Source organism: Delphinapterus leucas, chromosome 14 (genome assembly GCF_059928025.1).
Source record: "Delphinapterus leucas isolate spDelLeu-1000000601 "Yukka" chromosome 14, BTC_Dleu_Yukka2, whole genome shotgun sequence".
NCBI lineage: Eukaryota > Metazoa > Chordata > Mammalia > Artiodactyla > Monodontidae > Delphinapterus > Delphinapterus leucas.
This window is the reverse complement of record NC_143142.1, coordinates 33,116,281-33,188,369: the sequence shown is the minus strand read 5'-3', so window position 1 is coordinate 33,188,369 and position 72,089 is coordinate 33,116,281. Positions and strand designations below refer to the sequence as shown.

Sequence of the window (72,089 nt, the reverse complement as noted above, 5' to 3'; positions counted from 1 at the left end):
TCCTTAATGCTTTGCTTCCCACACAGAAAGCTCTGGAAATTCAATAAAACCGTCCCTCCCACCAAAAATGCCAAAGTTCATTTAAATATTGTATAAAGCTTTGAAACCAACAAATGGTCTCTGATAAATACTCTGACATTTATAATCGCTTTGGTAAAGACATTGTCTTACTTGTATCATCAACTTTCTAATTTTTGATCACTTCCAAAATGCTTTCACATGCATTACTCAATTGATTCCCCTAACAAATCTATAAAGGTTGGTGAATATAGCTGGGGTTCCAGACACGCTGACAAATGACCAAAAGAGACTGTTACCTTAGTACGGGGCCCACGTCAAAACAAAGCCCATTCATCCCAGGAGGCAGCAGGACTATCTCCTAAGGATATCTGCAAGAAAATTATACGCATTTAAAATGCTATTTCAATTCCACAGGTTATCCATTCATCAAGCCCCTGTAGTATGCGTCTCACAAGTCTTTTTAGTGTGACATCAGGGGACATCTCACTTCCTGACTCACAGTTTGAGTCACTGTAAATGATTCCCCCAAAGAGAGCAAACAAGTGATAAAGATACATGCTGGACAACAAAAACAACCATTTATTAGACAGTCACACTGCCCTTTGTCATAATTGCTTTCAGCAGTTTGAAATATATTCTGATTAACCCCACACAGATAGGGACATGGTTCTGCATTTACTTGCCTAAAGGAAGTAACTATTTTGAAATATTCCTGATTTAACTTCTTTTTTACAAGAATTGTGAGTCAAATAAAAAACAATGTTCAGATGAGTTCTCTCACAAACACTCACTTTTGTTTAGGCCATTTCTTCAAATGTCTTCAAGTTTTATTCTAAAATGATCAAATTTCTACATAGCTGATTTTATGTGTCAACCTGGCAAGATTATGGTGACTGTTTGGTCAAACATCTGTTTTTCAAGTTGCTGTGAAGGTATTTTTTGGATGTGATTGACATTTAGAATCATTGACTTTACAGTGAGCAGAGGGCTTCCCTGGTGGCACACTGGTGGTGCCTGCCAGTGCAGGGGACACGGGCTCGAGCCCTGGTCCGGGAAGATCCCACATGCCACGGAGCAACTAAGCCCGTGCACCACAACTACTGAGCCTGTGCTCTAGAGCCCGCGAGCCACAACTACTGAGCCCGTGTGCCACAGCTACTGAAACCTGCATGCCTAGAGCCCGTGCTCTGCAACAAGAGAAGCCACCACAATGAGAAAAACACACACCAAAACAAAGAGTAGCCCCTGCTCGCCACAACTAGAGAAAGCCCGCACACAGCAACGAAGACCCAACACGGCCAAAAATAAATAAATAAAATAATTTTAAAAAAATACTCTTAAAAAAAAGTAAAATAAAGTGAGATTACCCTCCATGACACAGGTGGGCCTCATTCAATCAGTTGACGGCCTTATGAGCAAATGCTGAAGTTTCCCAAAGAAAGAGTTCTGTCTCCAGACAACACAGAAATTCTGCCTGCACTTTTATCTCAGACTCAGAACTGCAACATCAACTCTTCCCTGAATCTCCAGCCTGCCAGGTTGCCCTACAGGTTTTGGATTTGCAAGTCCCACAGTGGCAAAAGTCACCCCTCACCCCAAATTTAATAAATTTAATAAATTTAACATCCTCCACTACAACTCTGTCCAAAGCAGGTGTGTACCATCATTCAATGTATTTTCTCTTAAGCCTTTTAAAACATCTTGAGAATGCACAGAACCACACACATACAAAAAATTCATGGTCCTGGTTCTTATTTGTCATAGGATTTTTTTTTTGGTAGTATACACTTGAAAGATAGTTTTCTATAGAATATATCCATGAATATACCCTTGATTAAAGAAGAATTAGAAATGACTAAAAGAAGAATGTATTAGTCAGGGTTCTTCAGAGAAACAGAACCACCCTTATGACCTCATTTAACCTTAATTGCCTCCCTGAAATGCCTTATTTTCAAATACAGTCACATTGAAGATCAGGGCTTCAAAATATGAATTTTGAGGGGACACAGTTTGGTCCATACACACTTTAGGGAACTAGAAAAAGAAGAGCAAATTAAACCCAAAGCTAGCAGAAGGAAGGAAATAATAAGGATTAGAACAGAGATAAGTGAAATAGAGAATCAATGAAACCAAATGTCTGTTCTTAGGAAAAAATCAACAAAATTGACAAACTTTAACTAGACTGAGAAAGAAAAAAGAAGATGCAAGTAACTAAAATCAGAAATGAAAATGGGGACATTACAACCAACTTTACACAAATAAAAATAAAAGAATGCTATGAATAATTGTTCACCAATAAATTAAATGAAATTGAAAAATGTCCTAGAAACACACAAATTACCGAAACTGACTCAAGAAGGAATAGAAAAACTGCACAGACCTATAACAAGAGATTAAATCAGTGATTAAAAAACAACAACAAAAAACTAGAACTCCCAGCACAGAAAAGCTCTGGACCAGATGACCTATCATATATCTGGCAACATGTTTTTTTTAAAAAATGTATACTGTAACATATGATATGTGCATAAGAATGTATGCGGTATTACTAGTTAGTGGAAAGCACATCCTCAGTGTTTTGAGCTGACTGCCCAGTCTTGTATTTGGGTTCATAAATTTTGTATTTCTTATACTGAGGACAAACTAAGAGTTCATTTTGGCTCTGAAACTTTAAATGACATTTTGATACTCTCTGTAGCTCCAGAGATATTCCATAAGTTATACCGACTCAGTAAATGGCTTTCTTTTTTTAGATGAACTGAATATGATGACATGTTATCTTTTTCCTTGGCAAAATAAAAATAATTTCTAGCTAAAAAGGAACAGAAGAATACTACATGTTTTCAGATTAAGCCTGAGATCTAAAATGCAGTCTCAGTTAAGCTAGGCATTCATCCTCTGTGCTTTCCAAAATTCCCTTTAGATAACTAATGTGTTAAAAATAGAAAGCATTTCTTTTCTATTTCCTGTTCTCTTTCATTTTTAATAAATTTTATTGTTTTTATTGTAAAATCAATAGTCACTTCAAAAATGCAGACATATAAAATAAAAATTTTACCACCCAAAGATAACCACTTTTTTGTTATTTGACTTTCTTCTTTCTTGAGGTACATATATTTTAATTAACTGATCTCAAGTACTTTTGTACTTTGTTTTTGAAAGTGTTTTAGCACAATTTATGACCTGCATCTTTATTAGGAAACATTATTTTATTAATACAAACTAGTCTCCAACAGTAAAATACCAAATAAAAGTACATCGATCAAAAGCCAGAATCAGGGCTTCCCTGGTGGCGCAGTGGTTGAGAGTCCGCCTGCCGATGCAGGGGACACGGGTTCGTGCCACGGTTCGGGAACATCCCACATGCCGCGGAGCGGTTAGGCCCGTGAGCCATGGCCGCTGAGCCTGCGCGTCTGGAGCCTGTGCTCCGCAACGGGAGAGGCCACAACAGTGAGAGGCCCGCGTACCGCAAAAAAAACAAACAAACAAAAAAAAAAACAAAAAGCCAGAATCAAAACCTACCATCTCCATGTAAATGACAAACGGAGGATTCTGGCAAAAAGTATCACTTCTCATTTCTAAAAAGTCAAAAATTATATTCTTAAACGTAAATGTAACTACTCATCAAGATATGTTATTTGGGTTTCTTAGTCACTGAACCACACAGCAGTACCTCCTCCTGAAATTTCCTCCCCACAGTTTCACCTCGGGTGGTTCTGGCATGGGAGGATCCTCGGGGTCAATCTTTGAGCGCCTCAAATATGGAAACAGTGGGACATAGCTGAAGTCCCAGAGCCTGAGAGTGGTTCTTGGTAGACAACGTGCTTAACGACTCGCTGGTTGCAGACACACACACACAGACACACACACACACAAAGGTTGAAGTTTTCTTTACCTAGCACGTCACACTGATGGAAAAAATAGGAGACTGGTTAGATAGGAAGGAGGTCAGAGCAGAGCCTAATTACAGTAGAGAAGCAGAGCTCACAGCCAGCGCCAGTAAACGGTGGCTGAATTGGACCAGATGGAATCTGTTCCTCTCGTTCATATAAATACAGATGACGTTCATCCCAACAGGGCCCCTTCCAATCTACAGACCCTGCCGCCACCTTAAGTTTAAGTTCATCCTCAATCACCTGGCACTCAGGAAGCCTTCACCTACGTACCACCGACTTTGTAGCCAGAATAAATTTGTATACTCTCTGAGCTGCTTGTGTCCTCAGGAAAACAAAAACAAACAAACCAGAAACCCAGCATGGGCTTCACAGAGTCGGGAAGCTTAAATGAGATAGGATAAGGCGTCAGGCACCTGGGAGGCACTCCGGAAAGGAGAGATGCTCCTTGTTCCGTCAAGTTGGAAGCCCCAAGGGATGGTCTACTCTGCAGGCACAGAGGGCTTCATTAGAACTGCCTCCTCGTGGCTGTGAAGACTTGAGCGTAACATGCGAACAGCCAGGAATATGGAACTTCAAAAAACTCTACGACTGCTTCGCAGCTCGGGAGGAGCGGGCGAAGTCGCAGCTGCCCAGTGACGCGCAATCCCCGAGCAGACAGCTTCCGCTTTAAGCACCTGCTCGCCGGCCTCGAACAGAGCCTACCGGAAGTCGCGGACGGAGCCCACCGGAAGTTGCGGACGGCGCCCCCCGGAAGTTGCTGAGCGCAGCCACGGCGTCAGGTTCCTCCGCCGAGCGCGGACCAGTGTCCCTCGGCTCGGCCTCCAGTCTACTCCAAATTTCCTCTCTGGCCGCCGCCCGTCTGTTTCAGGCCTCCCGGATGCTGGTTTTCCGGCCAGTAGTCCCGGCGACGCTGCCTGCCGGCGCTCGGGCATAAGCCTGGCCTGGACTGCGGAGGCCAGACGCGCCGCCGCCGGGACCCCCGGGACCCGCCCCCGAGCGACACGCACTTCCGGCGGCGCGGCGGCGGGGACGGAACCCGGCGGGCGGTGATGGACGCGCTGGCGGTCATGATGCAGGATCTCCTGACCCAGAACCGTGCGCTGCGCAGGGAGAACAAAGAGCTCATGGACCAGGTGCGGCGGCTCCTGTGCGAGAAAGCCAACCTGCTGGCCCAGGTGCGCCCGCCCGCCTGCCCAATGGCTTTTCCCGAGACGTTCAAAGGCGACTCCGCCCGGCTTCCCGAGTTTTTGATCCAAGCGGCCTCTTACATGAGGTTCTTTGAGGCCAGGTTCTCGAAAGACACCCTCAAGGTGGCGTTTTTAATCAGCCGCCTCAGTGGGCCGGCCGAGGAGTGGGTTGTTCCCTACATCGAGAGGGAGAGCCCCATCCTGTCGCATTACGAGGGCTTCGTGGACGCGCTGAAGCGGGCCTTTGGCAGGAACGGGTAGGAAACGGCAGTGCTGCGAGCCCCACGGACCGGGTCGTGCTTGGCCGTGACTCACAAAGAGTTCTCCAGTACCCACCTGCTGGGCCCGACCCTTGCGAGGAAGCCCCGCTGCCTTTGCACTCGGCCCAGCAACGCGGCCACTGGCGGGGGGCCTGTTAGCAATTGAACGGACCGCCCCGAATCGCGCTCCTGCCGTCTCTGAAAACTGCTGCTGCCCGCCTTGGACGATCTGTGCCAGCTTGGGAAGTGCTTGAGCTTGTCACATGCCCGGGGACACCGATTTGGAGACCTCAGGTCCGGAGACAGCTGCCAGGGTTCGCGTGGCTGGCAGACAAATATTGACACTCCTGCCCCAGGAACCTGTTTTTCACATACTTCCTTTCTGTTCTGAAACCACAACAGGCTCAGAGACTGTGCCTTTTATCAGAAAAGTCTAGGCGCTGAACAGTATATGAAAAACGCATTTACTTTTAAAATGTAAATATATATCTTACAGCACCATATGTTGGGGACTGTACTTGGGGTTACAGGAGAAACAGATGAATAAGACCAAATGTATATCTCCACAGGAACATAACTGTGAGAAAAAATTCTAAGTGCATATTCTGATGTCTGGTAAAATAATGCTTTCATGTGCAGAGAATGGCATATTTGCTTCTTGTTTTATGGCCTTTTCACATCACAGTTTTAAAATACATGTTAAAAACATGTGCAGCTTACAAAGGAGGCAGAAAACCCAACTTGAGCAATTTCTTTGCTCCTGAATCTGGCAAAGACGGTGTTTTTAAGGATGGGTGCAACTTGTAGCAAAAAGAAGGGGTAGCAGGGAATGGTGCATTCTTTGAGCTGTATCCACTCACCTTTATTCCCCTGTATTAAATGACTTGGCTGCTTCCTTTTTTGTAAATTACAGTTTTGGCCTCAGTTTTTCTTTTGTAATTAAAGGCATTACTTGATCATTAAAATCTGGTTCAGAATTCTGTGATTCTCTTAGGGCCAAAAAAGGGGAAGCCAAAGGAAGGTCTGAGCCTTCATGTCAAACAAAGTAGTTCTTAAAATCCTCTCAGGACCAAAATCTATAGCTGCCTTTCCTTACATGTCCATAGGTTTTGTCATTCTGGTGGTCAATATAGCCTCACTGAAATAGCTTGAATTCTAGTCACATCTTCATACTAAGAAAAACTCATCACTGCCCCCTTGATGGACAGTTCACATACCTAAGGACTGAACTGAAAACCTCTAATTATATTTTTGCACGATTTGATTAAAAGGTTATAGCAATCTAAAATATTACGCAAATGAACATATCTATGAAGCAGACTCAGACATAAAGAACAGACTTGTGGTTGCAAAGGGGGAGGGGGGTCGGGGAGGAAAGGATTGGGAGTTTGGGATTAGATGCAAACTAGTATATATAGAATGGATAAACAACGAGGTCTTACTGTATAGCACAAGGAACTAAATATCCTGTGATACACCATAATGGAAAATAGTATGAAACAGTATATCTGAGTCACTTTGCTGTACAGCAGAAATTGACAACATTGTAAATCAACTATACTTCAATAAAATGAATTTTAAAAAAATTATTTTCTTGCCATAAAAACTCAGACACAAAGGTCCTTCATATACTTATTTCGCCATGTGGGGATAAGCCAAAATACTACTTGACCACTAAACAACACCCCACAACCTTCTGCTCTTCACCCAATTAATGCTCATTTTGTGCACATGTCAGTACACTGTTTAATTCTGCAACTATAAATAACTAAATGAACTACAATAAAGTTTTTTTTAAAGGTTATAGCAATTATTTTATCATTGCCAGTTAGCACTGTAAGAGTTTATGAGACTGGGGCCCCCAACACGACTTCTTATAAACCATACTTTTGTGGTACATGTGTACTAACAAAATTAATTGATTCTTGGTCCTATTGGCTGTCAATTTCAGAGCAGTGTTTTTCCCACAGTAAAAAAATACCTGCAGGGTATAGCACCGCCCAAAATTTCAGTAAACCTCACAAGAGCACATATTTGATAGGGTACAAAAACTTGCTAATGAAAGATCAGCATCAACATTGAAGAAGTCAAATAGAGCATAACTCAGAAGTCAAGATAGCTCATACTTAATTTTCTATAACTTTTTTTTTTTTTTTTGCGGATCTTCCTGCACCGGGGCACGAACCCGTGTCCCCTGCATCGGCAGGTGGACTCTCAACCACTGTACCACCAGGGAAGCCCTAACTTTTTTTTTTTTTAAGGGTATCTTAGATCTCCACCAAAAGGAAAAAACGAGAAAAGAAAGTATACAAGTCTCGCTTACAGTTACACAGAGAGACGGGAGGAGGGAGAGAAGGTCACTTACTGGTCAGTGACCTCCATCCACATCATTCCAGCTCTGAAATAAGGTCATAACATGATGAGTCGTTCATTGTTTTCTTTAGTCTTCTGCTGAATGGTCTCTGGGGGATGTTCCTCATCTGGCCCTTTATCAGGCTTACCTAGAAGGCCAACAGCCCGCTGGGGCCTTTCCTCTGGACCCGAGCGATTTCCTTCTCTGCCAGATTGAGAACCTCTTCTGTGTGGGCCTTTAATGTTTGGTATCTTTGGCCTTCCATTTCACTTCTTAATTTGTAATCCTCAGCACACTTCTTCAGCCATTCTTCCTTCATGAGATAGCCTTCAGTCGCCTCCTGCTTCTCAAATTCCTTAAAAGTTCAGAGAAATATGCTTCATGGAATTTGTCTGTAGTAAGTTGACCTTTTTCTTTCTGACTTTCTAGATTTCAGCTTTGGCAAGCTGCTTCTGTTTCTGTACCTTCTCCATCACCTGGGTACACCCCTAAAAATCCGATCGTAATTTTCCCCATCTCCGAGCATTTTGCATGGAGCTCCTCATACTTGCTTTTCAGTTTCAGGTTCTCCATCTGCATGGCTTTAACTGCAACCTCCAGGTCCTTCTGAGTAAACTGCAGTACATCCATGAATGGGACCAGTGGGCAGGAAAAGGTCCGTAGCCTGAGGACACAAGGGGGAGAGTCCATCACAGGGATACCTGGAGCTCCTAAGACAGCAAATGCCACCAGCCTCACTTTAGGTGGTCTTCCTCAGGAAGGCTTGGCATCATGAATGTTGTCTATTTCAGTGGCCACAGAAACCAGTTTATTAAGGCTGTCTTTCAGAAGTGGGTCAAAGGAGGTATAAAGGACTTTTCTCAAAGCAAACTCTTTAGATGAGGACGTTCCAAACTACTCCAAATTCTCCACATCAGCCCCCATGCCTAGAACTATAGCTGGGGCTCTGGAGTGCTCTTCTTGGAGGTCCATGGCAGGCTCTGGCCCGTGCTGAGAAAGGAGAGCAGGGCCCACTGTCCAGACTGCTTATGTGAACCCATGCCCCCAAAGAATCCACTACCTGCTGCTCTGAATCTCCTCTGAGTGTGTGTTTCTTATCCTCAAGTGATTCCAATTTGCATCCCAAATTGAGAAGCACTGAGAAAGGACAGATTTTGTCCCCCAGCAGAAAGCCAGGTGAACTTAAGAAGGTGTTCATGCAAAAAAAATTGCACAATTGTCTAGTTTCTCTTGAGTTTGGCTTGTATGGCTTTACCTGATTTGGGCATTTTGTGATTTTCCAGAAAATCAGGCAACTCTCACATATTCAATTAAGGAATGCACTTGAGAGCCAGATGAGCATAATTTTTCGTAATGCTTTTGCTTTTATGTCTGTTATGCAAGTTGTTACGATTTGACTGTCTACCCTAAACCAAGGTTCATCTAATAACTTTATTTCAGACATCTTAATTTCTTGCTAACTAATTGAAGGTAATGTATTAGCAGAGCAGTGACTACCTCTGTAATTCAAACTGCAGATAACTATTAATTCAAGTTCAATGAAATCCTTCATCTTCCCTAAATCTTTTTCAAGTGGCCTGCTGTCAACAGTTCTCTGCAGTGATTCTCAAGCTTTAGGGAGCATAAGCGTTGCCTGAGAGATTTGTTAAAAAACACATTGCCCGGCCCTAACTCTAGAGTTTCAGATTGAGTGGGTCTGGGTTGGGACCCGAGAATTTGCATTTCTAACTAAAGTTCCTAGGTGATCCTGATGCTGTTGGTGTAAGGGTAAAATAAATTAGAAATGAGAAAAATATTTCTTTCTCCCTGGTGCAAAGAAAAAGAGAGCATTTACTTTAGAAAACTTGCCCTTGTGGACTCTTTCTCTGCCTTTTGAAATGTATGGAGATCTTTTTAAGGGCTAAATAAGCCTCTTTCCCATTTTACAATCCAGGAATTTCTCTTTGAAAGGGGACCCGGAGCCATCGTACAGAACTGGAACCGTCAAGAAGATAGCACCCCTTCCTCCCAGTTTCCTGGGAATATAGGAGCCTAACTTCAGCAGGTACCTGTCTCCAAAAACAAACCTACCTTCTGTCATAAAGATATGAGAAATTTATTTTTCCCTTATTTGAAGGCAGTTAATCCTCTTATTTGAGAATCAGTTACCCTTTATCTTGAAAACGTAGAGGTAATTGGTTTCATCTGCCTGGTTATGTAAATCGGTACCATTTCCTTTTGTTTTTGCTATCTATCCCCTTAGTGGCTTTTCTGTGGTTCACATTACGTTCTGGTTTAATGCTTATTCAAAATAAAACCCTTTTATTTCTCTTCTATCTTTGTGAAGAGGTTTTCTAGGTTGACCAGACATTTTGTTTTTAATTATATTTTCCCGACACTGGTCAGGGCTACACTTTGAGAACCACTGCACAGCATGAACCTACCTGTAGAATTTTACATTTCTCTCTAGAACTTTACCTTATTGGTTTCAGCCTGTGGTATTTTAGATCTTTGACTTTTTCAGTTTTGATTCTGTCATCCTCCTTACTTGATATCATCTACAAAATTGAGAAATTTATGTTTTCCATTAATCAGTTCAGAAAAGAGGCAGCAAGGGTCCCTGTAACATTCAGTGCTTACATTATTAATCACCAGACAACTCTCTATCATGTTATGTGCTGGTACTGCGGACACAGCTATGAGCAAGACAGTCCTGATTCTCCAGGAGCTTACAACTGGGAAGATAAAGAAACAGGCCATTCTAATGCAGGACTGCAGCAAGGAGGGGACAAGAAGAGCGCGCCTGTGGTAGCACGAAGTGGCACCCCTAAGCCAGCCTTGGGGGGTGTTAAGGACTGAATGTTTGTGTTCCTCCAAAATGCATATGTTAAATCCTAACCCCCAATGTGCTGGTATTGGGAGCTGGAGCTTGCCGGGAGGTAAGGAGATCCTGAGGGTGGGGCCTGCGTAACCGGCATTAGAGCCCTAACAAGAAAAGGCGGGAGAGCTTCCTTCCTCTCTCTGCTCTCTGCCATGTGAAGATACAGGAAGATGGCCATCTGTAAACCAGCATGCAGGCCCTCACCGGGCCCGGGACCTGCCAGCACCTTGATCTTGAACTTCTAATAGACTTGGAGACCACGTCGGCCTGCGTACATCTCCTCTGGATTTTAGGCAGCTGGGGCCTGAATTGCATTAATCTAATGAGAAAGGAAAGGGTTTTGGTTTAAGGTGGAGGCAACGGAAGTGGAGAGAGGAGGACAGATTTGAGGTATGTTTTGGAGACAGAAAAGGCAGGCCCTACAGATAAATGGATGTGGGAAGTGTTTCTTCCTCTCTCCCCAGTCAGGAATATTGCAGATTCCATTTCCATTTTTCTACATCCCCTGTTTTGTTCCTCTCCAAGAGAGAAGGAGGGAATAAAGTGATTGGTCAGAGCTCCCTAGTCTTTGGACATCCTTTTCCTTGTGGATGGATCTGGAGACACACCCGCTGTGCGCAGGCAGAGCTGGTCCTCTCATTCCTATTGTCGCTCTGCAGTTTGGCACTATGACAACAGACTCCTGACTACATCCCTTCTTACTCCCTTCCAACCCATTGTCCACACGGGTCATGGTTACTTTTTTTAATTTCCCCAAGTAGTTCATCTGATTTACCTGAAGAGACTTGGAAGTCTCTTTTCAGCCTGCAACAACATGGATGTTAGTAAGAAGCATTTCCAGTCAACTTTCTTCTTCACCTTGATGCAGAAATGTTGCCATTTTTATGACATAATATTATCCACACTTCACGTTTTCCTCTGGTTTTTTTTTTGTTTGTTTTTTTGTTTGTTTGCTTTTTGCGGTACGCGGGCCTCTCACTGTTGTGGCCTCTCCCGTTGCGGAGCACAGGCTCCGGACGCGCAGGCTCAGCGGCCATGGCTCACGGGCCCAGCCGCTCCGCGGCATGTGGGATCTTCCCGGACCGGGGCACGAACCCGTGTCCCCTGCACCGGCAGGCGGACTCTCAACCACTGCGCCACCAGGGAAGCCCTGGCCTCTGTTTTTGACATTACCCCTTTGTCAGGTGACTGTAAATATCCACATCAAAAAATAAAGCCACACAGAATCTCTCACTGAAAAATGAGAAAATAGGTTGACAGAGATGTTTTCCATTTCTGAAAGGCTTATTAAAAATAAACCCCCCCCAAATCCATTACAAGTTATGAAAAATGCATTGACTGACCTTTGAAGTTCAAGCCAGCTCTAAAAGAGCAGGATAATTAAAGAAGACAAGCAAAATGTCCAAGAAAATATATGAAGCTTGAATAATCAGCATGTTTAAAATAAATAATTTATCTTTATGAGTTATCGATGATCTTACAATTCATGAATGCTAAGAAAACCATAACAAGGAGTGATTTGTAAAAGGTCATCAAAACCAAGTAAGAACACAACCAGCTCATTGCTTATCTTGCAACTGATTAAAGTTCTAAAAGGGAAGGAAAAAAAGCAAAACAGGGGGGTGGGATGGGTAACAGAAAGGGGTCTGTACTCGGTTGCATAATGTCTCCCCCAAATTTTTGTCCGCCCAAGAAATCAGGATGTGACCTTACACCGAAATAGGATCTTTGCAGATTTAATTAGTTAAGTTAAATTGAGGTCATGTTGGATTAGGATAGGTCCTAAATACAGTAAGACTGGTGTCCTTATAAGGGGAGAGGATGCAGAGAGAGCCATAGACACACGCAGGGAAGAAAGGCATGTGGCAACAGAGGCAGAGATTGAGCAATGCAGGGGCAGGTCAAGGATGCCAAGGATTGCTGGCCACCACCAGAAGCTGGGAGAGACACATGGGAACCTCAGAGGGAGCATGGCCCTACTGAAACCTTGACTGAGGCCCCCAGAACTTCAGGAGAGTAGATTTCTGTTCTTTTAAGCCACCCAGTTTGTGGTATTTTGTTATGGCAGCCCTAGTACACTAATACAGAAAAAAAGAAAGAAAGGAAGGGAGGGAGGGAGAGAGAAAGAGACAAGAAGGAGGGGGGGGAGCGAGGAGTGGAGGGAAAAGGGGAGGGGAGGGGGGAAGGAATGAAGGAAGGAAGGAGGGAAAAAATTAGTACGGATTTCAGAAAGTAAATAATGCCTTAAAGAAAAGAACATGGAGGGACTTCCCTGGTGGTCCAGTGCTTAGGACTCCGTGTTTCCCTGGTCGGGGAACTAAGATCCCACAAGCCACGTGGTGCAGCCAAAAAAACACAAAACAAACAAACAAAAAACATGGAAAGATCATAATTTGTGGGTCTCTCCCCTCCCCTTGCAAAGTCATTAAACTAATCTGACCATCGTGAAGGACTAATGGTCAGATTCTGATGTATTTTCTACTTCTACGGAGGCCTCAACAGACAGAACTCGGTCTTAGCTTCTATCTCCCCAAACTCCCCAAGTCCCCTGCAGGGCTCCTCCTAGAATCTGGTCGGCCTGGCCCTGACCCACTCAAGACTGAAGAAGATCTTACATCAAGAGCCCCCGAACAGCCCGGGCACCAGGCCTCTGACTGCCCATCTCTGTGAGTTGGTCCTCAAGACCAGACCCTATTGTTCAGTTTATCTGACTACCCAGCCCAGTTCCCAAATCTCTCTCTCAGCCTAGGTCCTGTCCTGCTGTGAAACGACCAGGTTTGGGTAGATACATGGGTACTTGACAGATTCCTCCCCGGGAGGGGTTAATACTGTAGACTTGGTCAGAACTTCATTTATATGCATAATTTCCTTGAATAGAACAAATATATGGTAGCGTAGAAAACCTATGACATGAACGTCTGGAAATGTAAAAATCTATGAGAGCCATAATCTTCATTTTTAATAAACTACCAATGCCATTTCGAAATTGTGAATTAGCTTCAGGTTCTCAGATGTATAGCTTTCATACTTAAAGGGATTAAACACAGACACACACACACACACACACACTTCCTTTTAACAAACTTACGTGGACCTAGAAGAGAGAGTGTAATTGCAAACAATATGGTTTGTTTATGTGATAATAACAACAAATCTTAACTGAGAACTGAACAGTTGTCACCATTATAATGGCCTTAGCCCATAGAGAAGCAAGTTCAGAATGAAGTATTCTTGAAGGTACAAATCAGTTTTTAATGCTGAAACTCACTGCGCAAAAACGAAGTGGCAGCAGCACCAGCCCAGGCTCTGGATGTCCCAAAGTCGCCACCTCTACTTTTTTTCATGGCACTTAACTTCTTGCCTTGTTAAATAGTGGCCGAATGAGTGATTGCATTACATCTCTTTCCTCCCACTCCAGGCTTACTCCTTGAGACCAGGGGACCAAGTTTTATTCAACTTTGTATCCACTTTCCCACCAATATTCAGAGATTGAACTTCCCTTGTGTGTTTAATGACTGACTGACAGTTCATTTGAGAAAGAGAGTAGGGGGGTGGAGGGTTAGAGTGGATCAGTAAATATAAGTGTGTGTGTGTATCTCTTTCTATCAGTTCTTGCTAATTCCTTCGTGGCCAATGTGGTAGTGATTCTCATATTCAAGTATTATACATGTACCTTTTTAAAATTAAAAAGAAAAAAAGATTCTCACCTATCCCTGAGGCTGGCTTCAATGATTAGAATGTCACTTTAACATATACAAATTAAACCAACTATAAATCTTTATATGAGTTAAATCTCTGTAGCTTTTACACACTATTAAAATGACAAATTAAATACAAACCAAATTTCAAAACCAATAAAATTCAAATGAATGAGTTAAAACTAAATTATGGATGTGCCTTGCTGAAAATAAATTACTCCTTCACAATCTGAATATGGTACTAATGATAATGGCACTCTATATGCCCTGTAGACTCATGGCCAGTGGGCTACTTTCTAGAACAATTACATATTTCTGCCTCTATCGGTTGAATTGTATGCCTGCTGGGAGTTGTATTCCTCTATCCCCAGACATATTTATGCCAGTTGTACTGTTTAATCTAAATATGTAATTCAGTTAAATATTTCACAAACTGATAAATCATTGTGAGAAGAGGTTTGCTTCTATAAAAAGAAATCTGTTAGATGCCTTCAAAAAATTGAATAGCTAAATTATGTTATGTATAGGTGAGACAAATATAAAATATTGGCTAAAAAAATTCCAAAAATCTAAGCAATAATCATAGTTTCAGAGTGGGTTTAAGTTCTCTCTCTATTTTAAAGAAACAGTATTACAGTTATGAATTATTTACGATATGTCAATCTAATCACTGAACCTCTTGACCCGGTATCAAATGCAGGTTAAAAAATGTACATTTAAGTGGTTTACATATAAATCTTTAAGGTACATGTTACTTTACCAATGTTTTTGATTAAGTGACCAGTCTTTTATTTGCTCAGTGCCATTTGCAAGAATGCAACTCTTACACACTAAATCTACATTCATCCTTTTCTTATTATTCCATTCATTGTAGTAGCAGAATTTTCTGGTGTCTGTGCAATCCTAAACACAAATAAAAAATGTGGAACCTGCAAGAGACTGGCCAGTTACTTCTTATTTATCAGGGCACCTCCCAAAAAATATTGGGCATTACTTTTTTATTATTATAAAAATAAAGCCAATATTTAAAATTTCTTGTAGAAAATATGCAGTAGTATTATGTACATGAATTATTATGGGTAAAATGTTAATGACATTTTTCATTCCCAAGTAAAAATATTTTTAGTAGGATCCTTCTAAACGAGAAAGTCTCTTAGAAGATAAAAGTTGTCTCCAGGAAACCACTGAAAAGTTTATCCCACCACGTTTAAGTGACTTTCACAAAATTTTAGAGTGAGTCTGATACCATACAGATAAGGCAAGCAATAGACTGAAAAGAGAAGATTTTTATCTTCAAAGAAAAGGATCAAATTCTTACTTGTTTCTTCAGTTTTATCTTGAAAAACTGAAGTTATTTCTATACCTCCTATACCTGTTAGTGTAAGTGTTAAAAGAAATTGTATGAAACTGGTAGAAGTATAAATAATATCACCCTTCCAAGATGCAACTGGTAACAAAGTTTATAATTTTCTATGTATCTTGAGCCAACAAGACTACCTCTTAAGACCCATCTGAGGGACATATCCTGTGCTCAGAGATGTGAACAAATATTTGGTCAGAATGGTGTGCTTTAGGCACACAAAAAAGTTAAACATAGTGTAAAAAAAAAAGTGTAAAAATAAAAGCTTGAATAAATAAACTATGGTAACATCCAAATACTGGAATGCTACACAAAAATAAAAATTATACTGTGCAAGAATAGTATTGTTACTGAAAAATGTTTTTATATGCTGCTTAATGAAAGAAGCATGGTTAAAAACAGGATGTATAACACGATTCTATGTTTATTTAAATATATTTATAAATATAGAAAAATGTCTGGAAGGGCATACACAAAAATGTCAAGAGAAATTTACACAGTTCTAGGATTATCTAGGGAATATACTGTAATGGACAAAACAGACCAAATTCTGATTATAATGGAGTTTGTATTCCAGTGGGGGAAAGACAGAAAATAAACAAAATAGTAAATTTACAATAGTACGATATAGCATGTCATAAGATAAGGAGTACAATGGATAGTGAATGCCTAGGTGGAGGTAGGGGGGTTGCTATCTGTATAAAGTGGTTAAGACTTCACTGATAAGGTACCATTTGAGTAGTGACCTAAAGGACCTCAGGAACGTGATGGAAGGGACATTAGAGTTTCTATTTTAAAAGATCCTTCTGGGGACTTCCCTGGTGGTGCAGTGGTTAAGATTCCGCCTGCCAGTGCAGGGGACACGGGTTCGATTCCTGGTCCGGGAAGATCCCACATGCCGCAGGGCAGCTAAGCCTGTGCGCCACAACTACTGAGTCTGCGCTCTAGACCCTGCGAGCCAAAACTACTGAGCCCACGAGCCACAACTATTGAGCCCACGTGCCACAACCACTGAAGCCCGCACGCCTAGAGCCGGTGCTCCACAACAAGAGAAGCCACCGCCCTGAGAAGCCTGCGCACTGAGGAGTAGTCCCCACTCGCCACAACTAGAGGAAGCCCCTGTGCAGCAATGAAGACCCAACAAGGTGGAAAAAAATAAATAAATAAAAAATTTAAAAAATATATAAAAGATCCTTCTGGCTGTTAAGTTTAGCCTGGACTGTAGTGGAATGGGGCAAGGGCAGAAACAGGAGGCCTGTGCAATATTTTGACAAGAGATAACGGTAGCTTAGAACTAGGGTAGTCAGATGCTGGCTCCATTTTGAAGGCTGGACCAGTAGGAGATGCTGGTGGCTAGCATGTGGAATGGCTGTGGGATGCAAAAGAAAAGGTTTTATAGCCTCGACAGCTGCGAGGATGGGGTTGCCATTTAGTGGGACAGGAAAGAACGTGTGGGGAGCAGGTCTGAGGGTCAAGTCAGGAGTCTGGTTTTGGATTTGTTATGTCAGAGATGCCTACCAGAAATCAATATGGAGACTACATATGATGAACTTAGTATGTGGAAAGGCTTCTCTCCAAGAGCCTTCCCTCACACCAAGTTTGAATTAAGTGCTCTTTCCCTGTGGGGCACCACCCGCCCCCACCCCACTCCCACACTCCCCTTGCATGAGAGAGTAATTGTTTATGGATCTTTCTCCACCCACTAGACTGTGAGGACTCTCACTGCATCCCTGGCACCTCCTACAAGACCTGGCTTGTAGTAAAGCACAATAAGTATCAAATGGGGGTTTAAAAACCCCCAGAGAGAGAACCGAAGCCTGTGAACATCATCATGTGTCAGTTTTACCAATAGGATAAATATCTTCTATATTTCATTTAGAAAGATTCTACTAAAATATTTTTACTTGGGAATGAAAAATGTCATTAACATTTTAATAGCTTATTGGAGTCTCATAGTTATGTGCTGATTTCTCCCCAAACTTCACAAACTAAAGATCTACAACCAAAGTACAAAATCTGACTGTCCTCATGCTACTCTGGTTTAAAGGAAAGACATTAGAACTTCCGATTTACTGACTGACTCCACAGGCTGCCACCGACAGACAGGCCTCGGCACATTTCTGCCAAATCCTAATTGAGATCTATTTATAACCCCCTTAAGAAGTTTCATATTAAAATAGTTATTGAGACTTCTGGCTATGCATGACAGATGAACAAATGTATTTTCTTAATTTACCATCCCAAAATGCTACTAAGTGACAATAAAGAGATTTTTTAAAAAATATGCTTCTGAGGGGGTAAAATAAGAAGCCTCTGGATTTTAGGACACCAGCTGAAGGTGGGGATTCAGGGAACAAGGAGACTAAAGGGAGTTCACACATACTGATATTCTTCAGCCTTCTACTCCTTCAGATTCCCAGAATTTCCTCCCAAACAGGAGATTTGAAAAAATTCTTTTGTCTGTCTGACCATCTCAAATGGAAGGATCTGAAGATGCTGACATCAGGTGATAATTAACAAGCGTCCCAGTCAGGTCACCACACAGTGAAGCCTCTCCCATGGGCTCAGGGATCCCCATCAGCTTTTGTAACATACTTTTAGAAATGAGATGACAAACAAGTATCACCAGTCCTCTGAGGAATGTCTCTAACATAAAGAGAGAAACCAAGGCAAGCAAACAAATAGAGAAAAGCAACCTGGAGGAAACAGATGACTGATGCAGGGAAAACATTAAAAAACAAATTACCGTTAGTATCTTCAGAAAAGTTAAGATTTTGAAAGCATAAAACAAGAGCAGAATGTTATGAAAAGAGAGCTGGTGGGAGGCAAGCAAAAAATAAAACAAAGCTTATGGAAATTAAAATTGTGGTAGACAATGGCCAAAGCTGAAACAATTGGACTAACAAAATAAGGAGAGCATTGGCTTATATCTCATAGAATAAAATAAATATTCATGAGTTGTGATAATCATTTAGCTATAGCTTTACTCAGCATGACTGTAGATAAGAATACCAGCAAATAATCATTGGAGCTTAATGAACATTTTTAAAATTAAGTACCAAGGCCTCCCCTCTACTTGTGAGTTTTGAAATTGTTTTGTTTATTTTCAGGGATACTGTTTAATTTAATTGTATGATTTGTCTGCACTCAGTTTATTTCCCCTTCTCAAATCTCAGCCTCATGTTGTTCTTTGTTACTGTCAGATCCTGGTGAGTTGTTTTGAACAGAACTGTTTTTTTTTCTTCCCTCCTGTAAGATGATGTTACTGCACAAGAGCACTGCAGTGTTTTTCACAATAAACTTGTGAACTAAGAACTGAAAAAAAAAAAAAGGGGGGGGCAAAATAGTAACTTTATAGTTGAGAAACCTCACAAAGACTAGATTACTCAAGTAAGGTAAACACCAGCAGAAATAAGACATAGCAACAACAGGAACCCCCTGATATGAGTCACAGAGAAAGACATATCACTTCTGTGGTATTTTTGCCCAAAATGCACAACCTCAATGTAATCTTAAGAAAGTATCAGACAGACTCAAACTGAGACACATTCTACAAAAATAACACAGTAGTACTATCCAAAAGTATCAAGGTCATGAAAGACAAGGAAAGAATGAGAAACCATCACAGATTGGAGAAAATTAAGGAGATATAACAAATAATTGCAATGTGATATCCTGGACTGGATCCATTAAAAGAAATAGGACATTAATTAGTGAGAAGAAAAAAACCCCAAACTGGTGAAGTCCGAACTTAAGTTTGTAATTAATAGAATTGTTCCAATGTTAATTTCTTAGTTTTGATTATTACATTATGGTCGAGTAAGATATTTACATTAGGGGAAGTGTGCTGGGGTATATGGAGACTCTCTGTACTCATTTGGCAATATTTCTGTAAATCTAAAACTATTTCAAGCAAAAAGCTTTCTTTTAAACTTAGTATAAATGTTGGAAATATAACATTAAAGAAATCTCTCAGAAATCAGATGAAGAGGACAAAGAGATGGCAAATAAGAAATAAACAAGAAATTTTGAAGACTTGTCTAGGAAAACTGGACAAAGAGAAAAAACAAAGATAAGGAATCATACATGAAATAAGAAAACTTTCCAGGCCTGAAAGACATAGTTCCCAGATTGAAAGGACCCACCAGTTTGCAGTACAGAGACCCACACCCACACATCATCCTATTTCATTCAGAACATGGGGCTGAAGAGAAGATTCTTCAAGCTTTAAAGAGAGAAAGATATATGGGCCCCACATAAAGGATCAGAAATCAGAACCGCTTTAGACTTCTCCAGATACTTCAAAATTGTAAGATAGAGTATACGTTTTTTACCATCTACTTATTCATATTTTTACCCTGAAAGCAGATGTGAGGTTTCTAGAGGAGAAATCAAAGTTGTTATTACTTAGCACCAGTTCCCTATACCTAGTACCCTACAGGTGACATGATGGGAGCCAGGTGTCACTCTGCACACAGGTCTGCCTGAAATGATGAATCTGGGAGTTTATATAGACCCCCAAACTGCCCCTTCCCTTCTGACAGAAGCAGAGAAATTTTGCTCCCTAGTTATTAACAATCTTTCGGAATGTAAATGACTGGCTCCAGGAGCTGTGGTTCAACACCTTTGAAATACAAACACATTGGGAGATAAGAATCCCAGGAGGTCTCTGGCTATTCAATTACCCTTCAGCTTCCCAGGCTAGTTTTTCAAGCCAGGTGTCATAAAAAGTTTGCTCAGAAAACTCTGTGCAAAAATATGAATTTTTCACTTCCTGGCAGATTGTTTTCCAACCTACAATTCAATCCCCAGCCCAACCATCAATACGCGTGAAGGTAAAACGGATCTCACAAAGTTCTCTCCTATTCTCTCCTCAGACTGAGCACGTGCTCCTCCACCAAAGCAAGAGAATAAATCAAAAGACAGCATGGTGGCTTCCGGGGGCTTCCCTGGTGGCGCAGTGGTTGAGAGTCCGCCTGCTGATGCAGGGGACACGGGTTCGTGCCCCGGTCCGGGAAAATCCCACGTGCCGCGGAGTGGCTAGGCCCGTGAGCCATGGCCGTTGAGCCTGCGCATCCAGAGCCTGTGCTCAGCAACGGGAGAGGCCACGACAGTGAGAGGCCCGCGTACCGCAAAAAAAAGACAGCATGGGATCCAGGAATACTTTTTAGAGTAAGATTTATGTTTCTTTTAGATTCATCTCCAAAGGCTGAGAATGTCCTTAAAATAAGAGAAGGAAAGCCCAGGTTTAGTGGCATTACATCAAGTGTGATTTGAATGATTCTACTAGGAGTTGTGACAGGGTGGCTGGAATCATCCATATCCCCTTTATTTTGAAGTGGCATAAACTTAAGTGATGTTCACCAGCTTCTGAACACCCCTCTCCTACTACTTCTCATAGGTATTGAGGAACTTGGACCTTGGGATCACCTTTGGTGCCCCTTTGGAGTTAGAAGGCAGGCAATTCAAGTAATTACCTTAAAAATGCCTAAAGGATCATCAAAAGGAATACAAACAACAAATGTTGGTGAGGATGTGGAGAAAAGGGAACCCCTGTGCACTGTTGATGGGAATGTAAATTGGTGAAGATGCTGTGGAAAACAGAGTAGGGGTCCCTCAAAAAACCGAAAATAGAACTACCATATGACCCAGCATTTCCACTCCTAGTTATATATCCAAAAAAACCCCAAAACACTAATTTGAAGAGACTCATGCATCGCAGTGCTCACAGCAGCATTACTTACAATTGGCATGATATGGAAGCAAACTGAATGTCCATCAACAGATGACTGGATAGAGAAGGTTATATGTATATATAATGGAATACTACTCAGCCACCAAAAAGGAAAGTTTGCCATTTGCAACAAACATGGATGGACTTAGAGGGTATTATGCTAGGTGAAATGTCAGACAGGGACTAACAAATACTGTATGGTATCACTTATATGTAAAATCTAAAAACTACAACAAACTAGTGAATGTAACAAAAAAGAAACAGATTCACAGATATAGAGAACAAATTAGTGGTTACCAGTGGGGAGAGGGAAAGGGGTAGGGGAAACATAGGTGCAGGGGATTAAGGTATACAAACTATTATGTATAAAATAAGCTACAGTGATATATTATACAATATAGGGAATATAGTCAATATTTTGTAATAACTATAAATGGAGCATAACCTTTAAAAACTGTGAATCACTATATTGTACACCTGTAACATATAATATTGTACATCAACTATACTTCAATAAAACACACAAAAAATGCCTAAAGGGTATTATCCCAACTAATTAAATAATTACAGAACAATAGGCTTGAAACCTGAAATAAACTTAAAGATCATCTAATGCAACCCCTCCTCTAAATCAAGGACTCAGGAGGATAAAATCAGTTACTCAAAGTTCTCATAGCAAATTTAAGGCAGAGAGGAGACTGAAAGCCAGGAGTCCCATCTTTTCATTGATAGATAGGAAAATAACAATAAAATACAGTGTTCATCATGTGTAGAAACCTTCCATAGATTATTTCACTTAATTCTCATATTATTATTGTCCCTTTTTATAGGTAAGAAAACATAAAACTAGAAAGGTTCAAGTATTTGTCCAAGGCCACTGAGTGAGTGGTGGAACCAAAATTCACACGCAGCTAGTCTAAATACAGGGCGCACACTCCAAATTACTGTACTGGATGGTGTCGCTCATAGAAATATTTTCAAAGTTTTTCAGTTGGAAAAAAAAACCCACAAAACTAATTTTAGAGATTTTACGGTCATAAGTGCAGTGCACAGCTAAAAATTCAGTTACTATAGAACCAAGAGTAGAATGGATACTGGAAGATAACTAGTAGACAGCCATACACAATAAAAACGAAAAACAACAAATTTTAGGAACTTGGGAGTCTGAAATCAAATCTTAGTCTTTTATATTAGGAAGTTTTAAGAAGAGCCAAAAGTTTTATATAAACTAAACAGACCATGTACATACTTAGTATTCTACTTCAGACTGCTTATAATTCAGATATTAATGTATCTTAACTTACCAGAATCAAAGAACCTAGGTTTGAGCCCATTTAAATAATTTTTGTCTGTAAAATGACAATAGTATCTATCTCAAAATACCGTGAACTAATTAAAAGAATGTAAACTGTAGAGCCTTCTGTAGATGTCAGATATTAATGAGCATAAGTCGAGTTCCACTCTATCTCCAAAGTTAAATTGTTTTTGGTGCATTATTAACATATCGCTTAAAAAATGAAAGCAATATAATAAGAGTTGGGAACTTTAACACCCCACTCTCAACAATGGATAGATTATACAGATAGAGAATCAATAAGGATACAATGGATTTGAACAACACTAGAGACCAAATGAACCTAACAGTCATATATAGAACATTTTAATATAAAACAACAACAGCAAAATACAGATTCTTCTCAAGTGCCCATGGAACATTTTCTAGGGTAGATCATATGTTAATCTACAAAACAAGTCTTAGAAAGTTCAAAAAGATGTAAATCATAACAAGTACCTTCTCTGACCAAAGTGGCATGAAACTAGGAATCAATAACAAGAGGAAAACTAGAAAATTCGGAAACACAATGGAACGTGAAACCAGAACTTACAGGATGCAGTAGAAACAGGTCTAAGAGGGAAGTTCATAGCAATAAACACCTACATTAAGAAGCAAGAAAGATCCCAAATAAACAACCTAACTCTACACTTTAAGGAACTACAAGAAGAACAAACTGAGCTCAAAGTTAGCCAAATGAAGGAAATAATAGAGATTAGAGCAGAAATAGAGAACAGAAAAACAATAGAAAAGATTAACCAAACTAAGAGTTGGTCCTTTGAAAAGATAAACAAAATTGACAAACACTTAGCTAGACTAACTACGGGAAAAAGAGAGAGGACTGAAATCAACAAAATTATAATTGAAAAAAAAGGTAACATTACAACTGATACCACAGAAATACAAAGGATCATAAGAAGCTACTACAAACAATTATCTGCCAACAAGCTGAACAACCCAGAAGAAATGTAAAAATGGAAACATTCTTAGAAACATATAAATTACCAAGGCTGAATCGGGAAGAAACAGAAAATCTGAATAGATCGATTACTAGTAGGGAGAAATTTAAAAATGGAAAAATCTTAGAAACAAACAAAATACCAAGGCTTAATCAGGAAGAAATAGAAAATCTGAATAAATCGATTACTAGTTGGGAGATTGAATCAGTAATCAAAAATCTCCCAATGAAGAGAAGATCCCAGGATCAGATGGTTTCACTGGTGAATTCTACCAAAATTTAGAAAGAATTAATACCACCTTTCTCAAATTCTTCCAAAAAAATCAAAGAGGATGGAATACTCCCAAACTCATTTTATGAGACCAGCATCATCCTGTTACCCAAGTCAGAGAAGGACACTACTATCCCTGACAAATATAGATGCAAAAATCCTCAACAAAATAAATAATAGCAAACTGAATTCAGCAGCACATAAAACGGTTCACCGTGATCAAGTGAGATTTATCCCTGGGATGCAAGAATGGTTCCTCATATACAAATCAATCAATGTGACACATCACATTAATAGAATGAAAGAAACGAATCAGACGATCATCTCAATAGACACAGAAAAAGCATTTGACAAAATTCAACATCTGTTCATGATAAAAACACTTAAAGGTAGGCATAGAAGGAACATATCTCAACATAATAAAGGCCATATATGACAAGCCCACAGCTAACATCATACTCAATCATTAAAATTTGAAAGCTTTTCCTCTAAGATCACGAACAAGACGAGGGTGCCCACTCTCACCACTCTTATTCAACATAGTGCTGGAAATCCTAGCTAGAGCAATTAGGCAAGAAAAAGAAATAAAAGGCATCAAAATTTGAAAGGAAGAAGTAAAACTGTCTCTATTTACAGACGACATGATCTTATGTACAGAAAACTCTAAAGATTCCACCAAAACACTGTTAGATCTAATCAATAAATTCAATAAAGTTGCAGGATACAAAATTAACATGCAAAAATAAGTAGTGTTTCTATACACTAACAATGAAGTATCTGAAATGAAAAATATTTAAAAATTGACCCCATTTACAATAGCATCAAAAACAATAAAATGCCTAGGGATAAATTTAACCAAGGAGGTGAAAGATCTCTACTCTGAAAACTATAAGACATTGATGAAAGAAATCAAAGAAGACACAAGTAAATGGAAAGCTATCCCATGTTCACGGATTGCAAGAATTAATATTGTTAAAATGTCAATACTAGCTAAAGCCATCTATAGATTCAATGCAATACCTATTAAGATTCCAACGGCAGTTTTTTTTTTTACAGAAATAGAAAAAAATACTCCTAAAATTTATATGGAACCACAAAAGACCCAAATAGCCCAAGAAATCCTGAGAAAGAACAAAGCAGGAGGCATCACACTTCCTGATTTCAAGCTATACTATACTATACTATAAATCTATAGTAATCAAAACAACATGGTATTGGCATAAAAACAAATAGACCAATGGAATAGAATCAAGAGCCCAGAAATAAACCCAAGCATGTACACTTAACTAATATTTGACAAGGAAGTCAAAAATACTCAATGGAGGAAAGACAGTGCCTTAAGTATATGGGCTAGGAAAACTGGATAGTCACATGTTAAAGAATGAAACTGGACCCTTATCTGACACCACCCACAAAAATTTACCCAAAATGGATTAAAGACTTGAATGTAAGACTTGAAACCGTGAAACTCGCAGAAGAAAACACAGGAAAAAAGCTCCTTAACATGGGTCTTGGTAATGATTTTTGGAAACCACACCTAAAGCACAAGCAACAAAATTAAAATAAACAAGTGGGACTATATCAAACTAAAAAGCTTCTGCACAGCAATAGAAACCATCAACAAAGTGAAAAAACCCTACAGAATGGGAGAAAATAGTTGCAAGCCATATATATGATAGGGGGTTAATACCCAAAACATATAAAGAATTCATACAATCAAAAAACCCCAAATAGACTTTGGGATTAGCAGATGTAAACTATTATATACAGGATGGATAAATAACAAGGCCCACTATATAGCACAGAGAACTATATTCAATATCCTGTGATAAACCATAGTGGAAAAGAATATTTTAAAAAAGAATGTCTATATGTATATAACTGAGTCACTTTGCTATACAGCAGAGATGGGCACAGCATTGTAAATCAACTATACTTCAATTAAAAAAAAATAAAATTAGAAACCTAAAGAAAAAACACCCCAAATAATCCAATTAAAAAATGGTCAAAGGACCAGAATAGGCATTCTTCCAAAGATATATAAATGGCCAACAGGCACATGAAAAGGTGCTCAATTCACTACTTATTAGGGAAATGCAAATTAAAACCAAAATGAGATATCACCTCATGCCTGTTAAAATGCCTGACTTCACTTATATGTGGAATCTAAAAGATAAGTGAACAAACACAGCAAAACAGAGATGGAGTCATAGATACAGAGAACAAACAGGTGGTTGCCAAGGGGAGGTGGGGGAAGAGAGAAATAGTTGAGGGAAATTAAGAGGTACAAACTTCAGGTTACAAAATAAATGAGTCACAGGTATGAAATGCACAGTGTGGGGAGTACTGTCGATGATTATTTAATATCTTTGTATGGTGACAGATGGTAACTAGACGTATCATGATGATCGTTTTGAAATGTATAGAAATACCACATCACTACGTTGTGCACCAGGAGCTAACACAGTGTTGTATGTCAGTTATACTTCAGAAACAAACAAACTCATAGAAAAAGAGATTAGGTTTGTGGTTATCAGAGGTACAGGGTGGGGGGAGGGGAACTGGATGAAGGTGATCGAAATGTACAAACTTCCAGTTATAAATAAGTACTAGGGATGTGATGTACAACATGACAAATATAATGAACACCACAGCATGTTATATATGAAAGTTCTTAGGAGAGTAAATCCTGAGAGTTCTCATCACAAGGAAAAAAAATTTTTTTCTCTATATCTTTAATTTCGCATCTATATGAGATGGATGTTCACTAAACTTATATGGAAAAATTTAGAAAATCCTTATGATCTCATAATTCACAGAAGTGAGTTTGGGAAAATAATGATTAATTATATAGCACCTAAATTTAATTCATTGCTACCATTTTTCAGTCCTCATTTCTCAATGTCACATTTTGTTATAGACTATTAAATATAATCTTTTTGGTTTAAATTAAGTAGGTCACCATTTTTTTTTCTTTTTTCAATATTTATTTATTTATTTAGGCTGCACCAGGTCTTAGTTGCGGCATGCATGCAGGATCTAGTTCCCTGGCCAGGGATCAAACCCGGGCCCCCTGCATTGGGAGCACGGACTCCTACCCACTGGACCACCAGGGAAGTCCCTATTAAATATAATCTTGTCTACACTTATCAGATCAACTGATCCCATAGCCTTCCAATCTGGTTAATACTTCCTGTTTCATACTGGCTGAAAGCTTGTTGGAAGATTGCAGAAGAGTAGCTAAAATATTCCAAGAATTAGAAAAACCAGTACTAATACACACACACTTCATTTAATTAAATGTAAACAGCATAAGAATGAAGTGCAATTAAGTTCCCTTTTACCCTTCTAACCTTCTCTATCGGTCATCCTGAGGTCGGTAACATTTTAAATCAATTATATCTGATCTTAAGAAAAACATTTTAAAGCTAAATTTCCTACCTGTTACTTATGCGGAACAATGAATTTATCTTTTGAAATAATAAGTAAGAGTGGGGTAAACTGGGCAGGCAATCACTGTTTGCACTTTGGCTGAAGGAATTCAAGAGATTATATAACCAGCCCAAGGTGGTGACAGCTTGAAAGCAGTAGAGGTAGAACCTGAATTCAAGTTTTCTAGCACTTTTCAGAGAGAAGGGGGTGGGTGGGAGAACTCCTGACATAGATAACCATTTTTATAAACACAATGAGTTAATTTTGGCACCAAAGTAGATGGCCTCTGGTCTGGTGGGACTTCCCTGGCTCACTGCATAACGGAACGTGTAAAGAAAGCAGACGGGTAGCTTTGTTATTTTGCAATCATCCATGGCATTCTATTTGCAGTTTTCCACATTATTTGGGGGCAGCCTCTAGACCGGAAGAGACGCAAAACAATGTTGGTTAGTAATTCGGGCCCTCGGATGGGAAATATCTTACAGAAATTAAAATATTGGGACCAATTTATTATTCAAACCCAGGGGCAGCTATTTGTGTAAATGCCCCCTCTGTCCTCCAGCTGCTCTCCCTAACAGTGGACGGAAGGTGGTAAGAACATGTGCACGGCCAGAGCTGCTCCTTTCCTGGTTTGAGGGCATATGACACGGTGACTAAGAGCACAGGCCCTGGAGGCGGGCTTGTTCTTCTGTCCTGGCTCTGATAACAACTTGATATTGGCGGCATTTTTAACTTCTCTGAATCTTGGTGTCTTCATCCCTAATAATGTGTACCCTGAGAGTTGTCACAAAGCATACAAAGAGACTGTATACATAGTGCCTGATACCTGGTAAACATTCAATATACGCTCCTTTTCATTATTAAATTCCTGACCCTCTTGACTATCCAGTGACCGAAGTTCAACCCAAGTGAAAGCAAATAAAAAGAAACAGCCATGATCTATAAGAATCACTTATAGGAATTATCTAGAAGGCTTCTGCCCTCCGATTGAAAACAAAAGATAACCACATTCCAAATAAGTTTAATAGCACAGGATGCTTTCCACAGAACTCCCTCGAAACGACAGTCCGCCTTATGGTGATCTAAAACTAAGAGACGAAATTTTTTTTCAGGTTTCCCTTAGCTTACTTGCTACCCTACCCGGATCCATGGGCTCTAAACGAGTACCTGCTGAATCTCAGTTGGATACCTTGAATTGCTCATGGAGGTCCCTCTTTCTGAGGTACTAATAGCCTTGTTCAAAGCTGCAGGAAGCCAAGGCTACCACGCTTTTACTCTTCTAATTTTCATCAGTACCCTTTCCTGATGACAGGATCCATTACTTTTTTTCAAATAAATAAATAAATAAATTTGGCTGCGTTGGGTCTTCGTTGCTGCACGCGGGCTTTCTCTAGTTGCGGTGAGCGGGGGCTACTCTTCGTTGCAGTGCACAGGCTTCTCATTGTGGTGGCTTCCCTTGTGGCAGAGCGTGGGCTCTAGGTGCGCGGGCTTCAGTAGCTGTGGCTTGCGGGCTCTCTAGAGCGCAGGCTCAGTAGTTGTTGCCCACGGGCTTAGTTGCTCTGCGGCATGTGGGATCTTCCTGGACCAGGGCTCAAACCCGTGTCTCCTGCATTGGCAGGCGGATTCTTAACCACTGCACCACTGGGGAAGTCCAGAATCCATTATTTTTAAGAAATAAACCATAGTCTCATTTTACACTCCTGTTTCCAAAGTCCAGTATCAATGAGAGAAGTTCAGAACCATTGAAAATGGTAATATTGTAATACATTTTCTCAGTACACATTCAAAAAGTCATCTGAGAATGTTTCTTTTGGTATGACTAAATTTCATGACTATGTACTAAAAATGCTTAATTACCTTCTAAAGTATATTCCATGAACTGCATTGAAATACATGTCACAGCAGAGCTTTTAAAGCATTTTTCATATTTATGATCTTTTGTTAAATCTTTGTAAAATTTTGTAAGACTTGGAAAAGTCATCGTTTAACTGCATTCTGGACCGTAAGCTCCATGAGGTTGAGAATGGTGTCAATCGCGTTCACTGTCGCATCCCCAGCCATCCAGTCCAATGCCTGGCACACACAAGACATGCAGTAAGCATTTGTTGACTGATATACTTTAATCTTATGACATAGAAAGTACTTTCACGTAAGATGGATGGAAATATCCTCCAAAAGAGAGCAAAGTGATTCAGTAAACTGGTATTCTGGAACTAAAGGAAGATCAGAATTCTTGTGCAGTAGATCCAGCCCCTTTGGGGAGAAGACAACAGATCATCTTGGAATTCATACAAACCAGAAAGGGAAAGGTCAGGTGTAGACTCAAATACACTCAATTTCTGAAAAGCAAATGTAAACATATCTCCCCAAATGCACGATTTCAGAGATGAAACTCAAAAGCCAGCTGTCAAAATTGCAATTCTGACTCTGCCATCACACATATTCCCAAAGAACAGCAGGGAGCCACCCAGAGCCCAGTGTTTACACTTGACTACACTCCCACGACCTACTTAAAGGATGGGGGATTACAGAACCAAAGACAACTCTAAGAGGAATACAGGAGTTTGTGAGGACAAAGCTGTGAACTGGTTGAAGATTACAGAAATGCTAAGATAAACACAGCTTCTGTAGATATCACAGAACGAGGTCTAGGTCTACAGCTTGGAGCCAAAGATGGACAGATGTCAACGTCAAGAGAAATTCAATCTTGCTTCTGCTTCTGTATTGAGAATGCCCTTTAAGAAGCAGGGAACATTTACAGTGCACCTCAAAAGTAGTAGGTGTGTACTGGTTACCACGCATCTTCACAGCAGGCCATGAAGTAGACATCCCCCTCACTATTTTAGAAATAATGAAATGAAGGGTCGGGGCAGCTAAGAATTTGCCTAAATTTATACGTTAATTGGAAAGCAGAACCAGGATCCAACTCAAGTTTGACTTCAAAGTTCTTTCCACTAACCCACCCTCTCTCCTTGCTATCTTGAAAAGATTTATGTGAAGAAAGGTAATTGGGAGCGTCTCTGGAAGATATCATGGAATCACACAACTGCTGAAATCTGTCGCAATCCAGAGAAATCACATCCAGGGCCCTTGAGAGACGATCAGTATGGCGACCTTTAAGGGATCAGGGGCAAACGCCACCTTCAGCCCAGGGCCTCACACGCAACGCTTGAGACATGCTGAATTAAGGACACACTGTCTTCACGTATCTGAAGCTTTGTCAAGCAGGACTAAACATATTTTGAACAGTTCCAAGGGGGAGAAAGTTCCCAGTTACAAGGGGGTAGGCAAAAAACAGAGACAGGATGCAAGGCACAAGGAGCAGTTAGACGTCTCAGGATGGCAGTGGGTGTTCATCACATAGGCAGGGAATCCCCATCCCTCATGTGCTTACAGCTTTCAGTGAAGTATTAGAAGGAAGCAGGATACATTTAGGCCCTGGTCTCTCACTGTGATGATTTTCAACGGTTACCTTGCCTCCAGCTGGACGTCTTATTAGTCTCCCATACATCTGGTAGGGGTGGCGTGCTGGGTAAAGGAGAAAGGCAGGCAGATGTTCAAGGTAAAGGGAAGACAGGAATGTGAGAGTTGTTCTCTCCCTTTCTCTTTAACTCCTAACTCAGAACTCCAGACTAGAACCCTTATCAGACTAGTTCAATTCCACTTACACAAAGGGCTTTTACATCTGCCCTGGGAACTAACCACCACTAACAGCATTACTCCGGAAAATGAATTCCAGGCTCCCAATGACTAAAGTTACAGATAACCTTACAGGACATAATCCATTAAATTGGAAACTGCATCAACTTGCCTCACTCTCTCATCACAATTTTTTCCCCCAACACAATAGGAGGAATTTGTTAGTATCAGCCTCACTTGATGGTGACCTCTGTAATGTCTAAAAATTCTGTATTTGTGATCAATTAGCAGGCAGATAACCTAAATTTTAGACTTCCTAAAATTCCCTTCCTCAATCACTGCCAATGCCGTGCAAGTTGGCATAAAAAGCTAAGTCAAGTTTGTAGACATTCTCTTTGGACAAATAGAAAAAAGGTAGGTGGTTTTTGTATAATGAAAAAGTGGTGACGCTGACATTGGAATTTCCTTCCCTCTCACAAGGCAGATTCAGTGTAAGCATGTTTCAGAATTACCTCGCTGTGATGGGAGGTACCCTTGAACTGCTGCACATGAGGGCTTCATCATCCAGGGGACACTAAAGCCAGCTGGGTGGGGAGAGACAGGCTTAATGACCAGGAGACGGGACAGCTGCCACGTCATGACTTTGCTGCTGCCCAGAACACAAGGAACACATGCACAGATGAACCCAGCACCGGTGGCAGAAATTACAACACAAATATATTTCTCATGCAAAATAGGACAAATGACACATATTTACATGATGCAAATAAAGTGCTGAATATTAAGCTTTCTTTTTGGGGTACCACCATGCTTAGGTGGTTTCAATGAGGGTTAATGCCACATGGTGAACTTGCAATTCTATAAAACCAGGACGAAGACAGTATAGAAAATGCACTTTAGTAGAAACCTGGGTATGTGACAGGTTGCTAAGAAAAAATGAAAACAGGAATGACAGAAGTATATTTTCTTTTATATACAAAAACGAAGGCCCCAGAAATGATTTGCTGAAGTAGGTATCCACAAGATGTTAAATTATTTTTCCTTTGCTTTGGTTAAAACAGTCTAGGAACAGCAATCGGTTCCCTTTCTACTAATAGTATATAAACACAGTGACAGGACCACTTTTAGGAGAAAATAATCAACTTTTAAGAAAAAAAATTAAATTAGTTTTAAACTAAATTAAACATTTACCAATAAATAAGTTTCTTAAAAAGGTAGCATCTTCATCCTACAATCTTGGGCATAACATATACACCAATTTAAAAAATAAAATTTATCTCACAATTATAATTACAGGTGTTAATGCAACAAGCTAGGAAATGAAATTACTTTAATATATCTTTAAAAAAAACCCTAGCAACCAAAAATAAATTTTAAAAATTGACATTTTTCGAAAATGGTACATTCTAAAATAATTAATACTTTATTACAGAACATAATTCAAACTACTGATGGTATTTCAATATATTCCTAAAGAATGTTTAAAAAGAAGTTTCATACACCAGAATTGGAACAGCACTTATAATTCCATTTACAGCTATGAAAAGGCAGTCAACTTCCACTTAAAAGTGTAACCAGTGATGAAATATACTTCAAAAACAAAAACATTTGGTCTGACAATCTTTAATACTGGTTAAAAACAGACAGATGTTTGTTGCTGATGGAAGTAACTTTAATCCAATGTGCAAAAAAAGTGCAGCTGTCTACTTGTACTTGAGATACATAAGACCAACGCTTCTGTACTATTTACACACTTAAAAATTTTTAAACGTATTGATTTAAGGAAGGACACTGCATCTCCTTTATGGATAAATCACGTGCTACAGAGAGCCCAAAAGCTTGATGACACTCTTTTAAGTTACACAAATGTATCCGAAGAGGCATACTGTTCTTGTCCTAATTTTGATCCTAAACAAAAATCCAATTTCAAAATCAATTAGGAATTTCTTTGATCTAGAAAATCTTGGAATTGTTGCAAATGTGCAAGCCTTGTCTCTGAGAGCCAGATTCCTATATTCCTTTTTCTAACCCTCTCATCACAGGTCCATCCCACAAACCCCGTCGGCTGCAGAGTGGCAATGCCCGAAGTAAGAGGAATGAAAAAACTCAGCCCTCAGACCACCAACATGCCTTCGGGACGTGTGATGAAACCTTTGGGGGGCAGGTATGGGCAGTCAAAAGGGATGAAGAAACACTTCAGCAAAGCAACCATTATTTGTCCACAAAAATCATGAAAAACAGTGATAGAAAATTAACAAACCAAGTACATAAATCTGAGACCATTTTGCATTCCCAGAACTTGTTTTCACATCTGCGCACGCAGGGTTCTTGGTCAACCACCCACCCGTATTTTCTGCGTCGACACAAGGTACTTTTACCAAAGTTCTTAAAAATGCTGTTGTAGCCCTAAGTCACCCAGAACGGTGATGATCAGGACATCAATTCCCTCATTTATCACTCTGTGCAGTGCACTCCCCGGTGCAGCAAGCAGAGAGAGGGACTTAAAAAAGGGACAGAAGTCTCTCACTTCTGAACTGGACACAAGAGTTCTCAAAATTAAAATCAGAAATCATAAAAAAGTGGGGCGGGGGGTGCGGGTGCTTACTGGCAACATTAATACTAGACACCAGACGGGACAGTGAAACTGTTTGGTCAGAACCAAGGAACAGTATTTCCTTGAAAAGTTTTCAAAACACCCAACCAAGCACTGCCTTAAGTCCAGCGAGTACAATGCTCCGTTAAGTTTCCACCGAAATGCAGCGGCTGGCGTTCATGGGTCAGGATGCAGGATGCTGGCGGAGCATCCCTGCCCCGAGCATCCTGGTACCCCGCCTCTAGCTGCAGGCGATGGTCTCCAGCTGCTGCTCGGCCTCCGCGGCCATGGCCGCCGCCTGCAGCTGCTCCGTCTCGCTCTGCATGGCGCTGGGGGTGACCTGCTTCCGCTCGCTGTGCATATTGTTCTCGTGCCGTTTCAGATCCGACGCCTTGGCGAAGGCCTTGGTGCAGGAGCCGCACACGAAGGGCTTCTCGCCCCGATGCCTGCGCTCGTGGTCCTTGAGGTGGGACTTGTGTTTGAAGGCCTTGTCGCACATGTGGCAGGCGAAGGGCCGCTCGTTGCTGTGGACCCGCTCGTGCTTCTTCAAGTCCGGGGCGCGGATGAACGACTTGCCGCACACCTCGCAGCTGTAGGGCTTGTAGCCCGTGTGGATCTTCAGGTGCTCCTTCAGGTGGGCCTGGGTGGTGAAGCCCTTGGTGCACATCTCGCAGACGAAGGGCCGGTCGGCCGTGTGCAGCTTCTCGTGCTTTCTCAGCCTGCCCTCGTCCGAAAACGTCTTCCCGCAGGCCTGGCAGGCGATCTGCTCCCGGTGGTGGCCGTACAGCAGGTACTCAAACTTCATGTCGCTGGCAGCTGTGGTCCAGCCTGGCGTCTGTTCGTCCTTCACTTCACTCATCCCATCGTTAAATGTTAAGGCTTGAGGGGTCTGGGATCCCAGATCCTTGGACTCGGGGGTCTCCATGGATTCGACTTCCTGGCCATAGCAATTGACTTTCCGCACCTCCTCACTCCCCAGCTCTTTCAGGATCGCTTCCTGGACCCTGAGCGTCGTCGTGGGCGACTTGCCGTCCTCCTGACTTGGGGGGGTGCCTTCTACCGTGTCATCCGAGGGACTGTCATCTTGGTCTCCGATTTCCTCCACGTCATCGTCCTGAGTGTCAGCAGCATCTCCAATGGGGCGATTGATCTTGAGGCAGTACTTGCTTTTGGATTGGCCGTTATTTTCGTCGGGACTGGACACGTCCCGCTTCTGAGAACAGAGTTTATCCAAAAATCGGATACCGAGAATCTGACCCGATGACATCATTAAGTTAACATCTTCTTTTTTCACAGAAATCTTTGCCGTGTACATGTAATTCAGGACCTCTTCAAATATATCAGAACGGAGAAAATCTATTTCTATTACTGAAGAGCTATCGACCTCAAGCTTCTTGAAAAGCTTTTTAAAGTAGGTGCTGCAGGCGGCAAGGACACACCTGTGCGCCCTGAACTTGACATCCTCCACCACAATCGCGATATCGCAAAATTCTCCTTCCAGGCGCTGCTCGTTTAGGGTTTTCAGAAACAGAGTTTTATGATCATCGTCATTGTATTTAATGGTTTCAGACATACTGATGAAAAACTCCTACAAAAAATGTTTAAAGAAATACTTTGGTAATTATGCACAATACTTTTCCATACAGAAAATACAGGGAGAGTCTCATTTTCTGATCAATTTCCGGTCCCTAACAATTTCAGAAAGTCAATGCCAGGAGTGGTTCAAGAGTATGAGGAGAAAAGACAGATCCCAACTTAGGGATTTCCATATTGTTCCTTCTACTTATCTTCACTGTACTCCACACGTGCCTACTCATAATAACAGCAACTTCTACCGAGCACCTAATACCTGCCTGGCATTGCGCTACGTGCTTTTCTTTCCACGTCTTCACAAATGCAATGATCAGATGGCCTGGAGAGATAGGTATTACTACCCCCACTTTATAGATGAATTGAGGAACCTGCCCAATATTCTAGTTATTTAGTGGAGTATCGGGGCTCAAATCCAGGCACTCTAGCCCCCAAAGCCGTGCTTCCTGACAACTACGGGTAATAATGACAAATAGCTCAGCTTCAAGGTTTAAGAAACAGGTCTCCGGCAAGCATGCACCAGTGCCATCTGCTGCGTCTACTCTAATTTCACGCAGAGGAAGATTCAGTAAAATAACTAGCAGCTCTCAGTGTTCTGCTTCCTTGACGGAAGAGGCAGGTCGCTGCTGCAGAACCAGAGAGGGATATCATTGCCAGAACATTCCATTCAGTGTTGTCTTCTAGTTTTTCCACACCAGTTTTGGGCCACTTGTCAACAAGTGTCAAGGTTTAACAAGACCCTCAGAGAATCAGACGACATTTGGGAAGACAGTGACGAGAGGCTTCAGCCCCTCTGGATGCCGATCTATCTGCCATCCAGATCAAAGTATCATCAAGTTGGATGCACTTGACAAGTGCTGCGAGTGTTTTACAAGCAAAAGAAATCTAGAACTGGCATGGGAGACATCTGCCGTGTGTTAAAGTGATCTTTTTAAAATAATGTGTCCTGTTGCGTTTCTTTTCAAAAACATTGTTTCTTTCTTTTATTCAACGAAGTGTAAATATGAGGAAAATACATATGTCCCCTAAAGAATGCTAACACATAACCGAGAGAGAGAGACATTTTAAAGCTAACACCAAACAATATTTTCAGGACTTAATATCCAAAGTCATAGTTACCATGAACAACTCAGGCTATTATCTTAATGCTTTAAACACCAAATTCTTCGGATCAGAATAACTCTGATCAGGGGCACGCCAGTCCTACAAGAGAAAAGGACATACAAGAGTAAGGTAGGCTCTTCCCCCACCCCAAATTCTAAACAAGAGTGTTTTCAAGAATTGATTTTTAAAAAGAAACTTTCCTTTTTTGTCTTGCCATTGGCACCTGTACCTATTTTCAGGTTGGGAACAGAGAGGAGGGTGGCTGGCAGCATCAGGTCCAGCTCTGAACAGGTACGAAGGAGAAAAGGTAAGGGCTGGAGCACTTGCAGCCTGGAGGGGGTGTGTGCCGGGAATGGGAAGGATGGGTTGGAGAACCACTGAGGGATTTCCCCTCACAAAGCCCGTGTCCGTATTTGTAAGGATGTTGATTGCGGCACAGATAGAATAAAAGCCAGTAAATGCCCTCTACCCCTACCGTTTCCTGCTGGATACACAGCCTTCACATTTTTCTCTAGGCTCATATAAACATGGAGTATATACACTTTTAATAAATATAGACAAAACTTAGAGAGGTACGTACACCCAACATTTAACATTGGAGCAGAGGGAACAGTAGCTGCTTTCTTCTATCCACACTTGTGTGTGACGTAACACACATTACTCAAGCTACTCTGGTCTTGAAGCTTGCATTTGAGAAATCCAGGTGTTTTTGCCTCTATCCCTACAGGGAAGCTCAAAGGATTCTAGATTTTTGCGAGTTTTAACTTTTACCAGAGGGACTCCATGCGGCAGCCTAACATCCTGAAAAACATAAAGTCTCTTCTACTGAATGGTGACCACACAAACTTGAGTGTGGTAGGACCAGAGTCCTGAAAACCCTCCAAAGTTCCCTCTACGGAAAAGTGAAAACACCGTTAAGCTGCCTCAAGTGGCAGGCTGTTTTCTTATCTGCCAAGTGTGAGGGTTGAGCAGAATTATTTCTAAGGATGCTTCCTACTCTGCCTGTTCCCTGGATGCACCCCAGCCTGTAGTCACCCCCAACAGAACGCAGTCAGGCGAAACCTTCCTACCGGGTCACTTCCTACAGTTGCCAGTCGCTCTCCCTAGGGCTTGTGGGATAAAAGCTCAAGGACCAGGCCAAGGAGTGGTGTACAGTACCCATGGCAACATAGGAGTGTGTTGGATTTTTTTTTTTTCCTTTTCTCGTCAGTGTGTTATTTGGCCCCCATTCTCTCTCCAGATCTCTAAGGACCATTTTTTTCTGTTGAGATGCTAAGTTCAGGTGAGTCAAACTGGAAGATACCCGTGGTCAGTATCCCTGTAGGTGGGGGGAAAGATGAAGGCCAACCACACCTCCAGAACGAAGCTGCCCCTTTATTACGCTTCTCCAAACCGCCGCGCAGGGCCGGAGCGAACTCCTGTAAAGCCGAACTTACATAAGCGGCGGCGGCGGCCGCCTCCCCGACCCCGGGGCCGCCGCGACAATGGCGGCGGCACCACTTCCCGGTCGAAAGCTGGCAACTTCGGGATGCAGAGGAAGCAGGGAACGGAGCGGAGGACCCAGGGAGCCTCCAGAGCCTCTCCAAGCCTCGCTCCCATCTCTTTCTGCCCAGGAGGTGGGGGACGGAATCAAGCCGTGTGCATTGCTTCCCGAACAAAAGCTCCCGCCCGGGTAGCCAGGAGGTGCCAGGGCCGCTTTCCCTTTTAGAATCCGGCTTTTCGGCGCGGGCTGGGGCCGCAGCTCCGAGCGCGGGAGGGAGGACCCACGGCGGCCCCGGCGGCGGGGAGCGGGCATGCGGCCCGGCTCCGCAGCCCCGCGCCGCGCCGCGCCCCGCTCCGCCCGCGAGCCCGGAGCTCGCGCCCCGCGCACTCCCCGGCCGGCTCGCGCCGGGCCCTCCCCCGCCCTCCCGCGGCCGGGGGCGGGGGCGGCGCGCGGCCGGCTTCCCGAGCTCCGCGGGCGCTCCCGGGAGTGCGAGCGCCAGGGTCCCGGCCCCCTCCTCCGAGGGCGGCTGGGGGCGGCGCGGCGGAGCCCGCGGAGCGGAGGGGCGGCGCCCGGCGGGCCGCGCTCGGCGCCGGGTTCCGGGCCGTCCCCACCCCCACCGCGGTGCACTGCGGCGGTGCGAGCGGGGGCGGCCATGAACTCCGCCGCCGAGGCTCGGCGAGCGCGCGCGCGGGGCCGCCACTGCCGCCGCCCGGCCGCTGCCCGAGCCCGCTCGCCGGCCTGCGCGGCCCCCGGAGCGCCCAGGCCCCTCGCCCGGCCCCGCTCGCGCCGCGCCGCCGGGGCCGCCCGCACATCCTGGAGCTGACTGGTGCCCCAGAGCGCGGCGAGAACGCGCTTCTTCCGGGCAGCCCCGCCGCACCAGCCTCCGGCCTCCCCCGCGCCCCCGCGCCCGCCTCGCGGCCGGCCCGGGCCCCTTCCGCACCCCCGGCCCGCGCTTACCTGCAGCCTGGCACAGCCACAGACACTTGCCGTGGGTTCCCCGCGCTCACTGCACGCAGGCCGGGGACGGGATGGACGCGGGGCGCGGGGGCACGGTGGGTGGCAGTGTGTTTTGGATTTTTTTTTTTTTTTTAGTTTGGGGAGGGGGCGGGGTGGGGAATCGTGCACGTCCCTGATGGTAGGAGCCCTCCTCCTGCACGAGCACAGAATGTCTAGCCGGCCGTGAACACCCCCACCGGCACCCCCCCCTTCCCGTGCATGCGCGGTGCGGGCGAGGGGGAAGGCGCGCCGCCGGCTTGCGCAGGCACGGAACCCGACTGGGCCTCTAAATGGGTGAGCAGGGAAAGGGTTAATCCGGGACCTTGCGACGCTTTCGTTGGAGTCTACGGGGCCGCCCCCGGAGGGCCCTGGCCTGCGCACGCGCGCGCACGCGCGCGACTTGGGGCGCGCGGAGCCCGCGCGCGGGAGAAGCGGGGGGCGGGGCGGGGGCGGGGCTTCGGGAGCGGTGGAGCGAATGCACGAGCGCCGCTCGCGGGCACCCGCCCCGCCTGCAGCTCCCGCCTCCCGCTCGGACTCTCGAGCTCCCGCCCGCGCCCGGCGCCGGCACAGCCCCGAGGACGCGGGAGCCCGGCGCTCCCGTGCGTGTGCATGTGCGTGGGCAGTGCCGCCTTCGGGCGCGCGCAGGCCGGGCGCTGCGTCTGCGGGGCTCTCCCGCGACTCCAGGGCGGGCGACCCGGCCACCCTCCCCTCCTCGCACACCGGAGACAGCGAGACGCGCGCTTGCGGGCGTTGAGTCTTAGCTGGTACCGCTGCCACATTTTTGTATATGGGGAAGTGGTAGGCGCTCAATAAACATTGGCAGAACAAATGCAAAAAGTGACACGTTTCATCCCCCAGTCCCGCATGAGAAAGGGATCACCCCTAAAGCTCTGGATCCAGCCAGGGGCGCGCCCACGCTCCCGCACATCCCCGGAAACTCGCAAGGAAAAGTCAGGGGGGCTGGAGGCTGTAGCTTAACCCCGGCAGTGGAGCATCTGGGCTCGGTTTCATTTGCAGCTCCTCCGGAGAACTCGGATGACTCAGGACTGTTTCCTACATCCCTGTTCAGCAAAGTAATGATTCCACTACTGTGGAAGCATCGTCGCGTTAAAGAAATTATATTGTGATTGTGTTAAATTACAGAGAAATTCTGTACGGTCCGAGGTGATTTTGTAGTACTAGTTGACGTTGGTTTCAATATTTCGAAAGGTGCTTTTTATACACATCCTTTTTGATGTTCACAAAAGCATGGGGGTTAGTGGGTCTATTGAATGAAGCAGGGTAGAATAGACCAGTTCTAGAGTCAGACATATCCAGCTCAAATACAGGGTACATTTTTTAACTTCTCTAAACCTCACTCTTGTTCTCTGATAAGAGTAGGGAATTGTGAGGATTAAATGGAATAATGCTCAATGAAGTGCTTAGCTCTAATACTAGCCTGATGGTGTTAAATGACCTGCCAACTCTCTGTGGATAGCGGGTTTAAGTGGCAGGGGCAGAACCGGAACCACCAGAGTTCAGGCTCACACTTGACACCTAGGTGGCCATGTTCCCTCTGATGCCATGCTGGGCCTGGTTACTCTTACATAGCTTTTAAGGTTACATGTCAATCCTGTCTGTGTTTTTAATAGGGGGATAGTAATAGTACTATATCATAGGATTATGTTCTCAACCACTAAAGCTGTCACTTCATTTAGCAGTGTGTCTGAAGCATCCCCCTTCTCCCATACCACTTAATTGCGTAGGTTTATACACTCAGTCTGCATATATTTATCTGTCTACTATGTAAAGACTGTCTTTTTGCATATAGCTAGGTAAAGTCTTCTCAGGATTTGACTAATTCGATCCAATTAAAATAGTTTCGAAGAGTTCTCAAGCACTAGAATGCATTTCTCAAGTGACAGGTTCCATGTCATCTTGGTTTTGCATCAATTAATCCTCCTTTTCGTTTGCTTTATGTGCTAGTCACTTGGTCTCTGCCTGGCTGTCCCTTACTTCATGGGAATCATGGGATGAGTCTAAATGAAAGGGGACACTCTGGGATGGAAAACTACAAAGGAAGGGCCTTACCCAGACCTGGCACCTCACCTTAACCCAGCAGCCTTACCCAGGCGCCGCCCAGCATTCATTAGGCCCTCAGTAAATACGGGCGTACAGATAAGTGACAGCCCAGAACTCAATACCATGGGGAGTTATAAGGACACACTGTGGGGTTGATGGGGGGGGGCGGGTCAGGACCTTTCTGAAATACACAGACCTGAGGCTGTTGAAGGAAGTCTTCTTGCCTCTCCTGCCAGGAATGCTGTCACTATACGTGGGGCTCTCAGGCTGACAACGCTGCTGGGAACACCTGTTCCTCACCTGGGATGCCCACAGCCTCCTCTTGAGTGGAGCCTGCTTGTTAGGATTGTGAGGCCTGGAATATGGGGCCTGTGGCAGGAGTCTGGGGTGCCAGGGTCTACAGTGGCTGTGAAGCAGCCCCCAAAGGACATTGGTAATGTTAGATCATTTGGGTGGAGTTGATTTCTCCATCACACTGATCTTGGGCCCTCTGACCAGTGGAAGATGGGCAGACAAGAGGGTGCATGAGTTCTGAACAGAGGCTTTGAGAAGCAGCCTGTGTTCCACTCTCCCACCAGGGCTTGTGCAGTCCACCGTGAGGGGACCGGGCCCTGGTTGCCACTGCCTCTTCTGTCTAGGCCCTCAAATGACAAGCAGGTCTCAGAGAATGAAGCTGAACTGAAACCCAAGCCCAGCCAAGCCCAGGCAGGCAACAGCTCATCCACAAACCCATGAATGAGAAAGAAATGCTTGCTTTGTTAGGCACTGGAAGACTGTGTTTTATGCTTTGTTATTGCAGCCAAACCTAAAACACCTGCACGAGGAAAAATATCCCACCAGATGCCAAGAGCACCCTCCCCTTGCTTCTCTGAAAACACTGGACACAGTAAATGAACAAGAAATAGATCTAATCCCTGATGACACAGAGGTATGGATACACACATTCAAATATAATCACATAAATAATTATACAATTGCACACTGTGATAATGCTACTAATGAAAAGTTACACATCCCAGAGTGTTATGGTAAAGAGGAACTCATACTGATTGAGAACTCAGTGAAAGCTTCTCCAGAGATGTGTATTTGAGACCAGAAGGATGAGGGAGGACAGGCATCTTTGGGGTTGCGGGTAGCATTCAGGCAGAGAGAGAATAGCATGAACGAAAGGGTGGGAGGGGCTTGGTAGCTTGAGGCTCTGTGGGAGGACAGAGTGACCGGAGCCCAGTGGGCATGAGATAGGTCAGTGGAACGGTGGAGCTCAGCACATCTGGGGCTCTGGTCCATAGTGAGGGCTGTGGATTTTATGCTATGCATAGTGAGACCCATCAGAGGGCTTTTCTTTTAAACTAACATTTACTTAGGTAAGCATATTAGTCTCATAACTAGGGTAAATGCAGCCCTTGGAATGCAGATATGGTCTTTGAATTTCAAATACCTCCAATGGCACGACTGCTCGTATAAAACTTTTCCCACAGTTCAGGTTATGGGGAATATTTTTGACACCATCAACTGAAATACTATCTTTCACTATCTAGAAATAAAAGTTAACAATTTACTCACGAAATTTACTTTTGAATAAAATACATTTATCACACTATCCTAAGAAGTATTATAATATGATTCTGGTCAGACTTCCACATGAGCAACTGTATGACAACTTAACAGCAGCTTTGAAATGAAATGAGGGAAAATGGTAAATTAGCAGAGAGACAAAATATTGCGCTGTTTCTGGGTCAAGAGAAGAAACTTGTTAAATGGCAACAATAAAAATACTATACACTATCCAGAAATGAAATTTAAAAAAAGCAAATTACTAATGAGATTCACATTTATAGAATATACATTTATGGAACATTATCCTAAGAATTATGATCCCATGAAGTTTTCACTGGAGTTACTGTATAATCACTTAAATAATAGCAATGAAACCGAAAGAGAAAAAGCTCAAACTTATTTTAGAAGAAAGATAAAAAATCATTATTGCTGTGTTTCTGAATGATTTTAGGGGTCTTGCTAAGAACAAAAATATTGTAATTATACTACCTACAAATAGAATAAAATGGAAGCAAAAAATTGATAAGATTCACATTTAAATAATCTACAGTTATAAAACGTTATTCTAAGAGTTGCAATTATACCAAGCTTACATTTGAGCCATTGTATAATCTCTTAATTAATAGCAATAAAATTAAGAGACAAAAAAATCAAAGTTTCTCTAGTAGAAAAGGGGAAAAAGCACCTTGCTATAGTCCTGTATCTTCAGAAATAGGCTTATTGGAAGGTGGGTCTGCTTACCAGGTAATTCACTTCTGTTTTCTGGCTTTGTAGATACAAGATTGAATCGAGCCCTTGCTATGGATATTTCTTGTTGACCATTTTGGTTGTGCTGGGCCAGGGAAGTCCCTTGGTGGAGCGAATTTCTGAGGAGGAAGAGAAGAACACGGTGTCCTCAGGAACTGCCCCCCGGGACTTCTCTGTCACATCTGATCTCTGAAGAGAGAACCTGGGCTAGCAGCTCCCTTTCAGGAGGGAGGGTTGAATCAAAAAAGTTCTGAACATCTTCCAAGGTAAGGAGCACCAGGACAAGCTTTGCCTTGCACTTGGGGAAGAACTGCTGCATAAGGATAGAGTTGGCTGTATGAAGGGATCCTTCCCCTGTGGGTTTGAACTTGGTGGGGCATCTGGTCTACCCTGGGCATCAGACCCTGGATCCCCATGCCAAGATAGCCTTTGCTCCTCCTTCTCTGGAAACTGGTCATCCAGAGGATCCTCTCATGGTTCTCTTCGGTTAACATTAGAGGGAGCTGGGTGAAGGGTTTAGAGGAAAACTGTTTCTTTTTTTTTCTTTTGGCGGTCCGCGTGCCTCTCACTGTTGTGGCCTCTCCTGTTGCTGAGCACAGGCTCTGGATGCGCAGGCTCAGCGGCCATGGCTCACGGGCCCAGCCGCTCCGTGGCATGTGGGATCCTCCCGGACTGGGGCACGAACCCGTGTCCCCTGCATCAGCAGGTGGACTCTCAACCACTGCACCACCAGGGAAGCCCCAAACTGTATATTTTTGATAACTCTTCTGTATATGTATTATTTCAAAACAAAAAGGTTTACTGTATAGGTAATTATTTTTCTCTGGTTACTTTCAAGATTTTTTTCCTTGTTTTTAGTTTTCAGCATTTTAGTTATATTTCTGGGAATGCATTTTATTAAGATTATCCTATTTGGGATTTACTGAGCTTCTTGAATCTGTAGGTTTATATATTTCTCTAATTTGGGGAAATTTTCAGCCATTATTTCTTCACATTCTTTTTCAGCATCACATTCTTTCTCCTCTTCTTCTGAGACTCCAGTGACATAGACAATGGATTTTTTAAAAACTTCTCTTAGGATTATAATATTTTTCATTTTAAAAATATTTGTTTCTCTCTTGTTCAGATTGAATAATTTCTGTTATCTATCATCAAGTTAACTGATTTGTCCTTTTGTCATCTCCAATCCGCTATTCAGCCCATTCAGTGAGATTTTTCATTTCAGTTGTCTATTTCAGTTCTAAAATTTCCATTTTCTTTTTCTTTTAGTTTTCTCTTTCTTTTCTGAGACTTTCTATTTTTTTATTTGTTTTAAGAATGTTCATAATTGCTTGTTGGAGAATTTTAATAAAAGCTGCCTCTAAGTTTTGTTATTTAATTCCAACATCTTTGTCATCTCACTGTTACTTTCTGTTGATTGTCTTTTCAAAAGTCAGTTGAGATTTCCTGGGTCTTTTCATATGGAGTAATTTTGGATTGAGTATGAGGTATTTTAAATATTACATTACAAGACTCTGGGCCATGTGAAATCCTATGGAAAAATATTGATTTCTTTTTCTTTAAATTTTAGCAGACAATCAGCTAGGTTAAGTTCTGGTCACAGGTTTTAACATACATTCTGTGGGCTCTTGCTTGGTGTATTTGCATGCTATTTGGATGTGTCTCAAGTATTTTCGGGCACTGGCCAGTGTAGAACCTGGGCAGCAATCTGCTGGTTCAGCTCTCAAAGTCTTTAATGTGCTGATTAGGATCAGATCCACACATGTGCAGCTCAAACGTGAACCTAGGATTTGTAAACAGCTTTATGGCTGTTGCTTTCCTGGGCTTCTTCCTCTTTGTGACTCCCTGGCACCTTCTGCCTTACTGGGGCACGCGGGCCTCTCACTGCTCTGGCCTCTCCCGTTGCGGAGCACAGGCTCCGGACGCGCAGGCTCAGCGGCCATGGCTCACGATACCAGCCGCTCCGCGGCATGTGGAATTTTCCCAGACCGGGGCACGAACCCGCGTCTGGGGCTCCCTTTTCCTATCCTCAACCAGAAGGTAGGGGAGCTTGCATGACTGCCCCTGCATCTAGAGCCAAGTGGTTGGAGAACCAGAAGGAAAAAAATTGGTAAACTTGTTGCTGGTTTGGTGATAAGCTTGCTTGTTTTCTGATACATTTATTTTAAAGAGCTATACATTTCTTCCTCAGGACTGCTTTCCCCTTCCCCATGTATTCTTCCATGTAGTTTTATTTATATTCAGTTTTATGTATTTCTTAGGTTTCTTTATGCCTTTTTTTTTTTTTTTTTTTTTTTGCGGTACGCGGGCCTCAGTGTTGTGGCCTCTCCCGTTGCGGAGCACAGGCTCCGGACACGCAGGCTCAGCGGCCATGGTTCACGGGCCCAGCCGCTCCGCGGCATGTGGGATCTTCCTGGACCGGGGCACGAACCCGTGTCCCCTGCATCGGCAGGCAGACTCTCAACCACTGCGCCACCAGGGAAGCCCATGACTTCCTTTTTTAACCCATGTTATTTAATAATCCAAGTGTGATAAATGTTATTTTGTTTCTAATTATATGGGAATTTTTTTGACCTATCTTTTTTTATTTTATAACTTCTTATTTTGAAAGAATATAGTAAGAATTCCTATATACAGTTTACCTTTATCCAGATTTACCACTTGTTAACATTTTACCCCCATTTGTTTAATCATTTGCTCACTGGCTCCCTCTCTCTCTTACTCTTTCCCCTCTCTTTCCCCCTCTCAGTCTCTATGTACACACACACCCACACACACACACACACACACACACTCTTTTTTCTGAACCATTTTTTAAGAGTAAGTTACAGATATTGTGCCCCCTTTCCCTAAATCTGTCAGTGTGTGTTCTTAAAAATGAGGACAATCTCTTCCATAACCACAGTACTGTGATGAAAATCAAGCATTTAACATTGATACACTATTATCTAATCCACAGCCCATATCCAAGATTTCACCAATAAGGTCCATTACAGCCTATACCTTTTTTTTTTTTTTTTTCCTGGTTCGGGATCCAGGGTTACCCATGGCATTTTTGAATTTAGCTATTATGGAGCTGTACTTTCATCATTTATTTCCTAACCTTTTTTATATGCTTCAATACCAATACTGGTCCTTCTTCCAATTCTGTGATTTGTGTTATGCTAAAACATCTCTATGAGGATGTTTTGTATCTTTTAAATTTTAGAATATCAGAGGCAAGACTCCTTCTCTTCCCTGCTGTCATCTTCCCCATTGTCAGAGAATGCTCTTATCTTCTTATAGGCCGGCATTCCTAAAACCTCAGAAAAATTTTGGTTGCCATTTTTTCTTCTTCTCTTTACCTTGTGTCAGTTGCAAAGCTCAGCTACTTGATTTACAACAGAGTAGAGCATTGATCTACACTTGAGAGTTTTCTTCATTTCCGGAGAACAAACATTAAGATTTGACTTTTGTCCTTGAGCAAAGAATATTTCATCTGCTAAAGTGAAACACATATTCTTATATTACCATTAAAAATATTTTATTCTCCTTGAGCTAGCATGTTACTGAAGCTGAAATTGGTCTCCTCTGTGTTTTTTTTTTTAAAAAAAGGTGAACACTTTTGATGTGTGGTACAGCTCTTCATCCAACATATGGGCTGATGCTTGTCAATTACCCTTCTCCAACTTGGTGACAGTGTCTGGACACGTGACACTCCAGGCTATCTGAACTATTGCACTCCAAAAGAATGACACTTTTCTAATTTGGAACTGCAGTTCACACAAAATCTCCTAGTAATGATACTAGAAAGAAATATCTACCAAATTCTATTTATATCTAATTCCTTTCTCTGTGACCCAAACTGTTTATGATTATTTTCCCACTATTTCTTGAAACGGGTCTTCTATCATGTTGACATTATAAGCCTAAAATATGTAAACTATGTGTTATATATTTTTGATGTTTAGTGAGCTGTCTAGTTTATGGACCACATATAGAATCATCATCAGTTTGCTTTAGAACTTAATGTTTTAATTTATCAAAATTATCATCATGATGCCAAATATTATTAAAACATTTCAAAAAAACTGCGAAGTATTTAACCTTAGTTCTGGTGAGCTAAAGTTATAGTTTCCTTTTAGGTACAAAAAGTATATTGGTAAATTGTTTTCTCAGTCATAAGGACTTCACGTTCACCTTAGTAACTCAGTGAAAAACTGAAATAAAAATTTCTCCAACTGGAAGAGGGAGCCTCCTACACTGTTGGTGGGAGCGTACATTGGTGCAGCCACTATGGAGAACAGTATGGAGGTTCCTCAAGAAACTAAAATTCAAATTGCCATATTATCCAGCAATCCCATTCTTGGAAATATATCCAGACAAAACTATAATTCAAAAGATACATGCACCCCTATGTTCATAGCAGCACTATTCACAATAGCCAAGACATGGAAACAACCTAAATGTCCATCCACAGAGGAATGGATAAAGAAGATGTGATACACACACACACACACACACACACACACACACACACACACAATGTAATACTACTCAGCCATAAAAAGGAATGAAATAATGCCATTTGCAGAAACACAGATGGAACTAGAGATTATCATACTAAGTGAAGTAAGTCAGAAAGAGAAAGACAAATACCATATGATATCACTTGTATGTGGAATCTAAAATATGATACAAATGAACTTATTTACAAAACAGAGACAGACTCTCAAACATAGAGAAAAACTTATGGTTACCAAAGGAGAAGGGAGGGGGGAGGGATAAATTAGGAGCTTGGGACTAGCAGATACAAACTACTACATATAAAATAGATAAACAACAAGGTCCTACTGTAGAGCACAGGGAACTATATTCAATATCCTGTGATAAACCCTGATGGAAACGAATATGAAAAAGAATATATATTTATTTTTTACTGGATCACTTTGCTGTACACCAGAAACTAACACAACATTGTAAATCAGCTATACTTCAATTAAAAAAAAAGAAAAGAGGCTCCTGCTTCAATTCATTCACTTCACAAGTGTACATGGAGCACCTTCTATGCATAAGGGGTGGAGGACATAGCCATGAGCAAGACAGACATAATCCTGCTCTCAAGGAAATTATAATTTAGTCACGGAGGGGGAGGAGGGTGGAGAATTTGGTGTGGTAGAGGTAAAACAGTCTCACGATACTAGAACAAAGGGGTCAGTTGCTGAAAAAAAAAAAAGATGTAGCAAATTGTAGCTGCAAATAAAGTCACCCCCAGTAGATTAATAAGTTCACAATTAAATACTAGGTAGGGTCCTGGTAATGTTTTAGAAGAGACTGTCATCATGACTGTGACAGTAGTAAGTACCGTAATAATGGCTAAGACACAATGTAAGTTTCACTTCATTTTTAATATTCCTTAAAAAAAAATCTTTTTGCCAAAGTTTGTTTCTCATATTTCAAAGGGAAAGGCCTTTATCACATCTGTATTTTAGGGGATGCAAACTGCAAAATGTTTGAAATTCATGAGGAGACACATTTGTTTCTGGCCCCAAACAATTCTCTGTTCCCCAAAGACAAAAATTTCCAAATGTACCTTACAACGTCCTGGCAATCTCTGGAAGCTGAAAATATTCTAGTACCTGAGATTTCAGCTAAAAATAATTCTTTGATATTTCTCTGCTGACAAGAGGGAGATTATGACATCTTCTTTAATAGATAAAGGTCCACGGAATGGGCGATATCTGATAACTTATCTTAAAAAATCTTCATGTGGAATGCTGGCTTTATTTTGAACTTCCAATCCAGCTCATGGGCATGCATGCATACTGTTCAGATTTCATTATTTATGATTCTGACCTAACTTTAAGAATAGGCAGTTAGACAGGAAATAGAAGCAATTATTTAGCCTCCTAGTCAGCATTTTTATTTATTGATGCTGACTCATAAATTGTTATGGTCACGTCTAGCCAACTCTTCCTTAATTTGCATGCAGTCACAAGAAGGAATTACGACCGTGGAATCACAGCCGGAGATCTCTCTTTCAGCTTTCGTGACACAACAGGGCATCCATTGATAACTGGCTTGTCGTGTGCTCATTTTTACCTTTGCTATTATTTTATCCCCACACAAATCGCTTGCCAAATGTTTCTGGAAGCAGCACAGTTGTTTTCACTTGAAACAACCCACTGCTGGATGCTTATATTTCTTCTGCTATCAAATTCAGTAACCTGGTCCGAATTGCTATAGCTCCAGTCACAAGTAAGTCAGCGCTTCATGAGAAAGTTCTCATTTTTATTGTCGAGGTATTAAACGCGATCAGGACTCATAAAATGACTGATTCCCCTGTGGAGTAGAAAAGACAGTAATCAAGTATATCCAAAATCATTATAGTCACCACAGCAGCCAGACTGAACTAGAATCCAAATGATCTCTAGACTCTGTCATGCATCCTAAGTCCTTTTTTCTCTTATATTTGCTCGTCTTAGGAAAACAAATATTCATCTCAGTAGCCTTTAGTTGAGGTGGTCATTATGATTTTTGTACAGTGCTATGAAATTAACACTCACATGTATATTTCACGTGGGTCCCCTGCATGTAAAAATGCTTTGGGGAGAGCATTGGATTGGGAGAGTCAATATTTCTTTTTTCTTTATTAATTTATTTATTTTTGGTTGCGTTGGGTCTTCATTGCTGCACGGGCTTTCTCTAGTTGTAGCAAGCACCACTCTTCGTTGTGGTACACAGGCTTCCCATTGTGGTGGCTTCTCTTGTTGCAGAGCACGGGCTCTAGGCGTGCGGGCTTCAGCAGCTGTGGCGCATAGACTTAGTTGCTCCGTGGCACGTGGGATCTTCCTGGACCAGGACTTGAACCCATGTCTCCTGCATTGGCAGGTGGATTCTTAACCACTGCGCCACCAGGGAAGCCCAAGTTAGTGTTTTAGAAATGGAGAAAACAAGACTTGGAAGCTAAGTGACTAGTCCAGGATGATACAGGTACCAAGTGGCCCTGCGGATGCTGGAATCCTCTGACTCCCTGACAAGGCTACTACCCTCTCTGTACTCCCCTCAACAAACCAAATAAAACAAATGAAGTTAGAAAGTAGAGGTGATGTGTCTGACAATTGACAAAAGGATCTCCTTGCTGGGATGGACAAGCAAATGTGACCTTTTGTTTGGTTCTGTTAAAAAACCATGATCCTCTGTCTTCCATTTGATGTCTGTAGTTCCTGGGGTTTCTTCCACGCCTTTAACCAATTCCATTTGATAGAGATGCCCTTTTGTCTAACGTTGCTTTTACTTTCAGATAGTGAAAATAGTATGGGGTTAGAAATTTTATCAACCTAGGTCTGAGGGTCAATTCTGCTACCATTTGTGTGACCTAAAGGCATGAGAAAAAATCTCTCCCAAGCAAAACAGTAGCTAAATGAAAATTTACCTCGTCATTGAATTGCTATGACTTTTTAATGATAATTCCGTGTATGCATAGCGCCTGGCACAGCTAAGGTAATCCACAAATGCCTTTCCTTTGATATGATCATATTCTGCCTTCTGTGTGCATTTAGGTTATATACTTGTTTCATAGTTACAGTGCACTGCAATGATGGCCAAGAGAATAAGGGAAAAACGAGGCTCAGATGGATTCAATACACATCCTCTAAATATAATAGTTATCTGGGCTAACATCTGTATCAGCATGATGAATTTCAATTAAAGCGTCCAGAATCTCCTACTGGAGCAAAAAGCTCTTAGTAATCTGTAAGACCAACTGGCCCGAAGCAGGGGAACGCAATCAGACTCACAGGTTGCATCAGACCGAAACTTTCTGGACCACCCAGTTCCAGGAACTGACCTGGGGGCTTTCCACCCGGGCCAGCCTTCCCGCCTTGCGAGGGGCGGGACTAACGGTCCCCCAGGATACCCGAAAAGACCACCAAATAAGGAATACCCTGCGCCCTCCCGGATTCACCACACCCCTTTCCCTTCTTCCCCTATAAATTCTGCCCAAACCCTCGCCGAGAGCGCGACTTCTCTGGCCCCTTTCTCTCGGACCAGTGAACCTCGCCCGGGAGCGTTCCCAAATAAAGCGTAAGCTCTCCCCCGTTTCTTGGTGCCGTTCCTTAATCTATACGTGCAAATTATTTAAACCTTATATTTAGAAAATGGTGAACAATACAGAGATTCTTTTAATCCAGTGCCATAGACTCACGTGAAAGGATGCGTGAACCTAAGTGTACCTGGTTAGCTACCATTCCCTCGTTTATTAAATAAACATTGATTGAGTTCCTTCCTGGAGCCTGTTAGTTTCCAGGTAGAGAAGCAACCAAAAGTTACCACGGCATTCTTGAATCCTAATGTGTCTCTAATGTGGGGAAAGATGGGTTTCAAGTAAACTTGGAATCCATATAGTTTCAAAATTGACCCGACACTAAGGATTCCCTGCAACTATCAAGCTATTTCATGATGGCAGGTAACCGGAAGAGGGAGCTAGCCCCTTCTGTTCAGTGTCACCAGTGTTCTTTCTACCACACTAAAGGGGTTACCTATCGTGAAGTGCTGCCTTCTGGCCAGCTGTCTCCAGACTCCTGGACACACCCGAGAAAATGGGAACATGACATAAGAATGTTCCTTTCGATTTGGACTCTGATTTTAATCATGAATGTCAAAGGTAAAAGAAGCCTTAGATCATCTTATCCATGCCTCTATTTTACAGATGAGGAAACTGAGGCCCAGAGAGGCAGAGCCTTGACATATGTAAGTGTGCATATTTATACTAAAAATTATTCGTTGTTTATCTGAAATTCAAATTTAACTGAGCACCCTGTATTGTTATTTGCTGAATGTGCAACGATGTCCAACAAAATAAAATGTTAATCCAATGTAAGCCTTTAAACAGTGTTATCAGCCCTGTTTCTATAGTCATTTTCTTATTTTTAAAGGTCTCTATAGTATTCCTAATTCATATTATATGGGGATCTGTAACTTCAAGGATGCCTTTCATTTGTTGGAGTGGAAATGATTTTAATAGTGATCTGAGATCATTTATATAATTGTAATTAAGCTTAAGTAAAGTACTTGAAATATGTATGCCCCATATTTAAGAGTAATTCTAATTGGTAGTGGGTCCTTTTCTTTTTCAGATTTAGCCTGATAACCACTGAGAAAGGGAGAGACTGAGCCTATACTCAATTCATTACAAAAGCCATAATCCCAGTAACGAGGATTTCTTCTTGTAACAAAGAAGACAGTAAAATCAAAGGGGAAATATTTAAAGTGGAATGAAAGGAATTGGCACTAGAAAAGACGATGTGGTGACTGGAGAAAAACAGGAAAAGATTTTAGAAGTTCTCCATTGTGGGGGGACTCTACAATCACTGGCTTTGTCTCTTATCCAGTTTCCTTCCCTATTGTACTGACCCTGTGCTTCCTGGATGTCTGCTCGAAACCAGCAGAAAGAGGAAAGGTTTCCACATGCTAATATGTAAATCCAAGCAGCCCGTGTCTGCACGGAGCAACCAGTGACTCAGTAATGCTCAAAAGCAAGGTCAGAAGCAAAGCAAACCTGCCTTCCCCCAGATGCTTGGTGACCGTGTCCTAATTATCCACCCTGAAAGTTAGTGCCCGAGGGCAAGTATGCAGCAGCGAGCGGCCGGCACAGAAATACCTCAGTTCGTGCAGCGGAAAAGACAGGGTCAGAAGTTCTAAATCTTGGACACCACTCTACCAGCAACGAGCTCTGACTTTGGACAAGTTCTTCATCCTCACCCTTTATAGAATGAAGACGTTGGACAAGACTAAGCTCCTTATCCAATGAAGCTCCAAAGCACCTTAATTGAATTACCTTTTCCCCCAAACCCTCACTTCCCTTGCCCATCTTTCCCCCCCAAATCTACCTAAGCACAGCTCTAACCCTCAATCAACCCAACTCTTCTAATCTTTGTGTCGCTGCCCCCAAGCAGCTGAGAAGCACGGGAGAAAGTGTCGCAACTGGGAAGGTGGGTGCCACCCCAGATCCAGAGCGAGCAGCCTCCCCCTTCATGCAGCAAAGGTCCTCCCTCAGTTTAGAGAGAATAGAGAACCCCTCGGGTCCCTGCCTTCTGCCTGCTCTGCAGACTCACTGCCGCCACAAGTGATCTCCTCTTCCCATCTCAGTAGAAGAGGGATCTTTCCCTGGATGATGCTCCACTGATCAGCATTTCCATGAGATATAACTTTCTTCCATTTGACTGAGGATTTCTTCAGCATAAAATGCTTATACAATCTATTATTTTTTAAAAGCCCTCCCTTGTGTGTTCTGAGGGCCGTTTGCTTTCTTGAGTTAAGCTCAAGAAAGGGTGGTCTGTGACAATCATGCTCACTTTCTTTTTTTTTTTTTTCCGGTACGCGGGCCTCTCACTGTTGTGGCCTCTCCCATTGCGGAGCCCAGGCTCCGGACGCGCAGGCTCAGCGGCCATGGCTCACGGGCCCAGCCGCTCTGCGGCACGTGGGATCCTCCCGGACCGGGGCACGAACCTGTGTCCCCTGCATCGGCAGGCGGACTCTCAACCACTGCGCCCCCAGGGAAGCCCATGCCCACTTTATCTCAACTCCCTCCTTCATTCACTTTTACCCGGCTTCTGCCCCGGCCACCCCAAGTGAACACCCCTCTCCAAATTATCACCTGCCTTATTGCTAAAGCCAGAGGACAGGTTCTAGTCCTCATGCCTAATAGCACTTGCACTGAAATGTCCTTTCCCTTGGCTTTTATAATCTCCCTCTCTGTCTCTCTCGCTCTCGCTCTCTCCGACTTAAATGTCGGTCTCCCCCATCGACAGTGTCTCAGGCTCTTCTTCCCTGATTGGATGGATTTACCAACTTTCTAGATTTCGTTTTTCCAAAACCGAACCAGTCATCGTGCTCTCTAAACCCTCTGTGTCCTTCTCAACTTGAGGTACCAGAAGTCACTTTATCACCAATATCAGAAACCTTAACCCCATTCTTGAATTCACCATTTCTCTCACCTTCATTACAGTTGGTCATTGAATCACATCAGTTCCACCCCTGTAACGTCACACTCGTTATCAGGCAGATCTGATCTTGTCATCACCACCAACCACCTCTGAGACACCACACTGAAAATTTTTAGAGGTTCCAGAGCACCGACAAGACACAGCGCAGCTCTTTGCCAGGGACCTCAAAGCCTTCTGAAAGCCGTCCCTTACGTACTGCACTGATCTCACGTCCAGCCACTCTGCTGTTGCACTCTGTATTTCTGTCAGAACAAGTGCCTGTGGTCTCCAGAATATCTCATGCTGGTACTCACCCAGGGGCTTTGCACATACTTCTCCTTCTGCTAATTTCTCTTACTACTCCTCTGCTCCCCATGTCCGCTGACTCGACTCTACACATGCTTCAGACTCAGCTCCGGTGTCTTCTCCACAAAAAGTCTTTCTTGGTGGCCCAGTCTTTGTTGGTCTAGTCCACTATCTGGAATATAGCAAAACTTTTCAATGTTTTTGAAAGTTCAATGATCCGCTTCAATGATTTTCTCTTTTATTTTATTTTTTAAAATTTTATTTATTATTTTTGGGGGGGCTGCATTGGGTCTTCGTTGCTGCACGTGGGCTCTTCTCTAGATGCAGCGAACAGAGGCTCCTCTTGTTGCGGAGCATGGGCTCTAGGAGAGTGGGCTTCAGTAGTTATGGCGCACGGGCTTAGTTGCTCCGTGGCATGTGGGATCTTCCCGGACCAGGGCTCGAACCCGTGTCCCCTGCATTGGCAGGCGGATTCTTAACCACTACTCCACCAGGGAAGTCCCGTGATTTTCTCTTTTAAACAATTCAATTTACCCTAGTTTCATACGCCTGACCTCTAAAGTACCTCAACTTTATTTGTGCTTCACTTACTCTTCTTTGGGTCTTTATCCCATTTTCAGTGTATCACTTTTAATTCTGTCTTAAACAGTTCTTACAAAATATTTTCCAAATAAAAATGTTAAAGAGAAGCAGATGAAGGCATGGGATTAATAGAAAACTGTAAAATGAAAACGAGATGGGGTTGGGGGTTGGGACCTAGTTTACCATGGAATATCTGGCCCTCCTGCTATTTCCCCCATGTGATATTTCCAGAGCTTCTTCAGTTACAATTCCTTAAATTTTAAATATTGTATAAAGCTTCTAGCTGCCTTGAATGTAGGAGTTTTCAAAGAAGGCGTAAGTACTATCAGTGTGTGTTTAAATGTGAATATGAGTGTTAGTAAAGATACAGGCTAAGCTTCTGTGATGAAGAAACTCAAAAAATAAAAACCCCTGGCTCCAACAAGGCAGAAATTTATTTCTCATATAATAGCTGTAGCCAGATAGTCCAGGGAGGCTGGGCAGGTCTACACAAGAGACCTAACTTCCTTCTGCCCTCTCGTTCTGCCATGCTCTAGAACTGCTCTGTCCAATATGGCATCCACTACCCATGAGTTCCTACTGAGCTCTTGGAGTGTGGCTGGTTCAAACTAGGACACGCTGCAATACATGTACAAACACATACCAGTTTTCAAAGACTCCGTATGAAAAAAGAATTCAAATATTTCATTAATAACTTTATATTGATTGCATGTTGAAATAATATTTTGGATGAATTGGGTTAAGTAACATATGTTATTAAATCTCATTTTATCCATTTTTTCTTTGTTTAGAAAATCTTTAACCACACTTGTGGCTCATATTATATTTTGCTTGGACAGTGCTGTTCTAGAATGTAGTGTATTATCTTCATCTATACGGTAAAAGCTGGCTCACAGTACCACATATGTGGTCAGAAAAAAGCAGGAAAGAAAAATAGTAGAAGACAAATCTCTAAGGAGATGATGTGCGATCAGTTCACTCAGATTCCATTGGTGAGGGCTTAGTCACGTGGCCCCATCAAGCTGCCCAGAATATAAGGAAATGGAGTGTGTGGCTGGGCAGCCATGTGCTGTACTGGAAAAAAAGGAGGGAGAATGGATTCTAGGGTAATGTATACTAACTACGTGGTCTCTGTCACGGGTATGTTTCTAGAAAGTGTTATCAGAGTTGACTTTGAGTAGAAGGGCATTGAAGACGTTCCCTTGGTTGAGGGGATGGGGAAAAGAGTAGAAGGACATTCAGACATCCAATGAAAAATAATCAAAGTAAGATATTTCAACACCTGGTTTGAGAAAGTAAAAGAAGGAAGAAGAGGTAAACAACGGCTCCAGGAAAATAGGGGGTTGGCCAAGCGGGAAGATGTCCTTATGTTCAAGGCAGTGCTTAATAGAAGAAGGTAGGAGGGTGAAGGTAGTCAGCTTTCTGCTTCTGTAAGTGGGGCGGAGGAAGGTGGGATATGACTTTGCTCCCACATGTTGGAGAATTGATATGGGAAATCAATAGTCCACTGAGATCCTAAGAGGCTCAAGAACTCAAGACAGAGGATGATGAAGGGAGCATGTGATGGGCACAAATGTACATGGATGAGCCTCCCAGACACAATGCTGAACAACAGAATCAAGACACAAAAGAATATATACAGTATTGTTCAAGTTATATAATGTTCCCAAAGTGGCAGATCTAATCTATGGTTATAGACAGCAAATGCTGATTGCCTTGGGGAAGGGTAATGCATGAGACAGGCTTCTGAGTTGCTGGTAATACTCTATATCTTGATCTGGGTGATGTTTATATGGATATGTTGCTTGGTAGTAAGTCATTATTCATGTGTCAGTGCTTGTCTGTATTAATATTATATTCAATAAAAACTGTATAGAAACAAAAAAGCAAACAAGGGGATGGGTGACTATGAGTGATAGAGTGCCTACGTTATAGACCAACCATGATTCATTCCTTGGGACTGGGGAGTGGCTGGCATTACCTGAGCACATTGCTGCTCACTTAATACCTGAATGAAATCAAGGTTCTGTTTACAGGGAAGCAGGGGAGAATGGCTGTTAAGTAGGCAGCAAATAGTGACTGATAACATGCAGTTATTTTTCAAATCACTTCATAGCCATTGACCTGGGTGAATATCCGCCATGAATTTTGAAATAAGAAAGATAAGATGCTAAGTAATATTCTCATTCTACTAAAATTATCCTTCCCATATATGGAGAGAGACACACCAGGCTATCAAAACTGGGTCCCTGAGGACAGGTGGATGGGAAAAATGAGGGGCAGAGCTTGGAAGGGTTTTCTTGGTTTTGCATTGTTTCACTGACTATAGGAAGCATGTGCACTTTTATATTTTTTTTGAAGCAGAATTTACCACGAAGTTTAAAATTAAAAAAGGTCAATAATCTGGTCAATTAGAAACGAAGGTACTAGTGTAACAGAAAAGAACAAACCTGACTCCATATTAGATCTATTTCATTTAGCTTTAACTTTGTGCTCTGTTGCCTGTGCTTAGTCATGCAGGCTCTCCACCTTTTGTAAAACAATGTTGCCTATAGCCTGAAACATACGTGGTAGCCCATTCTCAAGGCCCTCTGACCCATAAACGTGTAACACTTTTCCACTCATATAGAGATAAAAAGTTGCAGAACAGAGAATACAATTGTCTTGTTGGAGGTTTATAGGCACATTGTGACCAGACCTATATGGACAGCTGTAAGAACGAAGGGGAAGATAGTTCTTGGGACACTAGTCCACCATCTTCTCGGTCTGCTGGCTTTCCAAATAAAGTCACTATTCCTGCCCCAACACCTTGTCTCTCCACTTACTGGCCTGTCGTGTGGTGAGCAGTACAAGCTTGGACTCAGTAATACTAGGAATGGGTGAATTTCATAAAGCAGAGTAAGGATAAGACTAGACTAGACTCGAAGGTCAGGTAGCAACGCTTTATCTTTTGCTCTTACTATGTCATTAAAAGAAGCACTGTTTTAGCTGATTGCCCCCTTAAATAAGCCCCAGAACCAGATGGTACGGTGCTTTCTAAGTGCTTTTGTTCCTTAGAACGCGTTCTTGAGTCACGTTTGAAAACCATCAGCATAGAACAGAATTCTCAGCAGGATTCCATTTCTTTCTGTGGAGAAGGGGGAAGTGGGAAAAAGTCAGTTTTGTCTGGCAACACCCACCTGTCAGAGGCATTTGTTTCCCGGGAGGAGAAAATGTACCACCATTCTGAACAAAATCAGTTTTTCAGCAAATCTGATTCACAGATCTGAGGATTCAGGGCATTCACACAAAGCTTCTTCATTAGCTATTTGGGCATCATTACCAATTCATCTAATAAATGCTAATTAATACTGACACTACAGTGTCAGATTCACCTTCAGGACTTTTCCTCATTTGTGGAGGTTGCCTTAACTTTTTCTCAGGTGTGAAGCAAACAGCAGTAAAAACGTTAAATTCTTCTGTCATTTGTTTAGTACTGAAATTACTCATTTTTGCCTTCCTTCTTGACTCAATTTCATATTCAGCTATGTGTAAAACAGCTATGCAAATACAATTAAAAATTCACTGTCAAACTGGTATGCACAGACTTTTTTTAAATAAAAGAAACACTTCTAGAAATATTGGCTTTGGAGTCTTCAAATTAGAGTCAAGTCCTTTTAAACAATGTGACAATTTAAAAACTTATACATATATCATTTTGCACATACTGTGTGACTGTATCTGTAGAATTACCAGAAGTGAACGTTTTTACCTTTTTCTTTTTTTTTTTGGTTTTATAGGATTCTTTTCTTGATTGTCAAAGTACATACTTACTATCAAAATATCTATATCTATACATATGTAAGGTGAAAAGGAGCAGAAAATAGTCCATCACACAGATGAAACCACTGTTAATATTTTAGTCTATGATTTCCAATCATGTATCTTTTCTTCTATAGGCTTTGGAGTCAAATACTCCAAACTTTTGCTGTCCTGATGATTAGCTGTGTGACCTTAAGCAAACTATTCATTATCTCTGAGCCTTAGTTTCCTTATCTGTAAAATAGGGAGTATCTATCAATACTTATAATTGTTATGTGAGTGGACTGGAATATGGTATGGTAAAGTCACTGTCTCTTTTAAAAACTCAGGTTTACTAAGGATAATTTACATAGTATAAAATTTACATTTTGTAGTATTAAGTGCTTTAAGTTTTGACAAACATATACAGTCATGGAATCACTACCATGATGAAGATATAGGGAGTTTCTGGCATGAGCAATAAACTAATCTAATTTCTGTCTCTATAGATTTGTCTATTCTTGACTTTCCATAGAAACAGAATCATACAATATATGGTCTTTCATGACTGATTTCTTTCACTTTGCATAATATTTTAAAGGTTCACCCATGTTGTAACATGTACCAGTAATTCATTCCTGTTTATTGCCAAATAATAAACTTCATTGTATAGATATATCATATTTTATTTACCCATCAGCTGATGGACATTTGGATTGTTTCCTCCTTTTGGCTATTACGAATAGTGCTGCCATGAGCATTTGTGTAGAAGACTTTTTTGTGTGTACGGGGAACATATGATTTCAATGCTTTTGAGTGTATAGCTAGGGGGGAAATTGCTGGGTCATTTGATAATTCTATATTTAGCGTTTTAAGGGACTGCCAAACTGTCTTTTAAGGCTGCTGAACCATTTACGTTCCTCCAAGCAATGTGCGAGGGCTTCTCCCACAACGTAGTCCATATTTCCTTTGTCCTCAACAAGCACCTCGGTTGGTTGCGGCTTTTTGCCTAGTTGGGTAAAACAAACATTTTTTCCTGAAGGGTCTGGGCCGTTAGTATTCCTGCGTGTGTTGGGTTGCTGTAGTTTTCCATTGACTTTAATTGCAGGGCACAGCAGTAATAAGGGCTCACCAATACTCTAGACGTACTCATTCTTACTCCCTTGTGGAATAGCAGTCCACTTCCCCCTTGGGAGGTAGGATCCATTGCCCCAGACAGCACAGTATCTCTTTACTGTGTCTACTGATTTAGAGGCAAGACTGGCTGGGTGGCAATCTTATCTTCCAGTTCAATGCAATCATTGTTGCATCTTCTGGGGGAAGCATTCCTCCCTTTAGAGTAAGACCTGCAGGCCAGCAGAGCATGAAGTCAATGGGAACAGGAAGCAAAAATGTTGCTACTATATCATTAGGGGTAATAGTAAGTGGCTCTACTCCCATTTCCACCCCTTGATGCCTGGACCTGTGAATCCTGGCTAGGACAGAAAGAACATCATCTATTGAATGCTGACTCAGGACAAGGTCAGCCTCCTGGAGAACCCTGCCCCAACCCTGCAAGGTATTGCCACCTAGCCGACATGATAACTGGGTCTTCAAAAGGTCGTCCCGCTGTTCTATGGAGACGGCTGCTTCAGGATGGTGAGAAACATCTTAAGATCAATGAATTCCCCGAGCATGGGCACACTGCTGCACTTCATTTGCGCTGGAGTTCCTTGGTCAGAGGCAATGACAGTGGGTAAGGCACTGTGGAAGCCCATAGAAGGTAGTTTTGGCAGAAGCACTGCGTGCAGGGAAAGCAAATCTGTATACCAAGTAAGCGTCTATTCCAGTAAGAACAAAACACTGTGCTTTCCATGATGGAAGTGGACCAATGTAATCAACCCGCCACCAGGCTGATCACCCCTGGGAATGGTGCCATCTTGGGGGCTCAGTCTTGGTCTCTGCCGCTGGCGGACTCGGCACTCAGCATTGGCTGTAGCCAAGTTGGCCTTGGTGAGTATAAGTCCATTCTGCTGGCTGCTTATATAACCCCCATCCCTGCCACCAGGGCCACTTTGTTGATGAGCCAATTGGTGGATGGCAGAAATGTCTGGGGGAAGAAACTTGACTGGTATCCACAGAAGGGGTCATCCTGTCCACTTGATTATTAAAATCCTCCTCTGCTGAGGTCATCCTTTGATAAACATTCACATAGGACATAAATATCTTCATGCTTTTCACTCATTCAGAGAGGTCTCCTCACATTCCTTTAAACCTCCTTGTCACCAATTTTCCAATCATGTTCCTTACAAGTCCCTGACCATCCAGTCAAACCACTGGCCACAGCCCATGAATACATAATATTCAGCTCAGAATGTACAATTGCACATCTAGCCGTTTCTCCTTCCAAGAAAAATGAACAACCAGGTGCACTGCTTAAAGTTCTGTCCGCCGGGCAGATTTCCCTTCAAAATTGTCCCTTAGGGATGTCCTAGAAAGGGCTTCCAGAATGCAGCTGTCCACTTTTGGGTGGTTTCTGGGTATTGAGCAGAACCATCTATAAACCGGATCCAAGTTCTCTCTTGCTCTGTCAGCTGATTGTAGGGAAAACCTCACTCCTCATAGGCACAGGCTGGGAGAGCAGGAGTGGAGACCACGGGCATTTGGGCCACTGCTTCATGTAACTTACTTGTGCCGTCAGGGCCCACTTGAGCCGAATCTTGTATATTCCACCTCCACTTGATGGTGGGGTGCTTCTGTGAACCCCTGACTTTATGGCTTGGTGGGTCAGACAACACCCGCAGTACATGATGGGTAGCACAGGGTCGCACAATAACTTGATGGCCCATGGTTAATTGTTCAGCCTTTATGAAGGCCCAGTAGCAAACCAAAAGCTATTTCTCAAAAGGAGAGTCGTTGTCTGCAGAGGATGCCAGGGCTTTGCTCCAAGATCCTAAGGGTTTGGGGACTTCCTTGGTGGTCCAGGGGTTAAGACTTCACCTTCCAGGGCTTCCCTGGTGGTGCAGTGATTAAGAATCCACCTGCCAATGCAGGGGACACGGGTTCGAGCCCTGGTCCGCGGAGCAACTAAGCCCGTGCACCACAACTACTGAGCCTGCGCTCTAGAGCCTGTGAGCCACACCTCCTGAAGCCTGCGCGCCTAGAGCCCGTGCTCCACAACAAGAGAAGCCACCACAATGAGAAGCCCACACAACGCAACGAAGAGTAACCCCAGCTCACTGCAACTGGAGAAAGCCCGCGCACAGCAACGAAGACCCAATGCAGCCAAAAGTAAAATAAATAAATAAAAATTTAAAAAATTAGCCCTTCTGATGTATATGTGTGTAATGTACAGTGTATTGTTGTTGTAATTTGCATTTTCCTCTTTACTGATGGTGTTCAACACTTTCATGTGTCTTTTGGCCATTCGGGTACCCTCTCTTATGGAGTGCCTATTCAAGTGCCCATCTCCGTTTTTCTTCTGGGCTGTTTTTTCTTTTTTTGTAGAAGTTTAAAAAATATATTTTCTAAATTAAAGTCCATTGTTAGACATATGTTCCTACTTTCTGCTTTGTTTTTAAACTCACAGTGGTGAATTTGGTGAATAAAATTTCTTACTTTAAATGCAATTCCACTTATTCAACTTTTCCTTTATAAGTATTATGGTCCCTGTTGATGAAGCCTTTCCTTATGTCATGCTATAAATTTGTATTATATTTTCCTTTCACATTTATATCTAAAATTCACCTAGAATTGATTTATGTGTATATTGTGATGTAGGGGTCAGGATTTATTTTGTATGTTTGGATGTTCAGTTGTCCCAAAACCTTTTATTGAACGGGTCATTTTCCCACCCTGCTCAGCTGTGTGACCTTTTCATAAATCAATCATCCATGTAAGTGTAGCACTGATTGTAGATTCCTTTCCTGATTGTAGATTCTGTCCTTTGGTGTATTTGGCTATCTTTGCAGAAAAACAACACTCCCTTAATTACTGTAGCTTTATAATAAATCTTTTTATCTGCTAGAGTAAGTCCTCCTGTTTTTTCCCTTCAACATTTTTTTCAATATTCTTGGCCCTTTGCGTTTTCAAATAAAATTAGAACTATTCTGTAAGTTTTTATACAAAAGAAACCTGCTAGCATTTTTAATGGGATTTTATTAAATCTATAACTCTATCTGGGGAGAATAGACTTCCTTAACTTTAACCCATTAATATGAGTTCCAAGTCTTAAATCAATTAATCCAAGTCTTTAACTCATTAATATGTTATGTCCCTTCCATTTATTTAGGTCTCAATAACTTTTTTTAGTTTTTGGTGCAATGGTTTTTACACAGTTTTCATTTGATTTATTCTTTAAAATTTCATATATTTGATGCTATTTTGAATTAAATCATTTAAAATTATATTTTCTAATTGTTTACTGCAGGTATGAAGGAATACACTTGGGTACCTGATGATACTGCTAAATTCGAACAGTTTTTGTCTTATTTAGGATTTGACGTGCATAATTATGTCATCTGCAAAGAACACTTAATTTTTTATTCCAATCATTATGCCTCTTCTTTATTTATTTGTTTGTTTGCTTGTTTACTGCCTTACTGTGCTGGCTAGGACGCATTACAGTGTTAAGTTTAAGTGGTAAGAGTGGTAAGACTGAGAACCTTGTCTGGTTCCCAGCTCAGAGGGAAAGCTTTTGCTTTACCATGAAGTACAATGCTTACTATAGGGGTTTTGGTACTCTTTATTTAGATTAAGGAAGTTCCCGTCTATTAATAGTTTGCAAAATGTATTGACCTTAGATGGTGAGTTTTATTGAATGCATTACTGTCTATCTTTTTTATGACCATATATGATTTTTTCTTTATTAAAATAAAGAAACGAATTGTAGTCATCACTTCTCGAATGTTAAAACAACCTGTGTTCTTAGAATAAACCCAACTTGTTAGCGATGAATTATTTTTATATAACTTGGACTTGATTTACTTCTTTTTTTTGTTTAGGATTTTACATCTATGTTTATAAGAGGTATTGTCTGTACGCATTTTTGATTTTATTTAAACTTCCCCATAATGACGACAACTTCTTCCCGACAAGATGTTCTTGGTACAAATGAAAATGTTCTCATTGGCTATGAACTGAATTGCGTCCCCCTCAAAATTCACGGAAGAACACTAACCCCCAGTGTGACTGTATTTGGAGACAGGGTCTTTAGGAGGTAATTAAAGTTAAGTGAGGTCCTAAGAGTGGGGCCCTAATCCAATAGGACTGGCAGCCTTATAACAAGAGGAAGATCTCCCTCTATCCCCTGGTGCATGCACTGGGGAAAGGCCACGTGAGGACAGAGTGAAAGGCAGCCATCTACAAACCAGAAGGAGAGCACTCACCAGAAACCGAGTTTTCCTGTACCTTGAAAATGGGCTTCTAGCCTTCAGAGCTGTGAGAAAGTAACTATTTGTTGTTTAAACCACCCAGTCTGTGGTCTTTTGTTATGGCAACCTGAGCAGACTAAGACATCACCTATATCCAAGAAAGAAAGGTATAAAATCCCACCAGTTACATATCTATCCACCTCTGGGTGTTTTTTTGTTTGTTTGTTTTTTGGTTTTGTTATTTTTTTGCCACGCAGCACGTCATGCAGGATCTTAGTTCCCTGAACAGGACTGAACCTGTGCCCCTGTGGTGGAAGCTCCGAGTCTTAACCATCAGACCACCAGGGAAGTCCCTCTGTGTGTCATTAACTAACTGCTTTCCTAGCTCATTTACAAGCCCACCTGAGTATGCTATAATGCAAAGGCTAAACTGCAAAGTCAACAACCATGAAATTTCTTTATACCAAGTAATATAGCAAAGGAGGATGGTGGCAGAAATATTCAAAATATGCAAAGTCATAAAAACAAGCAAGAGAAATATGCCTCACTGCTGTAGTCTTCATTTCTATTGCTGACTGCAAGGCTGTAGTTGATAATAATAATTTCATTTTATTCTACTAACAGTTCCATGGTTCCTGGGCCCTCAACCAGCACCTAAGCTAGTTGGGAATTTTACTTGGTGAAGTAATCTGAAGTTTCATTTCTGAAGGGCTTGAGTTCTTAATGGTTCTGTCTTTGCCGGGTTGCAGTGGTTTTCTGTTAACTTTTATAAATGGACAGGGAAGTAGTAAGAAGTGCCCCCAGGGAAAGTCTTCTCATGTCCAGATTTTATTTGCTGATGCCATCTCATAATAGAAATCGACATGGCACCGACTTGGTTACCAGAGTCAATTTCCCCAACTAGTCTCTGTTAGTTCAGGGACATAGGACCTGAAATGGCCAGATGGCAAGACTCTACCTCTAATCCAACACATCCTTTTATTGTGTCTCCTGGTGGAAGCATTCCTCCCTTGGGAAGTAAACCTTGAAACCAGCAGAAGCCAGATGTGTAGGAATTAGAAGCAAAAATTCTGGGAGTGGGTTTTAGGTTTAATAGTGAGAGGAGCCACTCCCACATTCACCTCTTAATTTCCAGACCAATATATGCCAGGAGTTAGAGAAATGGCATCATATATTGGGTGCTGCCTCAAAGCATATTCTGTATGATAATGTCCAACATAAAATATGGGGGGCGGTGGAGTAAAAGGATAGAGTTTTTGTATGTGATCAAAGTTAAGTTGTAATCAGCATAAAACAGACTGTAATATCTATAGAATGCTTTACGTAAGCCTCATGGTAATGACAAAGAAGAAAACCTACAGGGACTTCCCTGGTGACACAGTGGCTAAGATTCCATACTCCCAATGCAGGGGGCCAACCCTGGTGGGGAAACTAGATCCCACATGCATGCCGCAACTAAGGAGCCCACGAGCCGCAACTAAGGAGCATGCCTGCTACAACTAAGACCTGGTGCAACCAAATAAATAAATAAATAAAATATTTAAAAAAAGAAAAAAACCTACAGTAGATAAATAAAAGACAAAGAGAAGAGAATCAAAGTATACCACTATGGAAAATCATCAATTCACAAAGGAAAATAGCAAGAGAGGAAGACAGGAACAAGACAACTACAAAACATCCAGAAAACAATTACTAAGATGGGATTAGTAAGTCCTTACATATTAATAATTACTCTAAAGGCAAATATATTAAACTCTCCAATCAAAAGACATAGAGTGGCTAAGTGGATTTTAAAAAAGGACTCAACTATATGTTGCCTACAACACATTCACTTCAGTCTTAAGGATATACATAGGCTAAAATTGAGGGTTTGGAAAAAGATATTCCATGCAAATGGAAAACAAAGAGATTAGTGGTAGCTATAGTTATATCAGGCAAATAGACTTTAACTCAAAAACTGTAACAAAAGACAAAGAAGGTCATTATACAATAATAAAGGGGTCAATTCATCAAGAGGATATAATAATTGCAAATATATGTGAATCCACCATTGGAGCATCTAAATATATAAAGCAAATACTAAAAGATCTGAAGGAAGAAATAGAAAACAATGCAATAGTAGGGGACTAGAATACCTTACCTTCAACAACGGATAGATCACTCAGACAGAAAATCAACATGGAAATGCTGGATCTGAATTATACTTTATAGCAAATGAAGCTAACACACATACGCAGAATATTCCACCAACAGCAGCAAAGCACATTCTTCTCAAGTGCACACAGAACATTCTCAAGGATAGATCACAAAACAAGTCTTAAGAAATTTTTTAAAATTGAGATTATACCAAGTATTTTTTCTCACAATAATGGTATGAAACTAGAAATCAATAACAGGAGGAAAACTGGAAAATTCACAAATGTGGGGAAATTAAACAACACACTTCTTATCAATCAATGGATCAAAGGAGCAATCAAAAAAGAAATTTAAAAAAATCTCAAAACAAATGAAAATAGAAACACAACACACCAAAACTTATGGGATTCAGCAAAAGCAGTTCTAGGAGGGAAGTCTATTGTGGTAAATGCCTACATTAAAGGAAAAAAGATCTTAAGTGAACAACCTAACTTTACACCTCAAGGAAGTAGGAAAAGAAGAATTAACTAAGTTTGTTAAAGTTAGCAGAAGGAAGCATATTAACAAAATCAGAGCAGAAATAATGATATAGAGACCAGAAAGACAATAGAAAGATCAGTGAAACGAAGAGCTGGTTGTTTAAAAAGATAAACAAAATTGAGAAACCTTTAAGCTAGACTAAGAAAAAAGAGAGGACTTAAATAAATAACATCAGAAATGAAAGAGGAGACATTACATAGATACCACAGAAATACAAAGGACTGTAATAGACTACTACGAACACCAACAAATTGGAGAGCCTTGAAGGAATGGATAAATTCCTAGAAACATACAACCTACTAAGACTGAGTCATAAAGAAAGAGTAAACCTGAACAGACTAATAATGAGTAAGGAGATTGAATCCATAATCAAAAACTTCCCCAAAAAGAAAATCTAGGACCAGATGGTTTCACTGGTGAATTCTACCAAATATTTAAAGAATTAATACCAATCCTCCTAAAACTCTTCCAAAAAGTAGAAGAGGAGGGGACACTCCCAAACTCGTTTTACAAGGCCAGCATTACCCTGATAACAAAGCCAAAGACACTGCAAGAAAATAAAACTACAGGTCAATAAACTAATGAATATAGATACAAAAATTTTCAACAAAATATTAACAAATAGAATCCAATGAACATTAAAAGGATCATACACAACGGTCAAGTGAGATTTATCCCTGGGATGCAAGGATGATTCCACATACACAAATCATTCAATGTGATACACCACATTAATAGAATGAAAGATGAAAACATATGATCACCTCAACAGATACAGAAAAAACATTTGACAAAATTCAACATTCCTTCATAAAAAAGTTCTTAACTAATTGGGTATAGAAGGAACATACCTCAACATAATAAAGGTCACATATGATAAGCCCACAGTGAACATCATACTCAGTGGTGAAAGGTTAAAAAAATTTCCTCTGAGATCAGGAATAAGACAACTATGCTCACTCTTACTACTCCTATTCAACATAGTACTAAAAGTCCTAACCCAAACAATTAGGTGAGAAAAGGAAATAAAAGGCATCCAAATTGGAAAGGAAGAAGTAAAATTGTCCCTGTTTGCAGATGCTATAATCTTATATGTAGAAAATCCTAAAAACTCCACTCAAAACTAGAAGAACTAATAAACCAATTCAGTAAATTTGCAGGATACAAAATCAACATACAAATATCAGTTGTGTTTCTATATACTAACAACAAATTAGCTCAAAATGAAATAAAGAAAACAATCTCATTTACAATGTCATCAAAACCAATAAAAATACTTAGGGATAAATTTAATGAAGTAGGTGAATAATCTGTACACTGAAAACTGTAAGACTTTGATGAAAGAAATAAAAGAAGGCACAAATAAATGGAAAGATATTTCATGCTCATGGATCAGAAGAATGAATGTTGTTTAAATGTCCATACTACACAAAGCCAAGTATAGATTCAAGGCAATTCCTATTAAAATTTCAAGGATACTTTTCACAGAAATAGAAGAAAAAAATCCTAAAATTTGTATGGAACCACAAAAGATCCCGAATAGCCAAAGCAGTCTTGAACAAGAACAGTGGTGGTGACCTTACACTGTCTGACTTCAAACTACATTACAAAGCTGTAATAATTGAAATGGTATGGTACTAGCATTAAACAGACACATAGACTAATGGAACAGAATCAAAAACCCAGAAATAAACCCTTGCATATGTGGTCAAATAATATTTGACAAGAGAGCCAAGAATAATCAATGGGGAAAGAACAGTCTCTTCAATAAACGGTGCTCAGAAAATTAGATACTCACATGAAAAACAAAGAAACTGGATATCTATTTTACACCACTCATGTAAATTAACTTAAAATGGATAAAAAACTTAAACATTAGACATGATGTTGTAAAACTCCTGGAAGAAAACATACAGAAAAAACTCTTTGACATGGATCTTGGCAATGATTTATTGGATATGACACCAAAAGCAAAGTGACAAAAGCAACAATTAGCGAGGGGGACTGCATCAAACTAAAAACTTCTGCACCACAAAAGAAACAATCAAGAAAATGAAAAAGCAAACTATGGAATGGAAAATATCTGCAAACCATCTATCTGGTAAGGGGTTAGTATCCCAAATATATAAAGAACTCATACAATTCAATAGCAAAACTCCAAACAATCTGATTTTAAAAATGGGCAGAGGAATTGAGTAGACATTTTTCCAAAGAAGACATCCAAATGGCCAGAAGGCACATGAAAAGATGCTCAACATCACTAATCACTGGGAAATGCCAATCAAACCCACAATGAGATACCATCTCATGCCTGTTAGAATGGATATTTTATATATATATATAAAAAGACAAGATGGTGGTGAGGATGTGGAGAAAAGGATGCCCTTGTGCACTCTTGGTGGGAATGTAAATTGGTACAGTCACTATGGAAAACAGTATGGAGGTTTCTCAAAAAAATTAAAAATTGAACTATCATAAGATACAGCAATCTTGCTTCTGGATATACATCCGAAGGAAACAAAAATAGGATGTCACAGAAATAACTGCTCTCCCATGTTCACTGCAGCACTATTCACAATAGCCAAGAATGGAAACAACCCAAGTGTCCATTGACAGATGAACGGATAAAGAAAACGTGGCATGTATATATACAATGGAATATTATTCAGACAAAAAAGAAGGAAACCCTGCTATTTGTGACAACATGGATGAACCCTGAGAGCATTATGCTAAATGAATTAAGTCAGACAGAGAAAGACAAATATCGTACAATTTCACTTATATGTGGAATCTAAAGAGTCGAACTCACAAAAACAGAGAGTAGAGTGGTGGTTACCAGGGACTGGAGGTGGAGGAAACGGGGAGGTGTTGGTCAAAGTGTACAAACTTCCAGTTACGAGTGAATTCTGGGGATGTAATATACAGCATGGTGCCCGTAGTTGACAATACTGTATTGTATTAAGAGAGTAGATCTTCAATGTTCTCCACACACACCAAAAAATGGTAACTATGTGAGGTGATAGAGGTACTAACTAACCTTGTTGTGGTCATCATTTCACAATATGTATATATGTGTATCAAATCATCACACTGTACACTTTAAACTTACATATATGTCAATTATATCTCAACCAAATGTAAAATAGCTAGCTAGTGGGAAGCAGCCGCATAGCACAGGCAGATCAGCTCGGTGCTTTGTGACCACCTAGAGGGCTGGGATAGGGAGGGTGGGAGGGAGGCTCAAGAGGGAGGGGATATGGGGACATATGTATGCATATGGCTGATTCACTTTGGTGTACAAGAGAAACTAACACAGTACTGTGAAGCAATTATACTCCAGTAAAGATCTATTTAAAAAAAAAAAACAGAAGAAGAGAAGAAAGAGGCCTAGGATAAACCCTAGGGAGAGAAAAGGAAGCTTACAAAGAATTAGAAAAAGCAGCCAGAGAAACAGGGGAGAAACAAGAAGAGTAGGCGTTGTGGTAGCTAAGGAAACAAAATATCTCAAAGAGGGAGATTGCAGTGGTGTCAAATGGTGCAGAAAATGAGGAATGATTGGGGAGGTCTTTGATGACCTTGGCAAAAGCAGTTTGGGGGAATGGTGAGGGTGGAGACAAAAAGGGGAGCGGTGGGGGGGCTGAAGTCGGAGAGGAGGTGAGGTGGTGGGGCAGCTGTGGTCAGAGTGGGGCGTGTGAAAGCCAAGTCAGTTTCCTGAGTTGCCTTTGCAGTTCTTTCTCTGCCCACTGGCTCCCACCCCCGCCTCACGCCCACACACGTGCGTTCCTCTACAAATACTGCTGGTGGCAGGAGCCCCGTACATCCTGAAATTGGGTGGCAGACTTCCTAGATGTCTTTCATCCTTCATCCCTCAGGTCCACCCCCCGCAACCGCAGGCGCCAATGGGTCGTTATCCGTAGCTTCCCAGCTGGCTTCCCCAAAGCTAGTTTTGTTTGTTTCCAATTTCACACGCCACACTGCCATCAACTTTTGAAATGCAGATATGATTATCTTTTCCCTCTGATTAAATTAAGGACACTCCAGTGCGTGTAAGTTATGTGCAAATTGCTCATCATAACCTCCTAGGCTTTCCAAATTCTGGTTCCTGCCCCTCCCTCTCCTCTTGGCCAATAAAGCTTACGCTCTTGCAACTACAGCTCCTCAGACATTTTTCAAACTAGCCCTGCTCTTGTGTCTTTTCCTTTTTCCAGGTGTTTGGAAGTGTTTCTACTCATCTTTCAGCTTCAAGCACTTCTTCCATGGTAATCCCCTCACTGTCCACCCCATGATCACTCCTGTCCTTCATTCTTTATTTCTGTTATTGTTTGCTACCTTTTATCCCATCCATCCTTTATTGTGTTGTATGTTTACCTTCCCCAGCAGACTATCACTTCCTGGATCACAAAAACTATGGTATTCATCTTTGTATTTCTAGGATTTATGACAGTGCCTGGCATGGTGAGTGAATCTTAAATTGCTGTATCAACTACCACTAGGGGAGCAGTACTGATATTTCTGATACCTCTGTTCCTGCTTTACCAATATCAGAGGTCTGTCTGCAGAGCAATGAAGGATGTGTGCCTCATCATCACGTTAAGTCCCCAGGTGTCCCTGGGCTCCAATGAGCAAGCGTCCTCTCCTCAGCAGACCTGGGTCTTTTGTTCAAGTCCACCTGAGATATCAAAGACCTTTCTTCCCATTGTCAGGACCCTGGAGCTCTTTTCTTGGCTTTTCAGTCCAATCGGCTTCCTGAGGGTTCTGCCCCAGAGACCCAGAGGGAGCCCCATGGCTGCGTACGAATGGGATGCCAGATGGCTTCTCCTTCTTGTGCCCTGACTGTGGACTCAGGGCTAAAGGCGATATCTGCTTCTGGGAAATATCAAAAGATGGAAATAACAAAAGCTACTGTGGCACCAATGAGGCCAGTCTAGGTAAAACTGAAAAACAAGAAGTACTCCAAATGCACCTATCTTTTACTCTTTCTTCCATCTGATTATACTTTTTCTGCTTTTATCCTGTTCATATCTGCTTTAGACCAGTTGACAGTGTGTACAAACAATTTTTTTCTTGGTCACTTCTTTAAGTAGATCACATTTTCACTTGGTCTGGGTTGCTTTAAAAGTTCCCCCATTACTCGCTATTATAGTTTAATTCTTGAATTCTGATAGCATAAAAAGAAAATGGCTCCACGCTTGTATCCTGCTTGTGATCACTTAGGCATGACTGAATTCCCATCCACTAAATTGATACCAATAGGAGTCACGGAAGATCGTTCTTAGTAGGCCAGTCTGTAGTAATTG

At 41.8% G+C, this 72,089-nt stretch overlaps 1 protein-coding gene and 1 long non-coding RNA gene across 3 annotated transcripts; one reads left to right on the top strand and one right to left on the bottom strand.

Moving 5' to 3' along the window:
- Positions 1-31,951: 31,951 nt before the first annotated feature.
- ZBTB14 (zinc finger and BTB domain containing 14) lies at positions 31,952-39,068 on the bottom strand. 2 transcript variants are annotated; one of them, XM_022551319.3, is made up of 3 exons: positions 38,730-39,068; positions 36,305-36,388; positions 31,952-35,183 (listed from the first exon to the last, which is right to left on the bottom strand). In XM_022551319.3, exons 2-3 carry the CDS (start codon positions 36,305-36,307, stop codon positions 33,837-33,839), a joined length of 1,350 nt encoding a protein of 449 aa, XP_022407027.1. In that variant the 5' UTR covers positions 36,308-36,388; positions 38,730-39,068; the 3' UTR covers positions 31,952-33,836. The 2 variants fall into 2 exon arrangements, with proteins under 2 accessions (XP_022407027.1, XP_022407026.1); XM_022551318.3 differs by lacking the exon at positions 38,730-39,068 and adding an exon at positions 37,726-37,745.
- Positions 39,069-39,074: 6 nt separating this feature from the next.
- On the top strand, positions 39,075-63,927 carry LOC111162919 (uncharacterized). Its single transcript, XR_016387589.1, has 4 exons — positions 39,075-41,757; positions 43,161-43,399; positions 51,823-51,863; positions 52,250-63,927. It is a non-coding gene; the product is annotated as an uncharacterized LOC111162919 (long non-coding RNA).
- The last annotated feature ends 8,162 nt before the right edge of the window (positions 63,928-72,089 follow it).